Source organism: Euleptes europaea, chromosome 1, assembly GCF_029931775.1.
Source record: "Euleptes europaea isolate rEulEur1 chromosome 1, rEulEur1.hap1, whole genome shotgun sequence".
Lineage (NCBI taxonomy): Eukaryota > Metazoa > Chordata > Lepidosauria > Squamata > Sphaerodactylidae > Euleptes > Euleptes europaea.
This window is the reverse complement of record NC_079312.1, coordinates 6,695,706-6,766,211: the sequence shown is the minus strand read 5'-3', so window position 1 is coordinate 6,766,211 and position 70,506 is coordinate 6,695,706. Positions and strand designations below refer to the sequence as shown.

Genomic DNA, 70,506 nt, shown 5'->3' with positions numbered 1-70,506 from the left:
ACACCGCCCTCTTACCAAGGAGCAAGGCAGGAAACAAGTTGAATAATGTTAGGAGCATCTTTCAGGAATCTTAGAATCATAGAGTTGGAAGGAACCTCCATCTAGTCCAACCCCCTGCACATAGCAGGAAATTCACAACCCCAGTGACCCCTTCCCTATGCCCAGAGGAAGGCAAAAAACCTCCAGGATCCCTGGCCAATCTGGCCTGGAGGAAAATTCCTTCCTGACCCCAAAGTAGTAGTAGAAGAGTTGGTTCATATCCCCCTGCTTTTCTCTACCTTTAAGGAGTCTTGAAGTGGCTTACAATCGCCTTCCCTTTCCCTCCCAGCAATAGCCACCTTGTGAGGTAGGTGGGGCTGAGAGAGTTCGGAGAGAACTATGACTAACCCAAGATAACCCAGCAGTCTTCATGTGTAGGAGTGGGGAATTAAGCCCAGTTTTCCAGATTAGAGTCCCCCACTCTTAACCACTACACCATGCTGGCTCTCCATCAGCATTACCCTGGGCATGTAAGAAAGGGCCGTGAGAGCCAAGCACTGACACAACCCTTCCTGCTCACAGAGTCAGCATTTCTGTCAGATGGCCATCTAGCCTCTAGTTAAAAACCTCCAAAGAAGCCCATCACTTTCTGAGAAAGCCTGTTCCACTGAGGAACCACTCTAACTGCCAGGATGTTCTTCTTAATGTTTAGCTGAAAACTCTTTTGATTTAATTTCAGCCCATTGTTTATGGTCCTGAATCCTGTGAGAGGATGTAGAGAGTTTTCCTGAACTAGCCTTGGGCTTGTGTGCCCAAGGAAAAGAACTCTTATATTAGAGAGCCACTGAGGAACAGTAATCTCGGCGTTGGACAAAGTCTGGAGAAACTCAGTTTAAAATCCTCTCTCCTCTGTGAAACCTGTTGAAAATTTTGAGCCCTGCTGTCTCTCTCTCTGCCTAGCCTACCTTGCAAGAATGTTGGGAGGATAAAGTGGGGGAGAGGAGAACTTTCACTGCCACTCTGGCCTCTTTAGAAGAAGGGAAGGTTTTAAAAAAATGGGAGAATGGACAATTTTCTTTGCCTTTCAGTGTCTGGTGACCTTCGATGAGGTGTCTGTGTCTTTCACCCTGGAGGAGTGGGCTCTGCTGGATCCGGACCAAAGAGCCTTGTATGTCGAAGTCATGCTGGAGAATTGTGGGAATGTGGCCACTCTAGGTAAGCCTCTTGTGTTCTTGCAATCTGCAAACTAAAAGGGTTCCCCCCACACAATGGCTTGACAAGGTCTGAATGTGCTCATTACCCATGAGAAGCAACAGAATATCAAGTGTGGGTGAGTTTCCATTGTAAAAAAATATGTTTGGAAATATCACGATTAGTTTCAAGAGGTTTCATTTGGCATTGTATTAATGATTCTTCTTCCTTGGTACCTGAGGAGTTAGTATTCAGGAAGAGCCCTGCTGGATTAGACCATTGGTCCATCTGGTCCAGTCTCCCATTTCCTGCAGAGGCCAACCAGACAGCCTGAAATTTCACAAGCAGAGGAATACAGGCCAGTGACTTCTCCTATTGCTGTTTCTTCCTGCTGAAAGAGATTGCTCTGAACTTAGAGTTTCTGTATAGTGATCATAGCTAAGTACTCTTTATGCAACTATCCTTCAATAAATAATTAGTAGAGTTAATGGGGAGGTAAATCCTGCCATAGATGAAAGTCTTTTCTGTTTTGTCAGTATCAAGAACAGCTAACTGCATCATATTGTCAGCCTCGCTCTGATCACACCTAGGCTAGTCTGCTGCAGAACAATCAATCTGGGTCTGCCTTTGAAGACTGTTCAGAAACTTCGGCTGGCACAGGTGTTAAAGATGCTTTTGCTTCAGATCTTACCATCTTCCTTTCTTTCTTTCAGCAGGCAATGGGTGGAAGATCAAAGCAGAAGGGGAACCACACCAGGTCTCATGTGATGCAGCCAAATTTACAAAAGAGAAACGGCGAAGAAGAAAAATTGAAGTGGAACAGAAGAAGGGGAATGTCTCCTCCGCTTCTCATGGTGCTGAGTCCCAGGACATCCCCCCAGCCCAAGGAAAGAACACATGCCCTGTGTGTGGGAGAACATTCACTTATAAATCAATCTTTGATACGCACTGGAGAATCCACACTGGTGAAAAACCATTTAAGTGCTTGGAGTGTGGAAAGAGCTTCACGCAAAGCACCACCCTTACATTACATATGAGAACACACACCGGTGAGAAGCCATACATTTGCCTGAAATGCGGGAAGAAGTTTAGCCGTAGCTCAACCCTCTCATCACATAAAAGAATTCACACTGGAGAAAAACCATACAAATGTTTAGACTGTGGGAAAAGCTTCCGATGGTACACATGCTTTACTTTACATCAAAGAAACCATTCGCACACATGTTCTGAAGGTGGAAAGAGCATCAACTGGAAGTGCAACTTTTCCCAATCAAAAATGCACCTAGGAGAAAAACCATATAAATGTACAGATTGCGGAAAGACTTTCAGAAAAAGAACAGATCTGAATTCCCATCAAAGAATTCACACTGGGGAAAAACCCTACAAATGCTCAGAATGTGGGAAAACTTTCAGATGGAATACTCAACTGAGCTTACATCAAAGAATGCACACAGGGGAAGAACCGTATAAATGCTCCCAGTGTGGAAAGAGCTTCAGTCGGAATACGCACCTCAATTCACATCAAAGACTCCACACAGGGGAGAAACCGTATAAATGTCCCGAATGCGGAAAAAGCTTTAGCTGGAGACGTAACCTGTTGTCCCATCAAAAAATCCACTTGGTAGAAAAACCATATAAATGCTCAGATTGTGAGAAGAGTTTTGGAAACAGAACAGATCTTAATTCCCATCAAAGGATTCACACAGGGGAGAAACCTTGTAAGTGCTCAGAGTGTGGAGAAACCTTCAGTTGGAGTACTCAGCTGTCTTCACATCGAAGAACACACACCGGGGAGGATCGGTTCAAATGCTCCGAATGTGGGAAAAGTTTCAGCCGGAGCACAAGCCTTTCTTCTCACCAAAGAATCCACACAGGGGAGAAACCGTATGAATGCTTGCAGTGCGGGAAGAGCTTCAGTCGGAGCACGTATCTCACCTCACACCAAAGGATTCACACTGGAGAGAAACCTTACCAGTGCTCAGAATGTGGAAGAGGTTTCAGCCAGAGCGCTCACCTTGCTTCCCATCAGCGGATCCATACGGGGGAGAAACCGTTTCAGTGTTCCGAGTGCGGGAGGAGCTTCAGTCAAAGACGAAACCTTGCATCCCATCAGAAGATCCATTCAGGGGACAAACCATATCAATGCCTGGAGTGTGGAAAGAGCTTCATTCAGAGGAGAACCCTTATTTCCCATCAGAGAATGCACACAGGGGAGGCTCCTGCAGATCCTAAAAATGCTCCCAGTATACAGTGGACAGCAGATGGATCATAAAGTGTATCTGATGTTCAAGGATTCACATCTAGCCAAGACCATATAAACAATCAGAGTTGACATTTTCTGTCCGACAGAACCCCTGTGTCCAACAGAGAATCCATGCAGAGAACAATGGTGTAAACATGTATTAGCTAACCACGAGGCACCTCCATGTGTTTGGCAAGCACACCTCAACTAGAATAATGTTGGAGCTGTCCCTAAAAGCTGAAATGACTAAACTGAGGCTATGGTACTTTGGTCACATTATGAGAAGACAAGAGTCACTGGAAAAGACAAAAATGCTAGGAAAAGCTGAAGGCAGCAGGAAAAGAGGAAGACCCAACATGAGATGGACTGACTCCATCAAGGAAGCCATGGCCCTCAGTTTGCAAGACCTCAGCAAGGCTGTTGATAGGATGTTTTGGAGGACATTGATTCATAGGGTTGCCATGAGTTGGAAGTAACTTAACACACACAATATTGGAGCAGCTGTGGATTTTCCTGGTCCCTTCAGGTGTGTTAACTTTTCCATCCAGTAGTCAGACAAGTCCCTCACCTGATGGGACACCTCCAGGCTGACAGCTGCTGTCACAAAGGGAGAGAACATTGGGCTGAATCTTGGGACTTTCTCCTGGGGAGTGAGCAAGACTCCTCTTTACTAGAAGAAACACTATTTGGTTTCCAACCTGTAACAAATCTCTGAAGTGATATTCTACCTTAACAGCTCCATCATACAACTGCACTTGGGGAAACAGATGGACCTGCTAACAAACATTTTGGTCAAATAGGATAGCATTTGCTGCTCTTATTGGCTGACATGTGGTTCACACATATTGTGGGTGTAATGCTTGCTGCTAGGGCTTCATGTAGAACTGTTGTTGCGAAGAGTTGTTCTAAGGGACAAGACATTTTTATGTTTCATGTGATATACTGGATAGGGTAGCAATGTGGAGAGAGCCAGTGTGGTGCAGTAGTTAAGGTGTCGGACTAGGATCTGGGAAACCCAGGTTAGAATCCCCACACTGCCAGGGAAACTTGCTGGGTGACCTGGGGCCAGACACACTCACTCAGCCTAGCCTACCTCACAAGGCTGTTGTGAGGATAAAATGGAGGCGAGGAGTATGATGTAAGTTGCTTTGGGTCCCCACTGAGGAGAAAGGTGGGGTATAAGTGAAGTAATTAAAAAAAAGTAAGAATAAGGATTGTCCTATAATCTTTTTTTTATTACAGTCCTCAAGTTTTGGAAGGCTGAATAGGAGGGATGGAATGAAAGTGAGCCTTAACCATCCAGATGGCCTTGGTACTCCTGAGCCTCCCTTTCCCTTCCCCTTGTTCCCTTTTTTCTTCCCCTCCCTCTTCTTTTTTATCTTCCCCCTTTTTCCCTCCCCCCACCCAGCTGGCTCTTTTCCTTTTCCTGGATCTCTTCTTGTCTCAACTCCTTGAGGTGAGGGTGGTGCCGTAGTTAAGACTGGTGGGCTCTAATCTGGAGAACCAGGTTTGATTCCCCACTCCTCCACATGAAGCCTGCTGGGTGGCCTTGGGCTAGTCACAGTTCTCTCAGAACTCTCTCAGCCCCACCTACCTCTCAAGGTGTCTGTTATGGGGAGATTGTGGGGAAGGAGATTGTAAACCGCTTTGAGACTCCTTAAAGGTAGAGAAATGCGGGGTGTAAAAACCAACTGTCCTTCTAGATCATTGTTGATCCTCTGCCTAGGATAATTTATGAACCCACCTCATCATCAGGAAAAAATAGTATTATATAAAAAATAATTATATGTTTTTTAACTTATATTGTATTGTATATATTGATTGTTGGAAGCTGTCCTGAGCTTGACTTGGTTGGGAAAGGGTGGGGTATAAAATAAATAAATAACTTGCCTTCTGCAGAGGCTGCCACAGGGGTGAGTAACTCCCTGTGGGGTGACATGTGATTGATTGCAGAGGGTAAGATTGAGGAGATCTGAAAGTCCCTTTGCAGCCTGGAAGATTACTTTGGTCCCTTTGGATCAACTTTTCTGAGGACATTAAGTTGAGGGCTGGCTGCCATAAGTGGGGGCAATTATAGAAGTGTATTTATCTGGGCTGTTGTTTGGTATGCAATTTTCACATCTGGGTGAACTGTTAGAAGGGTAAGCTAGTATTTGTGTGTTGTTCTTTAAATTAGGTTTTCAAGTTGTCTGGGTGTTTGTGGTTGCCAAGGGTGGGAGGTGGGGATGTACTATGATTTATATTTTGGAGGACAGAGGTGAGAGGAAGGGCAGGCCAGCTAAGGGGCAGGGTGGGACAGAACACTTTTGTTACAGGGGGATGCGATTGTATCAAAGCAGGCAGTTGGAAACTCAGGTTTCCTCTGTAATGCATAATTTTTCTGGCACCCGCTATGACTGTTCCTTGAGAAGTAAGATCTGGCCATGGTAAGCCTTGCTCTGGAATAGGCTGCTGCCGTGCAAACTATGTGGGTTGGCATTTGAAGACTGTTCAGAAGCTTTGGTTGGCACATGTGTTAACATGTGTTTTGTGAGTTGCTAGTCTGAGCAAGGCTGTCAAAGATAGGACATTTTGGAGGACTTTCATTCATAGGGTCGCCATGAGTCGGAAGCGACTTGACGGCACTTAACACACACAGTCTGCTTCTGGGTATGATTCCAAGTGCTGGTTCTTACTTTGAAAGGCCTAAATGGCCTAGAGCAGGGTGCTTGAAAGACAGCTACCGGCTGTACCATCTTGCCTGCCATTTCTTCATCTCCAGCTCTGCTCCATACGTTCTCACCTGCAGAAGTGTGGGGGAGGCAATCAGGAGACAGGTCTTTTTTGATAGTGGCACCATTCTTGGAATGCTCTCCATTCTTGTTTCTTATAGTTTTGGTATGCAATAAAGACCATTTTACATGTCCAGGCCTTTGGTTGATTGATGCTGGTCTGTTTTATTCAGCCAGATTTTATTTTTATTTTTTAAAACAACCAATAGTTCACAACTACCTCCCACCCCACACCCCCAGTGACCCCTACTCCATTCACAGAAGATGGCCAAGGTGCCCTCCCGTTCATGATCTCCCTAAGGTCAAAGAATCAGCATTGCTGACAGATGGCCATCTAGCCTCTGCTTAAAATCCTCCATGGAAGGAGCACATACCACCTTCAGAGGAAGCCTATTCTACTGAGGAACACTGAGGTTTTTATGCTTGTGTGATCGTATTTTTTAAATTGCTGTTTATGATCATTTCAACTGCTTTTTCTTCTTTTTTTTACTGTTTCTTGTTTTTGTTTTTAATTGTGGTTGCTTGGTTTGTTTGTTTATGTCATTGACTTTCCTTAGTTGTGATCCGCCTTGAGCAATTTTCTGGAAAAGACAGCTGAAAAATAATTTCCTGCTTGGGGTGGCCCAACATTTCAGCAGACTTTTGTCTTGGAGCTTTGTAATAATATTCTTGATGGGTTTCTGGAAAACTGGTGCGGAGGACATCTTTGGGTCTCAGCTCTCTGCAGGAACGTCAGTGAAATTGCCTTTTCTGCTTGCTCATTTATTGTTTAAGATTTAACACTGCTGAGTAATTTTAACGCTGACTCCTGGCATTTTCTTTGCAACTTCTGAAGCTTCTGTGAGGAGTCCCTGAAATGTTTTCTGAAGATCTGCCTGAAGACCTATGATCAATTAATAAAGACTTGGATTTGAAAAGCCTCAGATATTGTATAAACCGTTAATTTTCCATCTTCCTCTCCCTTCCCCATGCCACAGCAATCCATTGTTGAAATTAAATCAAAAGAGTTTCCATTTAGATATTAGGAAGAATTTTCTAACGGTTAGAGCAGTCCCTCAGGGGAACAGGCTTCCTCAGGAAGCGGTAAGTGCTCCTTCCCTGGAAGTTTTTAAGCAGAGGCTAGATGGCCATCTGTCAGCAATAGGAATTTGCCTTAAGCTCCTTAGAGAACAGGCAAGGCAAACACATAATAAATTAAATGAATATAATAAAAATAGGAGGAGGGGAAATTAGATATGCCACTTTAGTTTTCTTGCAGGAAGATTAAAGTGACAGAAAAGTCCCCTGACTGTTCAAATGCACTATGGGGTTTCTTTCTTTCTTTCTTTTTTTAAGCTTTCACCCTTCATGACAGCAGCTCTGTGCACACTTAGAGGTATTTTGCCTACAGGTTATATTTCCAGAAAAGGGAGGGGGGATGTTTCTCTTCAGCAGAAAATAAATCAGCATATGCTGATGTATTTACCCATGCACTTTTACTTTACATAAAGAAAGGGAACAAGCACTTTCCAATTCGAGACATGCACTTTACAAGCGCTCAGGTGCTATGGTTGCCAGCTCTGGGTTGGGAAATATTTGGAGATTTTGGGGGTGGAGCCTGGGAAGGGCAAGGTGTTTTTTTTTTTGAGGGGGGGGGGACCTCAGCAGGATATAGTGCCATGGAGCCTACTTTCCAAAGCAGCCATTTTCTCCAGGGGAATTGATCTTGGTCGTCTGGAAATCACTTGCTGTAGTGGGAGATCTGCTGGTTCCACCTGGCAACCTATTAGGCGCCCCCCCCCTTTAGCAAGAAACATGATTTCTCCTTCACAGAAAAGCACTCTGTACGTGTTCACAGACAACATGGGCTAAGGGGAAAAAGTTGTTTCCCTTCAAAAAGTACGCTACCTGTTCAAAGCTGTTGTACCCGCAAATTCTTTTCCATGGGGGGGGAAAGTTCCCTTTAGGCAGTGGCTGTCTGGGTCTAAACATATTGGTTGCCAGGAGACAAAGGGGACCCACAACTATAAGGCTGCCATTTAATTTTTATCAGAAATAAAATAAATAAATCCCAGGCTGGGATTCCCCGCTAAGCTTCATTGCGCAGTCGAAATAGTAAAGATCAGGGCCGACATAAATTTTAGTTGCATACATTAATAACGTTGGTACTTCTATTACATTTTCAAGCTAGTAAAAGGTCATTATCATTTTTCACATATTGTCTAATGCTTCAGGGGGCCCGCTTGCCACGAGGCAAACTGACACCACGGCCAGTCCGCCACTGTCTTTAGGAGAAAGTCACAGTACCTCAGCATGGACAGAGTGACCCTTGGACTTTTTCCCCTGGAAGGGGAGGGGGACGGTTTGGAGGAAGCACTTTGCACATGCTTAAAAACATTTGGAAGAATTGTAATAGCTAAAGTTTGGAAGCAAGTGAATAAACCTTCAATTCGTGACTGGAGAGGGAAACTATGGATGTATACGAGGATGGCCAAATTAACAGAATTCCTACATGGAAAAGACATGGAAGAATTCAAAAAAACTTGGGCAAAGGCCGTCCCATATTGGGATAACCTGGCAAAAATGGATTTTATTATTTTAGTGAGTTATAGAAACAAGTTTATTTACTTTATTATTATTATTAACAACTTTCAAAACTGTGTAGACACTTCTGCGGAGGTCAGGTGATGGGTCACTTTTTAAGGGGGGTGGAGGGTCAAAAGGGTATTTTTGCTTTGTTGAATTTTATAACTTTGTATAATTAATAACGGATACTCTTTTGTATTGTCTTTTTATTTTTGTTGTTGTCAAAAAGGGCCAGAGTCCAGTAGCACCTTAAAGACTAACAAAAATATTTTCTGGTAGGGTAGGAGCTTTCGTGAGCCACAGCTCGCTTCTTCAGCTACAGCTAGAATGTGAATCCATCGGTCTTTAAGGAGAGGAACAGTATGTAAATGTGAATAGCAGGCGTGATGGGATTAGGTGTGATATGCAGAAGAGTCTGTGATGTCCAGGGGAGAGACGGGTGTGGAGAAATCAGCATTGGTCATGGGCTATGATTGCAAGGTCTTTATTCAGCCCAGGTAAATAAATGCCCTTTTTGACTACTGCAAACAGACTAACACGGCTACCCACTGCGAATTATTTTTGTTGTTGTTATTGTATTTGTTTGTTTTGTTTTATATTATAAAAATAAAAAAAAATCCCCAAAAACCCAAAAACATTTTGGCTCTACAGGAAGGCGGGGGGTGGGGGGGTTGTTCTTTATGTCTGTGCATGCGAGGGGGAAGCGCTTTGCAACCCCCTCCCCTCCTTTGCAAGCGGCTTCGGAGCGGCCGGCAGAGGGACCCGGTGCGCAAAGCCGGGGCGGACCCAGCTGGGTCTCCTCTGGAGCAGGAAAGGGGTTTGCATCCGGGAGGGAAGGAGGGAAAGACAAGGAGGATCCTGGCAGCGAGGGGAGGCTGCAGGCTGAGCAGCTGGGCTCCGGATTGTCTCTCCCCCTCCCCGCTGTTTCCTATCCGAGAATCTCTCCCCAACCTGCCTGTCTGCAATCCAAGGCGTCCCTTTGCCCGGGTGGCTCCGGAAGGGATGGATGCGGCACACCTGGGCCAGGTAAAGATGTTTTTTTTTGGGGGGGGGTCCCTAGATAACCTCCTCCCCATCAGGACCAACCAAAACATCGCAGAATAGTGAATGAAAGCTGGCACTAACTTGGGAGGAGGGGGGGTCCCATGGGGTGGGGATGGAGGATATCCCGTTGTTGTTGTTTTTTGTTTCTTTTTATACGAGTTTCAATGTATATTTCTTATTCTACATACATTGTTTGTATAACGTACTTTTCTCATTCCCTTCCATCCCTCCCCCTCCCTAGCCCCACTCCTTCTCCTTGTAGTTTTTAATCTTTTAGTCCCAGCCACGGGCACAAAGTCTGGATCTTCCACCGAATGTCTTTTCTTCCTTCCATTGATATCCACTCTAAGTAGGTCTTCCATCTACTCGTGATTTCCCTGCTCTTGTCTTCCCATGAAGTCTTCTGGCGCGTCATCTCGACGATATCCCACTGTATAAACTCAAACAGATAGTTGTGCCAGATTTCTATAGTCCATTTACTTTTATCCTTCCAACCCAGAGCTATTACTGCTTTGCTTGCTAATAACATAGCCTTGAATGTGGCCTGGTCCCTCTTGTTTACCCCCGAGTTCCCTGTTGTGCTCATTAACATTAACTTAAAATCTATGGTTAAGGATACTTTACATGTTCTGGGAATGGAGGATATCCCGTCACAAAAAGCGACTGCCCTCTTGTTCGGTTTGGGGGTGTTGGAGGAGCTCAAACCCTGAAGATTCATGCTTCCAAACTTCTCCCTTCTTTGGGGAGCCCTTTCTTTCTATGACTTAGTTCCCAGGGAGGGCCTTCATTGAGAATAGGGCAAGAGTCCAGTAGCATCTTAAAGACTAACAAGAATATTTTCTGGTAGGGTATGAGCTTTCGTGAGCCACAGCTCACTTCTTCAGATAGTGAAGAAGTGAGCTGTGGCTCACGAAAGCTCATCCCCTACCAGAAAATATTCTTGTTAGTCTTTAAGGTGCTGCTGGACTCTTGCCCTTTTCTACTACTGCAGACAGACTAACACGGCGACCCACTGTGAATTATCTTCATTGAGAATAAACATTGCTTAACTCCCCCCCCCCAGCATACAGAGGCCCGCAGGGGGAGATTTTGGGGGGCTCCAAATCCCCCCCCTCCCAGAAAGTTGTAGCAGCTTCCCTGCTTGTAGCTGTTAATGGTGGGGTTACTTAGCTGCTAGCTTTCTTCCGGACAGAGGCTCTCCTTCTAACAGCCATGGCAGGCTGATGCCTGACAGGGGCAGATGCCAAGGATGCCAGGCTGTAAGCAGCCCCCTGTTGAAGTTCTGCCTTCCCGAAGGCTGTTCTTGAAAGTTCCCGAGCCCCCTTCGCAGAAACTGGTGAGCCCAGTAATGGCGAGCATTTGTGTAGTAAACCAGGCCCACAGGATCAAACGGATGGTCCCTCATTCTGCTTCCCAAAGTGACCAGCCAAATTCCCCAGAAAGGGGAGGGGGGAAGCCTCTTCCTGCCCTTCACAGGCATCATCACAGGCATCATCTTCACAACAGCCCTTTAAGGTAGATTAATATTCTTTCCCCCTGAGGCAGAGTGAAAGCTGCTTCCCTAAGGCCACCTAGTAAATTTTGTGTGTGTGTGGTGTGTGTGTGTGGGGGTTTAAACCCGCATCTGGGGCTTTCTGATTTTGCAGCGAAACCTTTTAGCTTCTGTGCTTAGCAAAATAATAATAGTGCAAGAGGTAACTGATTCTATTAATAAACTATGTATGTGTGTGCTAAGTGCCGTCAAGTCGCTTCCGACTCATGGTGGCCCTATGAATCAACGTCCTCCAAAACGTCCTATCTTTAACAGCCTTGCTCAGGACTTGCAAACTGAGAGCCATGACTTCCTTGATAGAGTCACTCCATCTTATGTTGGGTCTTCCTCTTTTCCTGCAGCCTTCAACTTTTCCTAGCATTATCATCTTTTCCAGTGACTCTTGTCTTATAATTTAGTGGGTCATAAATTTTTAAAAAATTTTTTCACAACTTTGCCCTTGGTAATAAAGTCAAAATACCTTGGTAGCATTTATAGATTCCACCTCCAGCGGAGAATTCTTTAGCTTTCAGAAAGCCTTTGCAGGCAGTGGTCGATTTTGCTGGATTTAAACTGTTAGAAGTTGGTTATAATCTTGTGGTTTGTGGGCTCTGAGCCCTCCATTTCTGGCTGGGGAGGCAAAACCCAGAAACGTTTCGAATAAACGCATGTTCGACTTGAATCAAAACCAATTAAAACTGTCAACTAATTCAGAGTTGCTTGTTTTTTCCTCCGGTGGCAAGGAGAGTCCGGAGCACCTAAACTGTGTGAAAATGGAAGTGGATGAAAAACCACCAGTCTCGGAAGATCTCTTCTGTCAGGTCAGTCACAGCTGGAGCAATTCTGCATGGTTGTGTGCTTCTATAGGGGGTGGCATTGAGCATGGGTTGGGGCCCTGATCCTACAGAGCATGCATGAAACAGCTGGAGCTTCTGTGTGCGTTGCTACCTAGGCAGTTTACTGAGGCTCCAAAATCCCCTGGGAGGAGTCCTGTCTTGGGTATGTGGATGTCTCTGGAAGAAAGTCAGGATTTAACCACTAATCAATATTCAAGTGAGAATCCAGGAATCTGGGAGTATTGTGTTCGGCCCAAATTGAGGTATGTGTAGCACTCTACTGGGATGGTTATATTACTGAAAATGAAAATAAGAAAGTTAGCTCTCGGCCATCGGAAAGGAATATGAGAAAGTCTCTGCTGGATCCAGCCATCAGTTTGCCATCAGTCAGCTGTTATTTGACACCCCAAAAAAGTGGTAACCATTGCTACAACCTGTGGCAGGGAGTTCCACAAATGAATGACACAATTTCTTTTTGACCTGATATCCACTGCCTATCAGCTCCCCCTGAATTCTAGTATTTGAGGGGAATGTGAAAACATTCTGTCTCCACCCCCACTTTCTCAACACTGTGTGTAACTTTCTTGTTACGGAGACTAGTTGTTCTAAAACATTCTGTTCACGTGTTAAGCCTCTTTCCTTTAGTTTGTTTTCCTTGTTCTTAATAAATTTTTGCTAGGAAAAGTTGAGGGCATCAGGAAAAGAGGAAGACCCAACAAGAGATGGATTGACTCAATAAAGGAAGCCACAGCCTTCAATTTGCAAGATCTGAGCAAGGCTGTCAAAGATAGGACATTTTGGAGGACTTTCATTCATAGGGTCACCATGAGTCGGAAGCGACTTGACGGCACTTAACACACACACAATAAATTTTAAATTGCAATAGTATGGTGACCTATAATGTTTGTTAAAAAAAAGAAAAACAACGAACCCTGGAGCGGCATTAATGCAGGTCTACCTCACAGCACAACACAAGCCTTTATTGGCATATAAAAAGGAAGAACATACATTTGGATAAAACCGGGTACAAATAAATAAAATTGGATAAAACCATTCCAAATCAGCCATTACCTTGCCACTGGTGCAATTATGTTTGGGTTTTGTGTGGTCATAAGATAGGATGTCCTTATTTCACCAGATGCCGGTCTGCTTATTATTTAAGACCATAGGGAGCTGCTATTAATGAAAACTGTCATGCTCTGTAAGTGGACTCTGTAAACTCACCAAGAATACATTTTCATGCTTGCGGGGGGCAGCCCTCCTATAAGGCATAGCCCTGAAAACACCCCCAGCAAGAAATCAAAGAGTTACTCTGTAAACAAGTTCCTGAAAGCATCACAACAGCCCCCTAAGTGCCTTCCCAGATTTTCCAGATCTCATTAATGATGTTTTCTTGTTCCTTCCAGGCTGTTGGAGGCCTCGGAAACAGGTGAGAATCCGGGCTCTTTCTTGCCATTTTATTCTGTGCCGTGCCCAGATGTTGGGGTGGGGGGGCAGAAGACTGGCTTTGCTGCTTAGGCGACTCGCTGATTTCTGTTCTGTGCAAGACCACCACTGGGGAGGGAAACGCCCCACCATGTTGGGTTCACTGTAAGACCTGGGCTTAAGCCCTGCTCTAGGGTTGCCAGGTCCCTCTTTGCCATCGGCGGGAGGATTTTGAGGCGGAGCCCGAGGAGGGTGGGGGTTGGGGAGGGGAGGGACTTCAATGCCATAGAGTCCAATTGCGAAAGTAGCCATTTTCTCCAGGGGAACTGATCTCTATCAGCAGGAGATCAGTTATAATAGCAGGAGATCTCCAGCTAGTACCTGGAGGTTAGCAACCCTACCCTGCCCTCTTCCACCCACTGGGCAGAGGGAAAGCCAAATGGCACCCGAATCCTCTTGCTTTGGCTCTTGGGTGTGAACTTCTGAAGCCACCTTCTCCTGAATCTGGCCACTGGCTGCTCTAGCCTGGAATTTTCTCCTCTGACTGACACAAGAAGGCCTTATCCTGCTCCTATGCTTGAGACCCTTTACCTGGGGATGCCGGGAATTGAACCAGGGGCCTTCTGCGTGCAAAGTTGGTGCTCTGCCGCTCAGCCTCGGCTCCTGAATTAAGGCCCCCTTCACCACCACCCCATGCCATGCCTTGCCTTCATGTGGGAGGGATTTGGGAGATGCAGAGCCACAGGAGGGCTCGCGTTTTGTTGTGCCTGTTGTTGATTCTTCTTTGATTCTACAGTTTTAATGTCATGTGCTTATACACTGCTGAGCCCCATCCATGTGCTAAGTGCTGTAGGAAAATAAGATGCGAAAGTCTTGCTCCAGCCAGAAACATTACTCTTGAAGATTTCGTTAACAATGGAATCTGGACCGGGGCCTTACCCATTTTAAGATTTTTAATAAGACTGGCCACTTCATTTTCTGTTATTTGCGGCCAAGAACGAAGGTCTAAGTGCTGTACAAGTCCTCGTGGTGGGCCTTTGACCGCAACACACTCCAAGATCCTTTCCTTCCTATTCCCCCCTTTTTTTCTCCCTTTCTCCATCCTTATTTCTTTGTCCCTCCCTCTTCCTGCTGACCCTTTTGGATTTTCTATTTTTCTCCCCTTCTCGTTTCATAGGTTTTTCGCGTGGTGTAGTGCCTGAAACACATTTTTTTTCCTCTCATGCACATTCTATGGCAGTTTAAGAGCTACTCTGATAACCCCGCTTCTTGCAACTTTTCCCGGCCGTACGAAGGATTATCACTTAATCTTTTGTCTGGATACGTAACACATATCTCTGGCAGTTGCCAAATATATCTCAGCTGCACCAAAAATTCAAGCTACTGCCATTAACTCGGTGCCTAGTTAAATATCCTGTGATTCCATGGCTATTTTAACTGTAATTTTAATTTACTACCTTAAAATATGTATTTAATAATTTCCCCCAAAGCAATGAATGGTCCTTCTTTAATGTAATTTAATTATGGTTATATTATTTTGTCTAAAAGCCTAAGCGCTTTACAGAGTTCCTTGAATAAATGAATGAATGTTTGCTCTTAGCCGCCCTGAGTCTGACTTGTACCAGGAAAGGGCAGGATAGAAATCTAATAAAATATAATAATAATAAAATAAGATTACATGCTTGAGGGTGGAATGAAGATGAGCATTTCCTGATGTTACGACAGAAACTAGTATGGGCTCTGGGAGGCTTGGATGAAGGAGTTGGTTTTTATACCAACTATTCTCTACCTTTGAGGAGTCTCAAAGCAGCTTACAGTCACCTTCCCTTCCCCTCCCCACAACCTTGTGAAACACCTTGTGAGGTAGGTGAGGCTGAGAGAGTTCAGAGAGAGCTGTGACTGGCCCAAGGTTACCCAGCAAGCATAATGTGGAGGAGTGGGGAATCAAACTCAGTTCTCCAGATTAGAGTCCGCCACTCTTAACCTCTATGCCACGCTGGAGAAGAACTGGAAGGCCCTTCACTATGGAGGAACTAGTAAAAAGCAAAGCAAAGCTGGTAGCTGCTCCAGCATGTCATGTAGGGCGGAGGGAGAGATGGAACTAGGGTGTTGGTGGCATAGAGGAGACAGCACAAGCCTTGGGGATCGGTGTGTGTTTGTGTGTGGAAGGAGGGAACATAAATGGGCCCTTAGGACTGATCCTAATGGAAATTCTTTTGCAAGCTGAGAGGCCACGAGTCACCAGCAGAGGTGCAGAAGGAGAGACGGGCAGAGAGAGGTCAGGATGTGTCTCAGAGGCTTGGAAAGGCAGGGAATTAGAGGTGGACCGCTTGACAGATGCTGGATGACTTGGTTTTAAGAAGTAGAAGAGTTGGTTTTTATATGCCAACTTTCTCTGCCACTTAAGGAAGAATAAAACCGGCTTACAATCATCTTCCCTTCCCCTCCCCACAACAGACACCCTGTGAGGTAGGTAGAGCTGAGAGAGTGTGACTACCCCCAGGTCACCCAGCTGGCTTCTTGTGTAGGAGTGGGGAAACCAACCCGGTTCACCAGATTAGCCTCCGCCGCTCATGTGGAGGAGTGGGGAATCAAACCCGGTTCTCCAGATCAGAGCCCACCTGCTCCAAACCACCACTTTTAACCACTACACCATGCTGGCTCTCACTTCTGCACTTCTTTTTTTTCTAGCACGGAAGGCACCATGGTCCCAAAGCCTGCACTGGATCGGGCAGAGCTGGAACAGGGATCCGGCATTCTCACAGGGAAAAGATCCGCCCTCCAGGTTGCTCTGCTGAGTTGCAACGGTGAGACTCGCGCTCTCCCCCTCTGTCTCCCCCATTCCAGCTCAGGCTTCTATTCCCTGTGGCTGACATGGGATGTGTAGTTTGCCCTCCAGCTGCCAAAATCTTGGAAGTACCCTTTTCGAAATATTTTACATAATGTGTGCCTTTTCTGTCCTAACCAAGTCATCCTACAACAAATGTGGGCCTAGAGCTTACAGAGGTGATTAACCCCTTGCCTGGGCAGTCCCACTTCAGACTGTCGAGGTGATTGAATGCTTCTCCATCAGAAAAAAAATCACTGGATGTAGAAAATTAGCATGTCAACTAGAAGGATTCTGGCCTGACCTTCTCCCTAGGCTGCTAGCGGGGAGGGTTATTCATTTTCCTTTTTTCTTGGTGGAGCAAAATTGAGACATGCGATCTGAAATTTTATATTCCAGACAGATTTACTGCTTTTTAAACATTGCCTTAGAACAGGGGTCCCTAGTGTGGTGCCTGTTGACGCTTTTTTGGGGGGCCAACCAAGGGTTTTTAGAAAGTAGGTGGGGCCAGATGGGGCTTTTGTCCAGCAGGGCTTCTGATCAGCAATTGAAGATTAGATTGGCTATGCAGATTTTTCAAGTGCTGCTTTGGCAGCAGCTGCCACCCCCAAAATAAGGATCTTCATTGTGTGACTGAAGCTAAGCTGTGGCTCAAAAAGTCTGGGGGTGCCTGCCTTAGAAAATGGAAATGATCTGGGTCTAGCCCCCTTCTGTCTGAGTCAATTAAACCCAGAAGCTGACAAGCCAATATGGAAATATTCTGAGCCCTCTGGAACTGAACCATAGCAATTTCTTTCCTCTGAGAACCATTTGAGTTTTGTCCTCTTCTCCATTTGAGTTTTGACTGCCTGCATTTCCATGGGTTTCGTCCCTGTCTTTATTCTCCTTGTTTTGGCAGGTCGAGGGGGGATGACTGAGAAGGAAGGAAAGGAAGAAGATGGAAAAACTCTCAACATAGCAAGTTCTGAACAAGTAGAACTGTCTGTGGAATTGTTAAGAAAAACAGGCAGTGAAGTTCTCCAAGTTTGTGAGCAGGAAGAGATTTTGGAAAATGAGAGGAGAACTGAAAGGCAGGAGAGAATGCCTGCAGGAAGGAGTCGAAGTAAGCCAATTCTTCATGTGCTGAATAATAAAAACACCAGCAAGAGACACTTGACATGCAGTGAGTGTGGGAAAAGCTTCAGCAACACCTCTAACTTGATTGCTCACGAGAGGATCCACACAGGAGAGAAGCCGTACAAGTGCTCTGATTGCGGGAAGACATTTGGGAAGAAATCGACGCTCATTACCCATGAGAGGATCCACACAGAGGAGAAACCATATGAATGTTCTGTCTGTGGGAGGAGCTTCAGCCAAACCTCCAGCCTCATTGCCCACGAGAGAATCCATACGGAAGAAAAACCATACGAGTGTTCAGAATGTGGGAAGAGCTTCAGTTTGAAATCAAGCCTGGTTGCCCATGAGAGAATCCACACAGGAGAGAAGCCCTACAAGTGCTCAGACTGTGGGAAAAGCTTCAGCCAGAAATCTGCCCTCATTGCACATGTGAGGACACACAGAGGCGAGAAACCCTACACGTGCTCAGTATGTAGGAAAAGCTTCAGCCAGAGCTCGAACCTTATCGCTCATGAAAGAATCCACACAGGAGAGAAGCCGTACCAGTGCTCTAACTGCGGGAGGAGCTTCAACTGCAGCTCCAGCCTTATTAGACACCAGAGGATTCACACTGAGGACAAACCGTATGAGTGTTCAGACTGTGGGAAAAGCTTCAGCTGTAGTTCTAGCCTCATTAGACATCAGAGGACCCACACAGGCGAGAAGCCCTACAAATGCACGGACTGCGGCAAAACTTTTAGCGTCAGCTCCCAGCTTAGTGTCCATCAGAGGACCCACACGGGAGAGAAGCCATACAAATGCTTGGACTGTGGGAAAAGCTTCAGTGTGAGATCGAGCCTCAGTGCCCACAAGAGAATCCACACAGGTGAGAAACCTTATAAATGTACAGACTGTCCGAAGAGCGTCTACTTGAGATCTAGTCTCAATGCACACAGGAGAATCCATGGAGGGAAAAAGCCGTATGACTGTGCAGACTGCGGGAAGAGCTTCACTTGCAGCTCAAACCTCATCAGGCACCAGAGGATCCATACGGGTGAGAAGCCATACAACTGCACAGATTGTGGGAAAAGCTTCACGTTGAGTTCCAACCTTATTGCCCATCAGAGAACGCATACAGGAGAAAAGCCGTACCAGTGCTCGGACTGTGGCAAATTCTTCAGCGTGAGTTCTCAGCTCAATGTTCACCAGAGAATCCACACGGGAGAGAAACCTTTTGAGTGCTCAGACTGTGGCAAGAGCTTCACTTGTAGTTCGGGCCTTATTAGACATCAGAGGACTCACACAGGAGAGAAACCTTATCAGTGCTCAGACTGTGGTAAAAGGTTCAATCTGAGTTCGAATCTCATTACACACCAGAAGACCCACAGAGGAGAGAAACCGTACAAATGTGTGTACTGTGGGGAAAGTTTCTATACCAGACCAAATTTTGTTGAACATCATAAAGCCAACCACGTGGATGCCATAAATATGAGCACAGGCACCAGCAGCATTAAGGACTCCCAGTCAATTAACTATCAAATAAATTATGTAGGATGGGATTGATGACCGTGGAATTCATGATCCATTAGAAACATCCTTGTACAAGAGCTCTTTTCATTTAAAAACATTTATGCCTTGTCTTTTGATAACTAGTGTTCTCAAAGCGGCATATAGAAAATAAAATATAGAATTTTTAAAAATTCCCCATGCTGGAATAGATGCCCCTATCCCTCACTCTCACCATCTTTCCAATCTGAAGCATAGATGAAAACACATACAGTGGAACCAAAGAACATAAATTACACATATGAGGGGACCAAAGACCTGCCAAATCTTAACAAGAAGCTGAACTAAACTGTTGTGCCTTTACTACCTTTCCAAGCACTCCCAGGGAAGGGGCCAAAATTAATTTACTGGGGGAAACACTTGCATAACTAGGGTGCTTCCACCATGAAGTCCCCATCAGTGTGTCCCTACCTGATGAAAGGTGTGACATAGAGCAAGTCCTCATTGGATGATTTCAGACTCTGAGGAGGATCTGTAGAGAAAGAGGTCCTTCAGATTAGGGCTCTAAAGGTGAAAAACAGCACTTTAGTTTGCCTCCAGAAACAAACTAGTATACAATGGAGGTGGGCCAGAATAGATGTGATACATCACAAACAACAGGAATGTTGTGAAATGAATGAGACATGTGCAAGAGCAGTTGTGCAGGGGAACTTCTCACTAGATTGCGCCCCTGCAAACACTTCTTACGCTTGCCCCATACCTTCTTTGGACTGTGAAGACGATCTTTGTGTGCTAAATCACCCAGCTCTTGGGCTCTGTGCCTTTTGTAACATTTAATTTTGAGAAAACCATTGAATGTATAAAAAAGAATCCTTTTTCAGGCATTTAATGTAGCAAAACACCAAATAAAAACAATAGGAAAAAAGTCTAACGTTCCAGAAAAAAAAACTTAAAAAAATTAAGTCTGGTCTTTTTATGAGACAACATATTTCAGGGCTCAAGTAACAATATTTTCTGAATAAGCTGCTGAAAGCTTTCCAGAATAGAAAACTGAAGAATAAAACAGGTACAGCAGTGTCTAGCAGTACATTTTGTTTTGCACGGCACATGAGCTGTTGAAAGTAATTGACCTCCCTTGTCTCGCTGAAATATTATTTCCCCTTAATTCAAAAAATTACAGCAGATTTTCCCCAAAGGTGTGTTTCAGGGGAACTGCTGTGGTGCCATGAGAGTAATAAATCAGTTTTGTTTGAGGTTGCCTGTCATTTCTCTGCATGTTCGGCCCTGCCTTCCCTTCAGACTCCAGTGGGAGGAAAGACTGATTCTGTCATAACTTTATTGAGTGTGATTATCTTCCAATCACTTCCAATGCAGAATCACTGCTGAATGATCTACCCTCTGAGGAGGCTGTATGTCAAGTATCTATGTGAGTCACTGTTCTAGATTCGCCTCCTGTATGAAACACATGCATGAGTAGCTCATGCAGAATCATGAGTAGTCTCCTCTGAGGGCAATTAATACTAAATACTCTACAAATCACCCTTTTCTGGGGCCTGTCATTTATTCGAGCACTTATAATCTGCCCCCCATAAAGGGGACCCAAGGCGAATCTCAGCAAAACCAACAATAAAAACTCATAGTAATCAATGTGCAACTTTACAAAAAACAAGCCATTCCTAGACCAGCTGCAAATTAATAAAAGGCAAGGCGCTTATTTAAAAAATGGCTGTACAGACCTTAAAAATGGCAGCCCTAAAGCCACTTCCTATACATGGTTGCCAACTTGCTCAGAAGCCAGTGTGCTTGTCCCATGCTTTGCAGACCATGTTGATCTCCCTGGCGTCCATCAGTTGGCAACCTGATGTGCCTCGTTTCTTGGGGCTTTTGTGCCCTGCAACCTAAATGCACCCTAAGAACATAAGAAGAGCCTTGCTGCTGGATCAGACTAGTGGCCCATCTAGTCCAGCATCCCATCTCAGTGGCTAACCGGTGCCTCCAGAGGGCCAAAGACAAGGAATAAAGTCCCAGGCCGTCCTCTGATGCTTAGAGTTGCCAGCTCCGGGTTGAGAAATACCTGGAGATTTTCAGGGTTGAACCTTAGGAGGGCAGGTTTGGGTGGGGAGGAACCACAGCAGAGTACAATGCACTTTCCAATGCAGCCGTTTTCTCCAGGGGAACTGATCTGTATCGGCTGGAGATCAGTTGTATTCCCAGGAGATCTCCAGCTGCTACCTGGAAGTAGACGTCTTACTTTACCGTCCATACATACAAGGAACGCACACTCCTTCATATATTGAATGAATTGTGCACGGAAGGACTAAGAGCTTGAAAAAGTTTCATATGAAATGGAATTATACCGGATTTCCATTGCACAATGTCTTGTCTCCGCTGCCTGAATGTTGCAATTTAGATGTATGGACTTAAAACGATGAAAACAAACTGAGCAAATTTGCCTATATTTATTATTGTGTAACGCCTTGCGCTGTTATATTAAGTCTATTTTAGACTATTTGTAAATTTCCTGTTTGCTCAACTGAGGTTGTGTTTGTTAGAAATTCTTCAGAATATATTTTTCTAAACAGCAATTTTGCATTGTAGTTACCTTACTGTGGGTTTACTTTGGCTAGTGCTTGCACTTTGAATTCTAAACTCCTGAGTAGCACTTGTAGCCGGTTTTGATTGCTACCTGGAAGTTGGCAACCCTGATGATGCCACCTCCCAGAGAGGATTGCCAGCCTCCAGGTAGGGGCCTGGAAATGTCACAGAATTGCAGCTCATCTCCAGACTACAGAAATCATTTCTCCTGGAGAAAATGACAGCTTTAGACTCTCTGGTAGACCACAGATTTTAGGTGCAACCCCTCCCTCCGCAGTCTCTGCCTCCAAATCTCCAGGAATTTCCCAGGCTGGAGTTGGCATGGCAAGCCCACAGCACTGGTCTCCATCCCTTTGCAGTCGGCCTGTTCCCACAAGAGGGCTCTCGAGGCGCCTCCCAGTGAGTAAGGAGATGCTTCTCCTTGTCTCTCTGGCCAGGGCTGGTCTGCTCCTCCCAGGCAGCCAATCGCTGCAGAAGGTGGGAGGGAAGGGAGGACATCAAAGAGAGGAGATCAAAGCCCCTCTCTGGCCAGGGCTGGTGGTCTCCTCCCAGGCAGCCAATCGCTGCAGAAGGTGGGATGGAAGAGAGGACATAAAAGAGAGGAGATCAAAGCCCCTCTCTGGCCAGGGCTGGTCTCCTCCTCCCAGGCAGCCAATCGCTGCAGAAGGTGGGTGGGAAGGGAGGACATCAAAGAGAGGAGATCAAAGCGCCGCTCTCCACCTGTGTTGAGGCTTAAGACCAGGGGGACTCTGGAGCGAGGGAGATGGCTGCCCTGGAGGCGGCTCCGGTAAGGGCGAAGCGGAGGGGTCTGTTGAATGTCACAGTCTTGCTTGGAAATGCATTTTCTCCTTTGCAGTGTTTTGCTTTTTTTGGGGGGGGGTTGACTCCCCCCCTCCCCTGGGAGGAGAAATCAGAAGGAGATTGAAGAAGGAGACTGGGAAGGGCAGCCAAGGATGTGTAAGGATGTGTCACTGGCCACCAAGACTAGATTAATTCATGCCATCGTATTCCCTGTTACTATGGATGGGTGTGAAAGCCGGACAGTGATGAAAGCTGATAGGAAGAAAATAGATTCCTTTGAAATGTGGTGTTGGAGGAGAGTCTTACGGATACCGTGGACTGCCAAAAAAACAAATCGGTGGGTTATAGATCAAATCAAGCCTGAACTGACCCTAGAAGCTAAAATGACTAAACTGAGGCTGTCGTATTTTGGTCACGTCATGAGACGACAAGAGTCACTGGAAAAGACAGCCATGCTAAGAAAAGTTGAGGGCAGCAGGAAAAGAGGAAGACCCAACGAGAGATGGATGGACTCAATCAAGGAAGCCACGGCCTTCAATTTGCAGGATCTGAGCAGGGCTGTCATTTTGGAGGACTTTCATTCATAGGGTCGCCATGAGTCGGAAGCGACTTGTCGGCACTTAACACACACACCCCTGGGGCAGATTTTACCAAGCAGGAGTCTTTGGGAGTTTGGTTCCTGTAACTCTGCAAAGGTGCTTTGCCTACAAATACCTGGAGGTTCTAGTTCAATAGAACCTCGAGGCTGGTTGCAGAGAAATGTGGGCTGGAAACACTATAAAAATGAATAAATCGACTCGTTTGAGCACTGCAAGGAATTTTTCAGTGAATGATGGTTCAACAAATTCGAGGTGCCCATCTCAAGGCGAAGAGCACGATGGGTAGGGGTTGCCATTTTCCTGAAGAAAAAAACAACCCTGTCCCTTTAACATACTCATAATAGAATATTGGTGATGGTATTTACTCCATGCCATGAAAACCTTTGGCTATCCATTTCCACTCTCCTGTTACTAGGGTTGCCAAAATCGAGGTGGTGGCTGGCGATCTCCTGGGATTATAACTGATTTCCAGACAACAGAAATCAGTTCACCTGGAGAAAATGGCTACTTTGGTGATGCAAGTTTGATTTTTTTTTTGATTTTTTATTAAATTTTATAGCATACAAAAAGTTTTATAACATTAAAAAAAATTATAACAATGATTCTTAAATTTCTGGGGATCGGGTTCCGTTTTGGGGGAGGTGGTCCAATGGTTACTCTTCAGGGCGCCTCTTTAGTTCTCCCACCATAAGCTAACAGCTTCCTACAGAGAGAACCAAAATGTTTCATTTATTCATTCATTCGTTTGTTCATTTTATTTATTCATGTTATTTATGGTCCGCCTCTCTCACTGGGACTCAAGGTGGATTACATAGAGTGAGTCAATAAAATCAACAGGATGGGACATTCAAAAACAGTGAAATAGCGTTAGGGTTGTAGAACCGACCAGAAATTAAAAATAAAAAAAAATCTGAAGCAAGGCATAAGTGTTAACATGACACATAAAATGATGGAAGATTAAACAGAGGGTACAACTTACAGCAAACCTATATGCGGTAGTATAGACCATAGTCTCTGATAATTGTCCAAGTAACTTTCTGGATAATTTTGTACGGTGCTTCCCTACTATCTGCGTAGAAAAGCCCACTTGAATAATTCCGGTTTGCATAACTTGTGGAAAGCCAGGAGCGTGGGAACCTTGCTGACTTCCTCAGGCAGGCCGTTCCACAAGGTGGGGGCCACAACGGAGAAGGCCACGCGTATGGGCAGCGGCAGATTTTGCCCATTTGCGGGTGGGCACCTGCAGAAAGCCCTGCTCAGATTAGCATTGATTTGCTTCTCCAGCAATATGGTTGGGTCCAGTCTAGCCCCGAGGCTCTTCACGGGGTCGGCACGGGTCCGCTGAACCCCATCAAAAGTCCAGACGCCCCCTGCTCTTCAGAAGCCCAGAGGGAGAAAAAACAGTAGGGAAATTACCATCATTTTGACTGTGTGACTTCACATCCGAGCCAAACCCAGAAGTGACGTCATGTGGCTTTAGAGTGTTATGACATCTCTTCCGGGTTTGGCCTGGAAAGGACATCACGCTGTCATCAGGATGGTGCCGCCCCCATATCGCCACCTCCCAGTGTCCTGCTGATTCCTACTCGTTGGCTGGCAAACCTAACATGGCAAGAGAAATCAGCTGTTTGTCTGGAAAGAAATCCTTTGCCTGCAGACAGAAATTCAGCAGAGAAAGCTTCCTCCACGGCTGCCTCTCGCTCTACTTAGAAATGATGCTGATTTCCATTCTTCGTAGGTGAGAGGTCACCTGCCTTATCCAAGAGGACCAAGAGAAGAGGCTGACGAGGAACAAGGAAGAAGTGCAGAACTTCTGGTAGGCTCTGGCAGGGCTGCGTGTATTTTAATATATTATTTGAATGACAAAACACAGTGGTTTCATAGCGCTCTCTGCGTGTATATGTGTGGCTTGTGCAGCCGAGAAATGGTGGAAGTCCATGTCCTGTGTGTGGTCCTCCATGCGGGCATGAGCCCAAGGGGGAAACATCTCTGCCATTTTATTTATTATTTGCTTATTTTCTTTGTTAGATTTTTAGGATGCCCTTTCCTGAGCAAGTCAGGCTCAGAGCATCTTACAACCAATTCTGCAGCAGAATCCAGCAGAGCCCAGCACCGATTGGCTAGTGCTTGTGATAACTTGTATTTCCTCTTCTCTCTTGAGCAGTTTTGCCTGTCTGTCTAAATGGGATAGTCCTTGAAAAATTGTGATTAATTAATATTGAAGGGAACTTTTTTTCTTTGCTGTGTTTGCTGACTTAAGGCGACCCCTGGTAGGGTTTTCAAGGCAAGAGACGTTCAGAGGTGGTTTGCCATTGCCTGCCTCCACGTCACAACCCTGGTATTCCTTGGTGGTCTCCCATCCAAATACTTGCCAGGATCAACCCTGCTTAGCTTCTGAAATCTGACGAGATCAGGCTAGCCTGGGCTGTCCAGGTCACGATTTGAAGGAATACTGTTTTGTTTGGGTTTTTTAAATGAAAAGGTGGACTGAATGCCTGAAAATTGAAGGGGGGGACAAGACAGATAATTGGGATCAGCCTTCAAATGGCTGTTAAGCATGCCTATGAAATGTGTTGGGAGAGAGGGAGAAGAGGAATTTGCTCCAAGCGAGAAAGAAACACCATGAGTTGTGACGTTTTTCATGAGTACGGTTTTCAGCTCCGAGTTGGGAAATTCCTGGAGATTTCGGGGTGGAGCCTAAACAGGGTTTGGGAAGGGGAGGGACCTCAACCCTTTATAATGCCATAGAGTCCACCCTCCACAGCAGCCATTTTCTCCAGAAGAACTGATCTCTGTAGACTGGATATCAGTTTTAATTCTGTGAGATCGGCAACCCTGGATATTGCAAGTATTTTGCACATGTACCAGTGTCACTATCAATTATAATGAACTAAGATTTCTCTGCAATTCTGGGGAGCTCTCCTGGCTTTGCAGAACTCTGTATCATATAGGGTTGCCAGCTCTGGGTTGGGAAATACCTGGAGATTTGGGGGGGTGGAGCCCGAGGAGGGCGGGGCTTGGGGACTTCAGTGGGGTACAATATCACAGAGTCCACCTTCCAAAGTAGTCATTTTCTTTAGGTGAACAAATCTCTATCACCTGGAGATCAGTTGTAATCCCAGGAGATCTCCAGCTACCACCTGGAGGTTGAGAAAGCCAGTACAGGAGCAATGCTGCTAACAATGCCAATATATTATAGCTACATATACACTTTACAGTATGTGGTAATGAAACCACCAACAACATATACATTCAGTACAACAGTGGATGTACAAAATTTCCACAGCTCATTTGAATTCCATCTGGTAAGTATCAAATAAGTCCTTTGAAGTAATTATCTTAGTCTGTTCTCAAAACAGATGCTGCAAGATGAACAGTCAAGGAGAATACGATCGTTTCGGAGCACAAGGGATCAGTTCTTCAAAAGATGCAGTGCATGCAATCCTATATCAATATCCATGATATCAGGTTTCAAAGAAGAACCTTTTCAAAGAATAACCTTTTCCAGAATAAAGTGCATAATACTTCCCCAGAGGGGTAAGATGCTAAGTTCCTTCCACTCCTTGTGCTCCGAAACGATCGTATTCTCCTTGACTGTTCATCTTGCAGCATCTGTTTTGAGAAAAGACTAAGATAATTACTTCAAAGGACTTATTTGATACTTACCAGATGGAATTCAAATGAGCTGTGGAAATTTTGTACATCCACTGTTGTACTGAATGTATGTGTTGTTGGTGGTTTCATTACCACATACTGTAAAGTGTATATGTAGCTATAATATATTGGCATTGTTAGCAGCATTGCTCCTGTACTGGTTTTCTCATCCTCCTGATAATAGTACAGAGGTGTCTTTTTTCTCCTTTACCACCTGGAGGTTGGCAAGCCTAGTATCATAGATGTTGTTGGCTCTCTTGTGTGGATTTGACTATCCACACAGGAGCCAGCCTTTGGCTATCCGATACATAGCTAACATTTACCTTTGCATGACAGCCATGATTTAAACTCCATTTTGACTGCAGAAGCAGACGGAAGCTGAGATGCAAAAAATTGTCCGGGAATGGAAGGCGCTTTGTGGGTTCCTGGAGCAGCAGAAGCAGCTTCTCTTGAGGTGGCTCGAGGGTTTTGCTGGAGATGTTATCAAGCTAAGGGAGGCTACCTCATCCACAGCCTCGGTGGAGAGCCACCTGCCCTGCCAGAGGGGGGGAGAGGAGGTGTCGCTTCAGATCCTAGAGGTGAGAGTTGGCTAGTGCCCATGGTGAAGTCGGGAGGGGGCCTGTCCCATTTTACTAGGCTTTTCTTAAGTCCTCCTTCTTTCCATCCAGTCTGCCACTAGCCCCAAGAGCAGGGGAGAGGCTGCCTTTCCAAAGAGGGACGATGGTTTTCTAGAGCTGGAGCTGAAGCTTTGCTGTTTCTCTGAACGAAGGGCTATTTTGGAGGGAATACTGAGCAGCTTCAAAGGTGAGTCCCCCTGTGCAAGCACCAGGTCATTCCTGACCCATGGGCGACGTCACATCCTGACATTTACTAGGCAGACTATGTTTCCGGGGTGGTTTGCCGTTGCCTTCCCCAGTTCTCGACACTTCACCCCCAGCAAGCTGGGTACTCATTTTACCGACCTCGGAAGGATGGAAGGCTGAGTCAACAAATAAAATAAATACCACCCTCTGAAACTAGGAGTCCACTAGATTCCCTGACTTGAGGAAGGAGAGTGCCTACAAACCAGCCCTTCAGCTGAGTTATGCTTCTTAGGTAGGGTTGCCATCCCCCAACAGGGCGCGGGGGATTCCACACCCCAAGCTCCCTCCCCCCCGGTGCCATTCACCCAGCCGGTGGGGGGACTTCCTAGCTGTAAATGGAGGCCAGCGTCGACATCACTTCTAGAGGTGACGTCATCACGTCACTGATGACAGCAGGGACTCTGGTATTTGGGCAAGACTGTATGATAAAAACGGCTTCTACTATAATTTTTGCCCAAATACTGGACCATCTCCACGGTCGTCAGTCTTGTGATGACATCACTTCCACAAGTGATGTTGATGCTGGCCTCATTTACAGCTTGTAAGTCCCCCCCACCCCATACCCCCCCACAGGTTGCCAGGGGGTACCTGGCAGGGGGTACCTGGCAACCCTATTTTTTGGCTGTATACCTTCTGTATACCTTTGATGGTGGCTGCAAGGTGGATCAGCACCGGGACAGGGAGTTTTTGCTTGCGATACGTCCATTGCAGAAATCCCACAGAAATTTTATGGGCATCAAACTTGAATTTTAGACATCAGACCAAAACATTTTTTCCCCTCCCCTCTCTTCTCTTTATTCCTTTTCTCTCTGTCTCCACAACAGTTATTGGCCCTCCTTCCTGGTTCTGGTGTTTGTTGATGTGTTTTTATTGAATTATTTAATGTTGGTTTTATTTGTTAAAACATTTTAATGTTTTCATGTTCACTGCCTTGGGGACCCTGATTGGGTGGAAAGACAGCATTAAAATGTTTTAAATAAATAATGGTATTACTCTAAAGTGTTTACAGTATGTTTAACCGAGGTGATTTTATGCTGCCTTCTTGGTCTCAGTAGCAACTATGCTGTTTTTTTAGTCAGCATTTGGAATTTTAACTTTTAAGAAATATGAACGGTTCAGTAATGTAATATAAGTAAATATTTTCAGTGATGTCACATCTGATGCCAGGAACTTCTACTTCTGACTGAGCCGGTTTGTTCTTGGGTTTCTTCACGCCCCTGGTTGCTTTAGAACAGAGCGTCTTTCATCGCCAAATGACACAGAGGCCTTCTAAGTACAAAGTCCTGGATTCTCTCTCACTTTATCCCAACCTCTTTTATTTATTTCAGAGTCACTGCAGCTGGTGCTGAAGAGTCTCCCAGGTATGCCTTGCGCTCTATCAGGGCCAAAGTGATCTTTTGTCTTAGGGAACATAATGCCAACGTGGATGTTGGTCTGGGTCTAGTGGAGCTGTGTAAGAGATTTGGTAATAGGGTTGCAAAATGCATCTTTGGGCTAGGGCTGCCAAGCCCCCACCCCTAGCTGCTGCCCCCCACACTGATCCGTTGGTTGGCAGGTAGGGTTGCCCCCCGGCCAATGGCAGGGTGGGAGGTTGGGTAGGGTTGCCAGGTGCAGGTTGAGAAACTCCTGGAGATTTGGAGATGGAGGCTAGGGAGGACAGGGACCTCAGTGGAATACAATACTATAGAGTCCACCCTCCAAAGCAGCCATTTTCTCCAGGGGAACTGATCTCTGTAGTCTGGAGATGAGTTGTAATTTCAAGGGAACCCCAGCTCCCACCTCAGAGGCTGGCATCCCAGTCGGCAGGGGGATTTACTGGGGGAGGCCTAGTCCTGCAGAGAGGTGACGTCCCTGGTGATGTGGCGACATCACTTTCGGTGCACACCAGAAGCGATGCCATTGGGTTGCCAATGATGTGGGACACACTGATATTTGGGCAAAAACTCTGTGGTAAAAATTGCCTCTACCATAGTGTTTTTGCCCAAATACTAGTGATGTGATGATGTCACTTCTGGTGCTGGAAGTGACATTGCTGCATGGCCAGGCTAGGCCTCCCCCCACTGCTGGTAAATCTCCCCCCGGCCCCCACCAGTTGCTGGGGGACCTGGCAACCCTATAAAGTCTGTTGAAGTCAATGGACATAGTTGGCTATTATGTGTTCACTTGGCTTGGGTATTTGCCTGTAACAGCATGGTCTGAAAATGAGGTTCACACTGTGGCTGAAGAATTGGCTGTGATTTGCAGTTAAAGCCATATATCTGTCTTCAATCTAAATCAAACCAATTGGTTGCTTATCTCCTCTTAAAGGCCTTCCGTAAAGGCCTTCTCTAAATTAACGTATTTGACAACAGCTTGCCCTAATTTAAGAAAAAAAATTCTTTTCATTCTTCCCACAACACAGGCTTTCCGGGATCTCTTGTCATTGTCTGCTCACAGTCCATTTGTTTCAAGAGGCTGCTAGCGACGTTCTGCTGCTAGCGACATGTCTGCAAATGCAGAGAAGAAAGCAGATGAGCTTGACTGAGTCTTCTTTTTCTTTGCAGTTTTCCCATTTCTTCCCATGTCGCCCCTGTCAGGCTCCAGAACAACATCCCCAGTTTGCGTGGGAGAGTCCAGTCGTAAACAGCATGGAACGGAAACCAATGCGGCAGAACTGGTTCAGGTAGGGAAAGATGCCATTGGGTGAGTGGCCAGCAGACTCACTGTAACTGGTCCTCCAGCCCCACACTTTTTAAACAGTAGCTGACCCCATGGGTCAGTAGTTCTTCTGTAGCGCAGACTGAGTGAAGCTGCTGAATTTTCAGGGTCTGCTGACGTTTGAGGATGTGGCTGTGCATTTCTCGGAGGGGGAGTGGGCCCTTCTGGAACCCCCTCAGCGGGCTCTCTACAGGGATGTCATGCAAGAGAACTACGAGAATATGACCTCGCTGGGTAAGGGTTTTCTTCTTCTTTTTGGCATTCAGTAGGGTTTTTTCCGACGATGCTCTGGATTTCTTTGATGGCATTACAGTGTCTGCTCAGACGGGTCTTGAGGTGCTCAGAAGGAAGACAGGCATATAAATATGATTATCAGACAAATCAATAAAATAAACATAAGGTACAAAAGGGTAAGAACTACTGGGTTAGGGTTCCAAGTACAGTTGGAGTTTCTTCCTTTTTTTGGTTTGTTTTTTTTGCAAATGCAGCCTTCAACTGTTTCTAACATTATTGTCTTTTCGAGTGAGTCTTGTCTTCTCATAATGTGACCAAAGTATGATAGCCTCAGTCGAATGATTTTAGCTTCTAGGGACAGTTCAGGCTTGATTTGATCCAGAACCTACTTATTTGTGTTTTCGGCAGTCCATGGTATCCATAATGCTATGGTCATTTATGCTTTGAATGCTTATGAGCTGTGTGGGGGGAACAGGCAGTGGCGGTGGCCATGAGGCAAAAGTATCTGGTGGCGAGCCGCTGCGTTTATTTGGAGGGGGGGGGGGTTATGCTGCTGCTTCAACATACCAATTAATGTAATAATATTTTAGTGTTTCACCACTAAAATACTATTAAATTAATCGGTATATCATTAAAACATCAATGTAAACAAAAAAAAAACAAAACCCAAAACACTGCGGCTCATTGCCGGAGATTTCCTGTCTCATGGCTGTGGCCGCCGCTGCCACACCAGTCCAGCAGCCAGCACCTTCGTCTACATTCCCCTGTCAGCACGTCGTCAGGATTCTTCCATTTGATCATCTCAGTTCCTGCTGCTGAAACTGACCATAGAGAATCCATGGCGGGGAGAGCCGGCTTCCGAGATCTTTAAGCTACTTCCTAAAATTGCGTCTCAGGGATGGTTTGTGTGAGGGCACAATGGGCGGAGTAAGAGAAAACCTGAAGTTGAGACTATTCACGAAAATTGCCTCAATTAGCTTTGCTTTGGGATCGAGGCAAAATTTAAATTCATGATCAAATATGTTTCTGAAATCCTGGGTTAAGTGCAGGGCAGCCATGGGGTGATCCCTGAAGGATGGAGAATTCATGAATAAGTGGGAAAAAAAGCTGCAGGGCACTTCCACTTGGATCACGTGGCTAATAACCAAGCATAAATGGTTGTTTGGACTCTATCTTTTCCCTTTACCTCAGAAACTGGCAGCGTTTGAAGCCTGTAGAAAGATGTAATGAATATGGCACTTGTTCTTCTTTTTGTCCTGTTTCCTTTTGACCAGTCCTGGCTGTCACAAAACCTGATGTGATCTCTCAACTGGAGCGAGTGGGTGAGCCGTGGGCAGAGGACCTACACTGTTCCAGGCAAAACACAGGAAGTATGGCATTAAGGCATTGTTTTTGGTCAAGGGGAGAGGGAATTATTCAGAAAGTGGAGCCGAAGCGGTCAAAGGTCCCAGTGACAGTGTGGGGGTTGTGCCCCTGTGCATGTAAATGCCAGCACCTAATTGAACGAATCCGTTTCTGGTCTTGGTGTCTTTCAGAAAACTCAGCAATACAAAACTGCTTCCACACAGGGGTGCAAAGAGAACAGGAACAGCATCCACATACCTCGTTCTTTGTACAGAAATCCAGACATAGTAACAACTGGGAGGGTGGCAATTACGCTGGGGGAAACTTACCGCTAGATTGCAGTACATATAAACTTCCCCAATTGGCAAACAGTGGATCCCTTGGGTATTGGGAATCCATTTCAGGTATTGAAAACAGCATAGAGAGGGAAGACTTTAACCCCATTCCCCACATTCCTAGACTGACTTAGGTACTTGTACCGGGGATTTATGTTTCAGCACCAAACTCGCAAGACTTGGCAGGATGTGGGGTGGACATAGAGATGGACACAAAAACAGTGTAAGTTGGGGGGACCAAGACTTAGGGGTGCCAACCACCAGATGGTAGCTGGAGGTCTCCTGCTATTAAAAGTGATCTCCAGATGAGAGAGATCAGTTCACATGGAGAAAATGGCTGCTTTGGAAGGTGGACTGTATGGCATAATACCCCACCGAAGTCCCTACCCTCCCCAAATCCCACCCTCCTCACGTTCCACCCCCCTAATCTTCAGGTATTTCCCAACCCAGAGCTGGCAACCCTAACCCAGATACAACTCTCAAAAAAATTATCTTGTGAGGTTCAGGCCTCGGTCTACATGGGGATAATTTCTGGTCTACCTCACAGGGCTGTTGTAAAGGTATGATGAGGTGATGAATGTGAAGAGTTTTGAATACTGTCAAGCATTACATAAACTCTTGAGGATGATGTTGTATGTCCCAAATTTGCAGGCATAAGTTTATCTTTCTTCATCCCCCTCTGCTTTTGTCTTTCTGCTGTTCAGTGTTAGCATTTTATTCTTTAATCTTCATCAGGAGTAGTTTCAAGTCTTCACTATTTTCTGCTAGTAATGTGTCATCTGCCTGTCTCAAATTGTTAATGTTCCTTTCACCAGTTTTCACTCCACCTTCATCCAAATTGTTCCCATCTTTTCTTTATTTTGGCCTGTTCAGTTAATGTTAATTCAGTTAATTCAGCATGTAAGCATATGTATGAAAATTATATACACATACATAACACCAAAACCAAGGAGGAAGGCCAATAACAGTTATTGGGAATATGCCATCAAAACAAAAAAGTCTTCACCCTCTGGTGGAAGGCAACAATTGGGGGAGACAGACGAATCTGCCTGGGAGGGGAGTTCCAAAGTTTTAGTGGGATTTGAGAGGTTTAGGAAAAGAATGTGTGTGTGGAGGGGGGGGAGAAGTGTCAATACCGTAATGGAACAAATGCCACCTTTAGCTGCAAAGGGTAAGGTGGGATATTAGGGGTTTAATAAACTAGATGTGACTGAAATAGTTCTCTTTATTCCAGAAGGTGCAGAGCGGGAAAGAGACAACAACAAGGGGACTCTTCAGCTGGAGAATTTTGAGCTTGTGGGCTCACGTGAGACATTGTTGAGGAGGGCCGAGAAGACTACCCCCCAATCCCACAAAAAGAAAGAAGCTCCTGAAACTCAACTAGGATCAGAGAAGCAGCAAGCAAGCCCCCTCATGGAGACTGTGCAAGAGCCTGCAATTTCTATGGGCAGGAACTTGGGTACTGTGGGCCCAGGGCAGGAGACCCAAGCGGTGTGTTCTGTGTGTGGGAAAGGCTTTAATAACCAAGCCAGTCTGGTGAGGCACCAGAGAATCCACACGGGAGAGAAACCACACACTTATATGGATTGTGGGAAAAGCTTCAATAAGCGTTCAAATCTCATTACCCACCAGAGGATCCACACTGGAGAGAAGCCGTACAGGTGCGTGGATTGCGGGAAAAGTTTCAGTTTGAGCTCGAGCCTCGTCAGGCACCAGAGAATCCACACAGGGGAGAAGCCGTACCAGTGTTCGGTCTGTGAGAGAAGTTTCAATCAGAAACCCTCCCTCATCGTTCACGAGAGAACTCACCAGCGAGAGAAGCCATACAAGTGCTCAGCATGCGAGAAAAGCTACAGTCACGTCACCAGCCTGATGGCGCACGAGAAAATCCACCGGGAAGAGAAGCCGTACAAATGTGCCGAGTGTGGGAAAAGGTTCAGCTTCAGCTCGCAGCTCATCACGCACCAGAGGATCCATGCGGAGGAGAAGCCGTACAAGTGCTCGGTGTGCGAGAGGGGCTTCAGCCGGCCCTCCAGCCTCGTGGTACACGAGAGGATCCACACGGGCGAGAAGCCGTACAAGTGCGTGGACTGTGAGAAAAGCTTCCCTTCCAACTCGAGTCTGGTGAGGCACCAGCTGACCCACTCGGAAGAGAAACTGGGTGCCTGCTCAGATTGTGGGAAAAACTTCACTGTCCGCTCAGGCCTACAGAGAATGCAGGCAGGAGGGAAACGGCCTCAGTGCGTAGACTGTGAGAAACGGTTCAGCTTGGGCTCTGCTGTTATCTCCCAAGAGAGCTCTTGTACGGAGGAGAGACTTTCCAACAAGCTGGGCAGGGGACAGCATTACACCATCAAAGCTATCGATCCCATGGCAATACTAACAGAGGGTCCTTCCTTTCGGCAATGCCCTCAGTCCACTCATTATCAAATAAACTACGTAGGATGGGAGTGAAACACCAATGAGGAGGACGTTCTCTTGCACAGGCCCTATGGAAATGAATGGGAACGCCATCGTTTTGATGGCTGCTGTGCAGGAGAATGTCTCCCTGGATCATTCTTCTAAATCTTTCACTTTGGACTTCTTAGGTGACCTAGAACAAAGCTTCTTAAACTATGGATCATGACATAGGGTCGCGTAACTGAATGTGGAGGTCGTGAAAAATTTGGCAACAATAAAAGGTTTCTTTATTAATTTTTATCAGTAAATGTTTGGTTTGAATACCAATTTTATATACCTATATACCCGGGGTCGCATAAAAATTTCTCGGGCAAAAAGGGGTCACGAGTGGAAAACGTTTAAGAAGCCCTGATCTAGAAAACAAAACAAACTCAGACCTGTCTTGGGCTCTGGTCCTTGTCAAACATCTGAAGTTTCAGGAGACCGTTCTGGGCAAGGGAGAAATTAAAGAGACACATTTTTTCCTCTGGAGACATAAGGTATTGATTATTTTCCATTTCTGGAATTAATAAACAATATTGTCTCGTCCCGGGCAGTCTCTCCTCCTCCTTCTGCTGAGGGCAGATCTGCAGTGTTAAAATCAGATGAAAAGTGGATAATTTGGGGGCCACAAATGTGTACATACACAGACATACAATAGGCTTGCTGTCCAAAGGTGCTACTGGACCCGTATCCAGCTGGTTACCTGCTGAAACATCCCTTTCCCACAGTTCGTAGTTACTCCGAAGTAGTGAAATTGGAGTGATGCTTGCAGGTTAAATGCTTCAACATGCACATTCTTGCAGGCGAGGTACAGAGTGTGTCCTGTTAGCTTTTTATTTTTAAGTATTTATTTTTTGTGCTTTTAGTCTGCCCTCCCTGGCCACAGCCAGACTCAGGGCAGGTTTCAATTCAAGGGTTATATAGAAGGAGTCTCAGTTCCTACAGAGGCATCAATGAAGACAGCCATGTGACTTGTCTGAGTCACTTCCAGCTTCCATCCTTGCTCTGGATGCTTCTGTCCCCTCTTTTGGGTACTCTGTTGAGTACCTACAGATATACTGCCTCCAAACGGGGAGGCTGTTCCCCTGAGATTATTATTCATGATAACTTTTTCCTCCTGAGTCATCAGTGCTTTGTAGAAGACATTTTATTTGTTTTTAAGGTTTATATCCCACTCTTTTCCTGGAAAGGAAACTGGGCGCCACTTGCAAAACAGAATAAAATGCTAATATCAAATAAGCACAAATTACAAAGGTGAATAAATAATAAAAGGATATTTAGGAAAACAGAAGAGTCTGGTCCCTGCCCCAAGGTGTGTAGCCTTCCAGGTGAGTGATGTGTCTGTTTTCTCCAAAGAGGCAAAATAGTGGCTTCCCGGAGCCATTTCAGGTCAGGAAAAAAGCTCCCGGGTGGAATGGGTTAGGACTTAAAGACCTCTTCTGCATGGGGCATGATCCCAGTACGAGCTAGGCTCCTGCAAACCTGGGAATTAAGTTTCAGCACAAGAGATTTCGGCACAGGTCTGGTTTGACAAGAAGAGTTGGTTTTTATATGCCGACTTTCTCCACAACTTAAGGCAGAATGAAACTGGCTTACAATCACCTTCCCTTCCCCACAACTGACACCCTGTGTGGTAGGTGGGGCTGAGAGAGTGTGACTAGCCCAGCTGGCCTCGTGTAGGAGTAGGGAAATAAATCCAGTTCACCAGATTAGCTTCCGCAGCTCATGTGGAGGAGTGGGGAATCAAACATGGTTCTCCAGATCAGAGTCCACAGCTCCAAACCATCATTCTTAATCACCACGGGGATCCCCAGTGTTAAAATGGTTACATAAAAATAGAACAGAAGCCATTTTTGTTGTGTTTTTACACATAAAGCTGCCATATACTGAAGGGTCCTTGGCCCATCAAGGTCAGTATTACCCAAGACTGGCAGAAGCTCCCCTGGGTCTCAGGCAAAGGTCTTTCACATCACCTCCTGTGTAAGCAAACGGGTTGCCAATCTCCCGGACTGGTCATGGCAACCCCAACAGATGCGTGCCACTACCGTTCCAGACGTGTGCCAAGCCCCAAACGCAATGGGGAAGGCTCCCGCACCATCCAGTGAAACTGACAAGGAGGGATCACGGGCAAAGAAGCCGAACCAGAGGAAATCCATTTTCTCTGACCAGAAAAGCTGTCATTTTGCAAGAGCTGCCCAGGCACGCACACAGGCCTTTCCCCCCCTCCCCGCATCATCTGCATGATTGATGGCCCATTGGAAAGCATTGAGATACCAGTATCGAAGGATCGCTCCTCCGACACGCCCCGGATCCAGCCGTACGCATCTTTGTTCCAGCTCGTTAATCTCATCTACGAACGACTCCCGGTTCTCCCAGAAATGCGCAAATCAATAGGAATAGAATAGTTTGTTTCAATTGCCCTGTTGCCTCACCCCAACAGCCGACCATTAGTCTTTTTGTCACCTTTTGTTTCACACGGGACCCACGAAAGGGTAATCCAATCACCCTGCCCCCAGAGAGAGGTATAACTGGGGTCTCCTTTAATCCATACCTTACCTTAGGTCTTCCGCTTGCATACTTGCTGTCACTCTGTCGGTCTGGGTAGCAATGCCAGACCACCCAGCTCTCCAGCCTCGCTGGGTAAGCCACGGGAATCCACACCCCTTCCCCCTCCTTTAGCCACATGGAACCTAGGAAATCCGCTTCTGGACCAGGTGCAGTATTACCCCATCTTCAGAGGGCCTGCCACATTGGCAAATGTCTCTATTTTGATTCCTAGACTCTGTATGTTGTGTGCGTGTATGTTATTTTTGTATGCGTGTGTGAACATATAATTTGAGTAAAATTCTTTTAAACCTAATTCCATTGCTTCTGCCTCGTTTTCTGGTCATGGTATGGACTCTGGTAGACAAAGGTTGCATCCCTGCTTACGTTATGTTCAGTGCCGGTTATTGAATGCTAATTCCCCCATATAATAATTTGTAACTGGGCATTTTGGCTAACACTGTGCGTGTAAAGTGCTGTCAAATCTTGCCTTCCTCTGCAGAGTCTTCCTCGGAGGTCTCCCTTTCCAAGTACAGACACAGCTTAGCTCCCAAGATCTGACATCCTCACCTCCTACCTGATCATTGTAAACTGGTGATGCTACGGTCTGACAATCAGAAGAGCTCTGCTGAATCAGGCCAGTGGTCCTTCTGGTCCAGCATCTGATCCCACACAGTGGCCGACCAGCCTCTCTAGAGGGCTGAGGCCTTCCCTTGATGTTGCCTCCAGGCACAAGTGCAGAGGTTGACTTCCTCTGAACATGGAGGTTCCATTTAGTCTTCAGATTTTTTTATAAATGATTGGTGAAAATGATGTTTTACTACCTTACCTTTTCACCAAAAGGACAACACAGATCACCAGCGAACTTGTACAGCTAATAAAAAGAATAGAGCAGAGTTTGAAAGATGTGAATATATTAATCCGTTGTTGCTGTCAGCTGAGGAAATGGTTAAAAAAGGGGGGAGGAGCTGTGGCTCAGTAGCAGTGCATCTGCTTGGCATGCAGAAGGTCCCAGGTTCAATCCCTGGCATCTCCAGTTAAAGGGACTAGGCAATTAGGTGATGTGAAAGACCTCCGCCTGAGACCCTGGAGAGCCGCTGCTGGTCTGAGTAGACAATACTGACTTTGATGGACCAAGGGTCCGATTCAGCATAAGGCAGCTTCATGTGTTCAAACATGTCCTTGGCTTGCAAAAGCAGGGCATGGGAGTCTAAGACAGTATAAACGAATACAGCGTAGATGGAGCAATGGGAGGATGTCCCTGTTTTCGTCCATGAAATGTTGAAGGGTATGTGTAATCATATTATGTTTTACAGCAGGGCCAAAAATGGGCGGGGCTGATGGTGAATAGGTGTGGCTTCAAGACCAACAGTTCCTAAAAGATATTTTGCTTCCCTACTCAATTTATGCAAATCTGTCCTCCCCATGGTGGCACTTTCCTCCATCGCAAGGGACCTTCCTCAATTAGTTTTGCCAGGCTGTGCCTAGAGCCAGCGAGGCATAGTGGTTTGGAGCAGTGGACTCTGATCTGGAGAACCGGGTTTGATTCCCCACTCCTCCACATAAGCAGCGGAGGCTAATCTGGTGAACTGGATTTGTTTCCCCACTCCTACACATGAAGCCAGCTGGGTGACCTTGGGCTAGTCACAGTTCTCTTATAGCTCTCTCAGCCCCACCTACTGCACAGGGTGTTTGTTGCAGGGAGGGGACGATGATTGTAAGCCGGTTTGATACTTCCTTAAGTGGTAGACAAAGTCGGCATATAAAAGCCAACTCTTCTTCCTCTTCTAGCAACCGGTGGGAGCATCAGAGGTGGGCAGGCTGCAGAGTCTTGTGCTCTGTTGCATCACATCTGGAGAAAACCCAGAAGCGATGTACGGTGCTCTAGGAATCACTGAACTCTATGGTGCAACCAGAAGTGATGGAGGGTAGTTCTAGGAATTGTCAGAAACTCTATGGTGAAACCAGAAGTGACGTAGTGGTGTACGCAAAGCCAACTTGCAGTTAGGGCTGCCAGTGGGGGGCAGGAAGGTCCTATCCCCATTGCAAGGGGCTATTGGGTCAGGGGACAGCTTCCTGCGCCAATCTGTAGTCTGGATATCAGCCCTCCCCTGGAAACTCTTAAGTCTGCATCATTCAGGCATTCCAACTTTCATTTCATTTACTTCATTTATACGCCGTTTTCTCCCCAGTGGGGACCCAAAGGTGCTTACATCATTCGCCTCTCCTCCACTTATGGAGGAGACCCCCACTGGGAGCAAGGGATAGCCCGCTTTGCAGCCCCTCCCCGGGCACTGTTCAGCCAGCCCGTGGGGGAACTTACTCCTCTGTTGTCAGCAATGCGGTAACATCATTAGAAGTGATGTCATCATGCCGATGATGACCATAGGGACTCTCCGATTTTGGGGCAAATCTCTATGGTAGAGTTTTGCCTAAATACCAGAGCTTCCCTTTGGTCATCATCGTCGTGATGAAGTCACTTCCAGCGCATGCCGAAAGTAATGTCACCACGTTGTGACAACAGAGAACTAGGCCTATATTGCCTGCCAACAAGTTCTCCACCCCACCCCTTGCCAGTTGCCAGGGGGAACCTGGCAACCCTACCTTCACTTCATCCTCAGAACAACCCTGTGAGGTAGGTTAGGCTAAGAGTGTGTGGCTGGCCCAAGGTTACTCAGAAAGCTTCCATGACAGAGCAGGGATTCAAACCTGGGTCTTTCAGATTCTAGTATGGCACTCTAACCGCTTTAAAGTTGGAAGATTTCAAGAACTCGTGTTGCCAGGGAAGGGACAGGAACAAACCAGGAGTTAGTGAATAAAACCCATTCCACTGGCTGGCCGACAAGAACAAAAAATGCAAGCAAGAGATTCCGTTCTGAAAATAAGGCCAGGTTAGCCAATTAATCCTTCGCAATAATTGACTGGAGACTTTTCATCTGTTACAAATGTGGCCCATAGTTAATCTGACCATTAGTTCTGAAAGCATTACAATTTTTTTTAAAATGAGCACTTACTAACATTGTGGGAAGTAACAGGTACATCTTAGAAGAAGCATACCCCCCCACACACAAATGGGCCTTATCTAAATACAATTCCCTGTCAAGGCACCACACCAAACCCTCACAAAGGAAGCTTACAGTGCAATCCTATGCAGAGTTCCTCCATTGTAAGCCCACCGATTTCAGTGGGTTAAGACTGGAATAACTCTGCATAGGTTTGCTTTGGTGTGATGCCTGAAATGACAAACCATGGTTTGACATCTGCTAGCAAACCATGGTAAGAAAGCTAAATTTGATTTGCAAGCCAGGGTTTGTGCTAACTGGTTTAGCATGATCACCTGAATTGACAAGCCAAAGTATGACATCCACGTGCAAACCATAGTAAGAAAGCTCAATTTGGTTCACAAACCACAGTTTGTGCTAACTGTGGTCTAGCACGATCACCTGAATTGACAAACCGTTGTTACAGTCATCTGGTCCGTCATCAGAAGCAGCTTCTGCTGCAATGTGAAAACTGGAATGAATTTATGAAGTGCAGAGGGTCAAAAATCAGATGGAAACGAGCAGCCCTATGAGCTTCAAAGCTCAAATTATGGTTTGGTGTGGTACATAAATCGACACACTGGAAGCAGGCTTCTTTTCTCTGTCCCAACGATTGTGCGTTCATTTGCTAATGTATGCAGACTTAATCAACATGATGAAATTGATATTAGCCCTTCTAATAAACATGAGGCACTTTTCTACGATTATCATAATACACAGTGAATGGCAGCCCTTCTCCATCTGAAATGACAACCAAGTCCACCAACGATTTTATATACCGACTTTTCTCTACCACTTAAGGCAGACTCAAACCGGCTTACAATCACCTTCCCTTCCCCTCCCCACAACAGACACCCTGTGAGGTGGGTGGGACTGAGAGAGTGTGACTGGCCCAAGGTCATCCAGCTGGCTTTGTGTGTAGGAGTGGGGAAACAAATCCAGTTCACCAGATTAGCCTCCGCTGCTTATGTGGAGGAGTGGGGAATCGAACCCGGTTCTTCAGATCAGAATCCACCGCCCCAAACCACTGCTCTTAACCACTACACCACGCTGGCTATATAGCACAGTGATGGACAGAAATGTTGAATTTAACCATGGAAAACAAGAGTCTTTGTATCAACCACACTTCCTACAACTAGCAAGATCGCATGCATAATTTCAATGGATCCCCCACCCCCAACTGAGTAAATGCTCTATACGTTCATTGTAGTGCATAGTTTAAAGATGCTGGTGGCGGTTCCATTGGCTTCATCTAATTTTTAACAACTCGGCCAGCGGTTGTCTATCATTGCCAAGAGCCGCCAAGGATCCAAGGGTGAATTAGTCTGGCCATTTCCCTGCCTCCCCCCCACCACCAATAACACATTGTGATGTGCCCGTACACGGCCAGCCTCGTGGCAAGGAAAAAGTGATCTGCTTCTCTGGATTCCTGTTTTGGTGCAAACATGTAGTAAACATGCTGCATACAACTGGATTCACATGTGATTCCATGCACACTACATGAAGACAGTTCAGGTGGAATAGCTGTGTTAGTCTGTAGTAGCAGAAAAAAAATCCAACTCCAGTTGAATCTAAAGGACCAACAAAACCTTTCAGCATGCATGCTTTCATAAGGCAAAACTCACTTCATCAGATACAAAGGAAAGCAAAGATCCATCAGCCCTCCAATCTCCTGACCTGGATATATAAGGGTCGTTGTATTGATAGTCTCATTTCTATCTGAAGAAATGAGTTTTGACTCATGATACCCTGGAAAAATGTTGTTGGGTCTTTAAGGGCTACTGGGCTCGAATTTTATTCATGTGCACTGCTGAGGGCACATCTCATGGGCACATATCATGAGCACTTCTTTATCCACCCTGAGAGTCAAGGCAACATGGGATAAATCGTGGCTTTTACAGGGCTTCGTTCGATTGTCCCTCCTCCAATCTAAGCACGCCCAAAGTTTCTCTCGTGTGGATTTTCTGATGCCGAACGAGGACAGCGCGGTGAGAAAAACTTTTCCCGCAGGTTGCGCATTGATGAGGCCTCTCCCCTGTGTGGACTTTCTGGTGCCTAATGAGGACAGCACGGTCACAGAAGCATTTCCCACAGGTGGCGCACTTGAAGGGCTTCTCTCCTGTGTGGATTCGCTGGTGCACCATCAGGATTTGCCTCTGGCTGAAGCTTTTCCCGCATTCCGAGCAGGTGTACGGTCTCTCCCCTGTGTGCACGCGGTGGTGTTTGACCAACTGAGAGGAGGTGTTGAAGGATTTGTCGCAATCTGGACATTTAAATGGCTTCTCTCCCGTGTGGGACCCTTCGTGGATCATAAGGCTGGAGCGCCGGCTGAAGCTCTCCCCGCACTGCGAGCATTTGTAGGGCTTCTCTCTCGTGTGCACTTTTTGATGGTTGAGAAGTTGTGTTTTCCGACTGAAGCTTTTGTCACACTCCAAGCAGTTAAAGGGCTTCTCTCCAATATGGATCCTGTAGTGTCTAGTCAGGTCTGAGCTCACCGTGAAGCTTTTTCCACATTGTGAGCACGTGTAGGGTCTCTCCCCCGTGTGGGTCCTTTCGTGCGCCACAAGGGTGGATTTCAAGCTGAAGCACTTCCCACAGTCCTTGCACATGAAGGGCTTCTCTCCAGTGTGGGTTCTTTGATGCGCAACAAGAACGGTGGTCCGGCTGAAGTTTCTCCCGCATACGGTGCAGACCTTTGCCCCTCGGCTTCTACGCCTTCTCTTTACCACTCTGGTTTGGTTCAAGTCCCCGCCTTCTTCTAAGTACGGAAAAAAGACACCCATTCTCGGATCTAGATAGTTCTTCCTCTCCTTCTGCAAGCGATCCTGACTCACAGACGTTTCTCCGTCCTCTTGGTGCCAGGTGGGTTTTTCCAAGGATGTCCCATGCTTCGCCAGTAGTTCAGGCTCTCCTAGTGGAGGTTTATCTTCTTTGTTCTTTGTCACCCACCCGTCACCTAGTGGAATAGGCAGTGAAATTAAGATGTCATTCCCAATGGGAAAACAATGTAAATTACTAAACTGTGGCTATCGTACTTTGGTCACATTATGAGAAGACAAGAGTCACTGGAAAAGACAATCATGCTAGGAAAAGTTGAAGGCAGCAGGAAAAGAGGAAGACCCAACAAGAGATGGGTTTACTCTATAAAGGAAGCCACAGCCCTCAATTTGCAAGACCTGAGCAAGGCTGTTAAAGATAGGACGTTTTGGAGGGTGGGGAGGGTGAGCTATAAATCTCAAAATAAATACATCACAAAATAAATAAATAAATAAATAAATAAACCAGACAAAATTACCAGGCGCCGTGGTAATTTTAAGAGATACTGTAGTTTTAAACTGTAGGGTTTTAGGGTGCTAGAATATTGTAAGTTGCTCTGAGCTTGACCAAAAGTCAGGAAAGGGCAGCATGCAAGTCAAATAAATAAATAAAAACAAAAATGTCTTACCCTGCTGGCAGAAAACAACGAAACACACACACACACACAGAGAGAGGGAGAGAGGGAGATATATATATCTATATATCTATATCTATATATATATATATATATATATATATATATATATATATATCTCCCTGGAGAGGAAGTTCCAACGTTTTGAAGCCAGGACTAAGAAATTACTTTCTCAGGTTGCCGTCTGTCTAGTCTCAGATGCCGGGGGCATCTGAAGCATTCAGTCCCAACTCTAGCTTCTGGACAGTTTTCAAGGGCAGTCCCATGCAGAGTTTGGAAAATTGCTTGGTGTCTCTCAAGGACCACGGAGAAAGAGCAGCCCAAAACAAAATCACTGAAGCCCAGGTGGCCAAGATTGCATAGAATTATTTGACAATATAGTTTTGCTGCCGCAAGAATTGTAATTGCAAAAATTTGGAAGCAAGCGAATAAACCTTTAATAAATGATTGGAGAGAAAAATTATGGACATATATGAGGATGGCCAAATTAACAGAATTCCTTCATGGAAAGGATATGGAAGAATTTAAAAATATGTGGAAAAAGGCCGCCTCATATTGGGATAAACTGGCAAAAACGGATTTTATTAAATTACTTAGTGAGTTATAGAAATTAGTCTTTTTTAATATCTTTACATTTTATAGTAACAAATAAGTTTAAAACTGTCAAGACACTTCTTCGGAAGTCAGGTGAAGGGTCACATAAGGTGGTGGGTGGTGGGAAAGGGGGTATCTTAGTAGATTTAATAATGATACTTTTAAATTGTATTAGTGAATATATATAGATACTCCTGGTCGTTTATTGTTATTTTTGTTTATTATTATTTTTTGTTATTGTTATAACAATTGTTATTTTTCTTTTTTTATGTTATAAAACTTAATAAAAAATTCAAAAAAAAAAAAAGATTGCATACACAGGGTGTCCCTTACCTTCCGTGCTGGTCTCCCTGTCACCTTCCTTCTTAGCCTTGATGCACAACTGCTTCTCTCCAGTGGCAGGTGAAGGGTGCTCAGTGGTGGGGATGCTTTCAGCCACCTCCGGGATCGGTCCTGCCCCCTGAAAGAGCACCAAGGATCCCATTCAGGACTAGGGGAGGGAGGGATCATGTAGACCAGGGACAAATTTGGCACACTGAGCCCTGGGTGGGATCCATTTTTGTCTCTTCACCTGCCTCGTGTTATCTTAAACAGCAATTCACGTTTGTGTTCCTGTCCTAGAGGGCCTGGAATCCACCAGAATAAGGTGGCAGGTGGTAGAAAGAACTGTACCACTTCAGTTTGAAGTCGGGGTGGGGGGCACTGTTCCCTAGTACTCTCATGTACAAAAGAAAACCCCATTCTCCCTAGAGAGCCGCTGCCAGTCTGAGTAGATGATACTGACCTTGACAGACTGAAGGTCTGATTCAGTATAAGACAGGCTATCAGACAGCTTTCTATGTTCATGTGTTCAAGACCTGAGCAAGGCTGTTAATGACAGGACGTTTTGGGAGGTCATTAATTCGGAAGTGACTCGACAGCACACAAACACAGTCCTATTGCCTTGTCTTGCGCTGGCTACGCCGTTTTATATTCTATAATCTGCCTTGGTGGGGTGTGGAACGGTACAGTCTAGCCTGATCTTGTCAGATCTTGCAAGCTAAGAAGGGTCACTTCTTGGATGGGAGACAACCAAGGAAGACTTTGTAGAGGAAGGCAATGGCAAACCACCTCTGCTTAATCACTTGCCTATGGGGTCACAATAAGTCGGCTGCGACTTGATGGCACTTTACACACACATTCTGCCTTGATGCTCAGTGAGAAAGGCAGGCTGTAAAAATCAATGAACACATAAAGACCTGGAAGGGATTCTGCTTCAAGGCATGCCAAATTCTGCACTAAGCAAAGCCTGGTTCTGCAACTCGAGCCTCTTCGCATATTTTGTTTCATTTTGTATCACCTTTTCTGCTACGAAGGTTGCCAACTCCAGCTTGGGAAATACCTGGAGATTTTGGGGTGGAGCCTGGAGAGAGCAAGTTTTTGGACGAGGAAGGGCTTCAACTGTGTCCAACACCCCTAGAGCCCACCCTTCAAAGCAGCCATTTTTCCCAAGGGAACTGATCTTTGCCGTCTGGAGATCAGCTGTAACTCCAGGAGATCTCCAGCCCCCAACTGGAGGTTAGCAACCCTATCTGCAATTGCTACCTCCCTGGGAACCTTTAATGGGAGATTTGGGAGGGCCTCATCGACAACTTTCCCTACACCACGTATGTGTTCCACCAAACAGCCTCTAATAAATGCATCCAAATATTAAGAGATGAGCGATCACAATTAAAATGTGACCGTGTGATGGCTTCACAACATCGGCATCATTCCAAAGCGTCTTCTTGGACTTTCCCTAAATGGACAGATCATCGAACGAAAACACCCACTCACCTCCTGCTCCAGCTGCCCAGCCTCTTTTAGTCTCTGCAGGAAATCTTCGGCCAGCGCTACCGCCTGGTCGCAAGTCTGAGGACGACCCCCCTTCACCCAGCCTTGGATCTCCAGTGGTAGGATGGCCAGGAACTGCTCCAAGATCACCAGCTCCAGGATTTGCTCCTTGGTATGCCTCTCTGGCTTCAGCCACCGGTGGCAGAGGTACCAGAGGCGGCTGCAGACCTCGCGGGGCCCTGCGTCCTCCTGGTATCGGAACTCCCTGAAGAGTGTCCGCTGCATATCTGTCGTGAGCAAGCCCTCTTGTAAGAGGTCTTCCCTCACATTGCAGTAATCCTCCACACTTCTGGTGTCCATCTTTCTGAAGTCCCCTTGGACTTCTCCACTGAGGTCCGCCAGCCCTTGGGACCTCTGGTAAACATTGGCCATCCCCTCAAAGGAGGCCAGAAAAATCTTTGCGTTATCCCAAAGTGCAGGTTGCTGTGGTTCTGGATTTCTCCATCTTGGCCGAGGGAACTGAACTGGCTTCTGGAACTCAGGTGACGTGAAAGGTTTCGGCAGCCTCCCACTTGGCTGGCTCATATCCTGCTCTGGGATCTCCCTCTTCACCAGCTCCTGTTCACTCCCTGTGTTGAATTCACGAGAGGTTGTTTTTGGTCTCTTGGATGCCACCCCATGTTCAAGTCCACCTTGGCCTTCTTCTTGTAGCTGCTCTCTGGCCTTTACCCCTTCTTCTAACAACACTTGGAGCTGGAGAGCATCACTCGGAGATTTCCCCTTCTCGTCCGCCATTTTCTACTTTAGGTTAGTTAGTTACCCCTTCTGTGTGGCCAATGGTTTACTTCAAGATGCCCCAGAATGTCTGGGCTCTGGTTAGATATCCAGAGCCAGGTTGTCCCCATGAGATCCATGGAGCATTGTCAGTAGCATTGACGAACACTCAGGTCCATCAGTAGGCAGTTTTACAGGTGAGTTTAGTGAGAAGGGCTTCTCCTGGAGAAGACATAGACATACACAGATGAGAACATACGGATATAAATGAAATGAAAATTCACTTCAGAATTTTCCCAGGAACAATCCCATCTGCCTTATATTGAATCAGCCTCTTTGATCTATCAAGGATGATAGTATTTATTATTATTGTTGTTGTTGTTATTGCCATCTCTTAGGCCAACTTCACCCTATGGGTGACAACTCCACCTATATGAGGTGGGTGCGTAGTTCGGAATGCCATCTTATACTTTATTAGATTAGGAATTATGGTTTTAGTTATATATTTAATTCTATATTTATATATCTGTTTATTGTTGTGATTGTTGCTGTAAGCCGCCCTGAGCTCAGCTCTGCCAGGAAAGGGCAGGGTATAAATCAAATAAATAAGTAAGTAAGTAAATAAATAGAATCATAGAGCAAGAAGGGGCATACGGGCCATCTAGTCCAACCCCTGCTCAATGCAGGATCAGCCTAGAGCATCCCTGACAAGTGTTCGTCCAGCCGCTGCTTAAAGAAGACTGCCAGAGAGGGGGAGTTCACCACCTCCCTAGGCAGCCGATGACACTTACTGTAATTTCCCCCCCTAATATCCAGCCAGTACCTTTCCTCCCACAATTTAAAGCCATTATTGTGAGTCCTATCCTCTGCTGCCAACAGGAACAGCTCCCTGCCCTCCTCTAAGTGACAGCAAATATTTAAATCACAGTGGGTAGCCGTGTTAGTGTGTTTGCAGTAGTCAAAAAGGGCAAGAGTCCAGTAGCACCTTCAAGACTAACAAAAATAACTCAACCTCCTCTTCTGCAGACCGAACATTCTCACGTCCCTCAGAGTTTATCATCATCAGAGTTCTACTTTTAGAGGGTTTAAAAATTATTTGCAGAGGAGAAATGCTTTGTGTGCATGCTGTCAAGCTGACTTCCCTGTATGGTTTTCAAGACAGGAGGGGTTCAGAGGTGGTTTGCCGTTGCCTTCCTCTGCATCCCATCCAAATACTTTTGCCAGGGCGGACCCTGATTAGCTTCTGAGATCTGAGATTAGGCTAGGTCAGGGCGCTTATCTCACTACAGATGCTGATTTTCTGCCCCCAGGCATTCCCCCTCCGCTCTGATCAAACTGGTAACAATATGCATTGCACCTCTGCATCCTGAGTCCCTGCTTTGCAACACCCCAGACGCTTTCTGACTGGGATAGAAAGGCTCAGAGATCTCCATTCCATCTTGTACCTTGACAAGGGGACCTTGTCCTCTTGAAAGCTTATACCCAGAACATCTCGCTGGTCTTTAAGGTGTTGGCAAAGAGTATTACGGATACCGTGGACTGCCCAAAAAAACCCCAAATCAGTGGGTTCTCCACCAAATCAAGCCTGAACTGTCCCTAGAAGTTAAAATGACTAAACTGAGGCTATCGTTTTTTGGTCACATTATGAAAAAACAAGAAAAGACTGGAAAAGACAATAATGCTAGAGAACGTGGAAGGCAGCAGGAAAAGAGGAAGACCCAACATGAGGTGGATTGACTCTATAAAGGAAGCCACGGCCCTCAATTTGCAAGACCTGAGCAAGGCCGTTAACAATAGGACGTTTTGGTTTTGGAGGACATTGATTCATAGGGTTGCCATGAGTCGGAAGCGACTTGACGGCACTGAACCCACACAAGGTGCTACAGGACTCTAATCTAGCTCTTCTTCTGCAGACCAACACGGTTACCTCCTGAAAATGTCTTACCATCTCAAGTAGAAAGTATGTACATGCCGTCAAGTCATAACCGACACATGGCGACCCCAGCATTGCGCTTTCAAAGCAAGTCAGAAGCAGAGGTTCTGGGAGGAACCGTAGCCTTCCTCTGCAGAGTATTCCTTGGCAGCCTCTCATCCAAGTACAGATCCTGCATAGCTTTCAAGATCCCAGGAGATCGGGCTATATACCATGCCACCTTCCCTTCCCATCTAGTCAGTACAACTCTTTTATTTATTTGCTGCTACGATTGTTTTATCAAAAAAAAGAGTGGGGGAGGGAAGAGGAGGGATATGAATACATTTATAGAATCATAGCGTTGGAAGGGGCCATACAGGCCATCTAGTCCAACCCCCTGCTCAATGCAGGATCAGCCTGAAGCATCCTTGACGAGTGTTCCTACGGCCACATGTGGCCAGTGAATGCCAGGGTTGACCCTAGGAAGCTGCCCCGGGCACTCAGGCCCTTGGCGTCCTCTGGCTGGGAGCACCTCTCCGGAGTCTCAGGCGCATTTGCCTACCAAGGGATGCCAACTCCGGTTTGGGAAATTCCTGGAAATTGGGGGACGGCGCTTGGGGAGGGTGAGGTTTGGGGAAGGCAGGGACCTCTACGAGCTACCACAGGGTGCCCCCCTCCAAAGCACCCATTTCCTCCAGGGGAACTGATCTCCGTAGCCTGGAGATCAGGTGCAATCCCAGGAGATCTCCAGGCCCCACCTGGAGGTTTTTAACAATAATAACAGCCCGTAGGCTCATATAAATGACACACTTTACTGAAACAGAATTTCTGCTATGTAATGCCAATTATATACAACACGTATATTGAACAAAGGTATTCGGTACAATAGGCAATTGCCTATTGTACCAATTATCATAGGTGTAGCAACCTTTTTCCATGTTGGATTAATACTCAGGATATTTTTGTTTAATTGTGGTCTGTGTATGTGAGCATCATTTCCTCTGGAAAGAATTTTGTTCAATATACCTGTTGTATATACTTGGGATTACATAGCAAAAATTCTGTTTCAGTAAAGTGTATCATTTATATGAGCCTACGGGCTGTCGTTATTGTTAAATTCACTATTGCCAGCATAGGTTTACTACTAAACATACTACTAAACAGTATTTACTACTCCCATCTGGAGGCTGGCAACCCCATGTAACAATAACCCGAGCCCCTCTGACTGGCAATACAAAGAGCGAACCCCAGACTTTCTGCATGCAAAGCCCAGGGCTTCCCTGACACATGCACACACACACACACACACCCCATGACAACCTGGCCCTGTCCCCCAAATACCCCTCCCCATGTGGCCAGATGCACCCTGCAAACCCCTGCAAATCTCTCTCTCTCTCTCTCTCCCCTGCCAGGGCAATAGTAAAGAGGAGCCCCTTACCCACTGGTCTGAGCAAGCCAAGCACCCCCCCCAAAAAAACCACCCCAGCATTCAGAGCTGGGAACTGGGAAGCCAAAGGCAAGCCAGACCCACTCCCAGCCAGGAAAGGAAGGAACAGGAAAGGAGGAGGCGAGCACGCCTCTTCTCCAGCGCCCTGCTCCAGTCTGCGCTGCACAACCTCGGTTGGCTTAACCCTTCCCAGCCCTCCAGCTTGCCTGCACAAAGGGGGAGGGTGGGGGGGTGGGGGTGGGCTGTCCATCCCTGTTCTTGATGGCTTTGCTTTTTGCCCATTTTTTTTTTGCTTGCGCTTTCGACAACTGCCAGGCAGTCAGGGATCCGACAGGATGCGCTCCCCAATACCCTGGAGGTGCCAAACAGACAGATGCTGTTGGTTCTTGTAGGTTATCCGGGCTGTGCGACTGTGATCTTGGTATTTTCTTTCCTGACGTTGCGCCAGCAGCTGTGGCAGGCATCTTCAGAGGAGTGACAGTGAAGGACAATGTCTCTTAGTGTCAAATGTGTAGGAAGAGTAATGTATAGTCAGAAAGGGGTTGGGTTTGAGCTGAACCATTGCCCTGCAAAAAGTATCGAAGGTAATGTGCCAATCATTGTCCTGTAAGTATCAAGACAATGTGCTAATGAGGGTGTGGTATGATAATATGGAACCATTGTATCCTGAACTCTCCCTAGAAGCTAAAATGACTAAACTGAGGCTATAATATTGGTTCTTGTAGGTTATCCGGGCTGTATGACTGTGATCTTGGTACTTTCTTTCCTGACGTTGCGCCCGCAGCTGTGGCCGGCATCTTCAGAGGAGGAACACTGAAGGACAGTGTCTCTCAGTGTCAAGTGTGTAGGAAGAGTGATATATAGTCAGAAAGGGGTTGGGTTTGAGCTGAACCATTGTCCTGCAAAAAGTATCAAAGGTAATCATTGTCCTGTGAGTATCAAGATAATGTGCTAATGAGGGTGTGGTATGTTAATATGGAACCATTGTATCCTGAACGGACCCTAGAAGCTAAAATGACTAAACTGAGGCTGTCGTATTTTGGGCACGTCATGAGACGACAAGAGTCACTGGAAAAGACAATCATGCTAGGAAAAGTGGAGGGCAGCAGGAAAAGAGGAAGACCCAACAAGAGATGGATGGACTCAAACAAGGAAGCCACAGCCTTCCATTTGCAAGATCTGAGCAAGGCTGTCAAAGATAGGACATTTTGGAGGACTTTCATTCATAGGGTCGCCATGAGTCGGAAGCGACTTGACGGCACTTAACACACACACACACCATTACTGACCTCTTTCTTGATTCATAGGGTCACCATGAGTCGGAAGCGACTTGACGGCACTTAACACACACACATTGTATCCTGAAGTGATCTGTTAATGTGTGAAATCCAAAGCTAATCCACATGGCTATTGTGGACTGTAGTCTTTGTTAGTCTGGAGGTTTTCAGGACAGGAAGCCAAGTCTTAGTCATTCTTAAACTCTCTTATTTTCTGTTAAAGTTGTGCTGATGTTTATGAATTTCAATGGCTTCTCTGTGCAATCTGACAAAATAGTTGGTAGAATTGTCCAGTCTTTTAGTGTCTTAGAATAAGACCCTGTGTCTTGTTTGTGTCAGTCCATGTTCAGCCACTGCTGATTTCTCAGGTTGGCCAAGTCTGCAGTTTCTTTCATGTTCTTTTATCCTTGTTTGTATGCTGCGTTTTGTGGTCCCAATGTAAACTTCTCCACAGCTGCAAGGTATACGATATACTCCTGCAGAGGTGAGGGGGTCTCTTTTGTCTTTTGCTGATCGTAGCATCTGTTGTATTTTCTTGGTGGGTTTAAACACTGTTTGTAGGTTATGTTTTTTCAAAAGTTTCTCCATCCTATCAGTGACTCCTTTAATAAATGGCAAGAATACCTTTCCTATGGGAGACTGTTTTTCCTGAGTTTTCTGAGTTTTGTTTGGTTTAATGGCCCTTCTGATTTCATTTCTGGAATAGCCGTTTGCTAGCAGTGCGTGATTTAGATGATTAAGATGATTTAGATGCGATTTTCTGCCTCCATGGGGAGGAGAAGGGGGTCGCCGGCGCTGGTTGCCATCCGCACAGCTGCAAAACGGACCTGCTGGGTGTGCCCATGAGCAGTGCTGGGTTTGCGCATCACCTCAACAAGCTATAGCTTAGGGCCCCCAAAAAAATTTAAAGGAAAAAAACCTGGATGTACATTTCCAAAATATAAGATAAAAAAACAAACAAAATAAAACCTACATACAGCAACAGTGTTTTGTGTTGTGTAGGCTCCTATGATGTAAGTAATTGTATTTCAGTTCAACAATTACTTTGATAAAATACATATTTTGATATGTGCAAATGGCTTTAGATACCTATTAGTGAAATGCCTGAAATCATTATATGCTATGGGAAATGTATTCTTTGATTTGAAATATATTCTTTGTAATCAATAAAGTATAATCTGCACTTATGAATATGCCACACTCAGTGTATAAGAGTTGGCATCTATGATTAAAGTCACACCAAGCACATATATGTTAAAGGCCTTGATTAGGTCCATAAATTACCATTTAGCATATATTCAACACAAAAAACAGCGACAATTTGTTGTTGACAAAGGACAGCTGGACATATAAAGGGCCCCATTACCTTCAATAGCTTAGGGCCTCATCAAACCTGAATCTGGCCCTGCCCATGAGTCGCAACGTCAGCCCAGGAAGGGGGTGCCAACTTTTTGGAGAACACACAAAGCTGCCTTATACTGAATCAGATCTGTGGTCCATCAAAGTCAGTATTGTCTACTCAGACCGGCAGCGGCTCTCCAGGGTCTCAGGCAGAGAGGTCTTTCACATCACCTACTTGCCTAGTCCCTTTAACTGGAGATGCCAGGGATTGAACCTGGGTCCTTCTGCATGCCAAGCAGATGCTCTACGACTGAGCCACACTCCCTCCCCAAGGCAGAGGTCTTGTACCTGCCACAGAAGGGCACGGCCTGGACTAGATGAGCCAGCATTTCCCCACTCACTGGGGGCAAAATGCACAGCGGGGTGCATTTGAGACACTTGAGAACCAGGATTTAGGAATGGCGACCCTGGACGGATGCTACTTATAGGGTTGTCCAAGTTGGAAAATTCCTGGAGGTTTGGGGGTGGAGCCTGGGGTGGGCATGGTTTGGGGAGGGACCTCAATGGGATATAATGCCATAGAGTTCACTCTCCAAAGCAGTCATTTCTCCCAGGGGAACTCATTTCCGTAGCTGGAGATCACCTTTAATTCTGGGAGATCTCCAGGCCCCAGCTGGAGGTTGGCAAACAGATGTAACAACCTATTTCCATTGAGTATCTGTTCCAAAACGAGGCTAGCAACCAGGAAATTTCAGTTCTGAGATACAACACCAGAGGGAAAGGGTAGCAGAAGGGATTTCTTTATGACGATTTATGAGAAATCTTCAGTTTAGATAAAAAGATTATGGGTGGCAAGAATTAGGTGGTGGAAAAAGTGGGCAAAGGGAGCTTTTTGCCCTCTCCCATAATACTAGGGGCTTCCCTCTGCAGGTGATGGGCAATTGGTTCAGGACTAGGGCTGCCAACCTCCAGGTTGTGGCTGGGGATCTTCCGCTATTGCATCTGATCTCCAGGCGACAGAGGTCAGTTCCCCTGGAGAAAATGGCTGCTTTGGAAGGTGGACTCTAGGGCACTGTACCCCCACTCAAGTCCCCTTCCTCACCAAACCCCACCTTCCTCAGGCTCCACCCCCAAATCTCTAGGTATTTCCCACCCCAGACTGGCAACCCTATTCAGGACAAAAAAAGACATATTTATTTATCCAAATGACTAATTAAAATGTGGAGTTCATTGCCAGTGGATATAGTGATGGTTCCAAGCCTGGATGTCTCTACAAAGGGGGTCAGACAGGTTCATGGAGGAGAGGTCCATCAGTGGCTATAAGCCAGGGGTGGGGAACCTTTTTCCTGCCAAGGGCCATTTGGATATTTATAACATTATTCGGGGGCCGTACAAAATTATCAGCTTAAAAATTAGCCTGCTATATTTGGTCAAACATTTAGCCAAGAGGCACGACCGGAGATGGCTCCGAGGGTCTGCCACATAGAGCGACTCGCTTTTGAGCTCTGCTGTCTCCAGCTGGGCCGAAGAGATTGAGGCAGGGCAGCATCCTTCTGAGCTAGAGATAAGCCAGGACCCATGAAGGGCCAGACCAAATGATTTCGAGGGCCTTATACGGCCCCCGGGCCTGACGTTCCCCACCCCTGCTATAAGCCATGATGATAAAATGGAGCCTCCACATTCAAAGACAGTGTACCACTGAATGCCATTTGACAAAGTGGCTGCAGCAGAGAGAATCTGCGGCCCTGCTATGCTCCTTCCAGGACATCTGACCCACCACTTGGAGGGGAAGGTGGGGGATCAAATAGACAACTGGGTCGACCCTGCTTAGCTTCACAGTCCCTCTGGGTTAGCATCCCATTCCCTAGAGTGGCCAACAAGAAGCTCACAATCTGTAGGCAAAAGCCCTCCTACACTCTTTTCTTGCCCCCCACCCCAGAAATCATATAGTCAGCCTGAACATGGATGGGCCACATTTACTCATGAACACTGAATGACAACAGAGCTCTTCCGGCGACTTGTAGCTAGCGACCGAGAAACCCCTTCCATTTGCCGTCACTTTTTTGCACTAGACGTCAGAGTTGGTTTTATGCCCTTTCCTTCCACTGCTCCAGCTACACGAGGCTGCAGCGCCCATGCGCAAGACGGGGAGGGCCAAGAGAGAAAAACCACAGGAGGACCAAATGCCAGACTGGGTCGTGTTGGCAGAGGCCTCTTCACACGTTTCCCACAGAGCTCATGGTTATTATGCTGCCCGAGTGACCCAGGATAGGGCTATCAGAAAGCAGCAAACTGCTGCAAAATAAAGATCAGGCCAAACAGGGAGAATGGACATACGAAGATGTCTTATGCATAGCCGGTTCACCTTTTTTTTGTGGTTTTTTTTTTTCATTTTAGACTCTATGTAAAAATGGGGGTTGGAGATTGGGAAATAAAGAAGGACTGGCAGATCCCCTCCCAAAACAAGATAATGGCTAAGATGATGCTTATTTTGGGGGTGTAAGGGAGGCATGGTGGATTTACGTTGATGAATTTTTAAATGGAAAAATGTGTTTATGTATTGATCTAATCCCTTCATTATAGAATAATAGAATGTTATATAGACAATGATGATAATATTATAACTATGTAGGACTTGAAATTGCTTATAGAAGTCGTATAGATAGCTTAAAGCAAGTCTGTATGAGAGAAAACAAGGATTAGAAATCAATTTGAAATGCAAAAGTGTTAACCAGTCGAATTAGTGACTGAAGAAGATGCGGGGAAGTCATATATAGCAGATAGCATTGAATACTATAGATAACATATTCTCAGTAATAGCGATGAGCTTTTTTTTGTTACAAGTAGTTACAACTGAATATATTGTTGAGATATGTTTATTTTTGTTGAATTGTAGAAAATAATAAAAATAATTTAAAAAAAAAGATTCTATGTAGAGGCACACTTGGATTTATCGGGACCCGCGCTCGCTGATTAAAAGAAACTATTGTCTGAGCAAAAGACTCTCAACGTTTTATTGGCAGGCGTTGACCGAAGAACCATCATACCTGAGGCGAAGTTGCTGCTCTCTGCTCCGAAAATATGCGCCAAGGTAATGTTGTGGCAGCCATTTTGTGGCTGGCTCCACCTCCTGGGGGAGCCATTTTGTGGCTGGCTCCACCTCCTGGGGCAGCCATTTTGTGTCTGTGCCCACCGCGCCGTGTCAGAATTCCAAAGGTGCCCACAGGCTCCGAAAGGCCGGGGACCCCTGCCTTCAACAGTTAGATATATTAGGATGAACGCCTATGCGCATGCGGTTTAAACTTGTTAGATACAATTGACCACATCCTTTTAGATTGCCCCTTCTATGTGACTCTGCGGGATAAACTGCTCTCTACTTTGCTCCGGTACAAGACATACAGGAGTAATGAAGTGAAATGCAAATTTCTTTTGAGTGACCATGACCCTAAAATTACGGCTACCGTGGCTGAATTTGTTACAGGAGTTCTTAAAGAACAAGAAAAGTTTCATTAACCCGACTTGTAACTTATATGTATTGCCCTTTGGAGGTATATTGTTGTTTTTTTCTATCTCTGTCTTTTGGTATGCCAATAAAGGTTAATGAAATGAAATGAAAGATATATTAGGATGAAAGATGCATGTTGAGATTCTGTGTAGATGATTAACTTTATAATATTGGGTTTTTTTCCACTTCTGAATGGCCTGTGGGCCATAATAAAGACTGACTGGTTTAACCAATCCACTGTCTTCTGTTTCGCCTGACATCAGCTCCCTGGGATCTCAGGCCAAGAAAGCTCTTACCCAACACATGATATCCTGAAGATAGATGCACGGACCCCACCCCAAAAAGACTTTGTGAGTCAACAGCCTGCATCCTGACATCAGGTTCATTTCAGGAATATGATAGTATAAGCATTTTCAGCACCTTCAGTACCACATTCACAAAGGAAACATCTACGCCTGTGATCATTTCTAGGCACTTCGCTCTCTCTCTCTTTTTTAATTAGTTTTTTTTGTGATATACAATATCCTGCTAATTGTTATAATCAGGACACAGCAGGGCAAAGGCAGCTTCAAAAACCCAAAGCAAAAAAACCACAGTGTTCCCCACTCCCTGCCTCGACAAACACACATATCCCAAGACAGAATGGCACAAAGGAAAAGAAAAATATGCACAGAAGTGTCTAGTCTAATCAAGAAAGCAAAATGCTATCACAACCACACAGCTTTCCCCCAGCCATGCAGAAATCAAACTGGTTCCATCCCCCAGTCCTCCCCATAACTGTGTAAATGCTTCATTCACTCATAGTGCATAGTTTAAAGAAGCAAGTGTGAAACAGGTTGGTTCCACCGATATTCAACAGCTCCACTTGCTGTTGATCACCAAGCTAAGTGCTTCCGACGAGAATGAGTACAGTCAAGCGGCGATCCTGCGGACTTCACTGTCATGCGCTGGGACATGGAGGAGTCATCCATCTGCAAATGTCCAACCTCATGAGGAAGAAAGAAGTGTCATTCCCCTCAACACATCAAGGTATACTTGTAGCTATGCAGGTGGGTGATACAGACAACTGTTTCCGCACTGCAGTAGCTATCGTGGGCAAAATAGTAATCTGTAGCCCCTCTCTGAATTCGGGCAAGTTGCACCGAGCTTTTATGGGACTTCTGTTGGCGGGGGCGGCTGTTGCTTCTGCTCCTCTTCCAGCCGAAGCATGTTCAGAGCTTCTCTGGCATGGATTTTCTGGTGCTTCACCAGGACCGTGCGGTGAGTGAACCTTTTCCCACAGGTCGTGCACAGATGTGGCCTCTCCCCCGTGTGGACTTTCTGGTGCCTGATGTGGACGGCACGGTCGGAGAAGCATTTCCCACACGTGGCGCATTTGAAGGGCTTCTCCCCCGTGTGGGTCCTCTGGTGCACCATCAGGATCTGCCACTGGCTGAAGCTTTTCCCGCACTCAGCGCAGGTATATGGCCTCTCTCCTGTGTGCACGCGGTGGTGCTTGACCAGCTGGGAAGAGGTGTTGAAGGATTTCTCGCAGTCCGGGCATTTGAAGGGCTTCTCCCCCGTGTGGGAGCCCTCATGTTTCTTAAGGCTAGAGCTCCGGCTAAAACCTTCCCCGCACTGCGAGCATTTGAATGGCTTCTCCCGCAGGTGGATTTTCTGGTGGTTCAGGAGCTGCGACTTCTGGCTGAAGGTCTTGTCACACTCCGAGCAGCGGAACAGTTCCTTCTCGATGTGAACTCGATAGTGTCTTGTAAGGACCGAACTGACAGTGAAGCTTTTCCCGCACTGGTCGCACGTGTAGGGTCTCTCTCCCGTGTGGGTCCTTTCGTGCGCCACCAGGGTGGATTTGAAGCTGAAGCATTTCCCACAGTTCTGGCACATGAACGGCTTCTCTCCCGTGTGGGTCCTCTGATGCGCGGCCAGCACTGTGCTCCGACTGAAGGTTTTTCCGCACACACCACAAGTCTTCTTCCCCCGGCTTCTTCGCCTTCTTTTGACGACCACCGGTTGGGTCTGGTCCCCGTCTTCTCCTAAATAAGGAAAGATTTTCACCTCTTTGGGGTCCAGGCAGTTTTCGCCATCCCTCTCGGTGCCATCTTGACTTGCCGCAACGTCTGCATCCTCCTGATGCCAGGCAGGGCTTCCCCAGGTCGCCCGGCGCAACTTCATGGGCCGTGGATTTTCCAGCTCGGGATCCGACACCCTGCTCTCAATCACCCACTCATCGCCTGTTGCGGGAGGAAAAATACAGACAATGAAAGCTCAAAGGTCTTTTGCTGAAGGAGAACAAGACAATAAAAGACAATAAAAGACACACAAAGCCAGCCAATTTCTTCTATACGAAGATGCCTTAAACCGAGTTAGCTTCTGGCATGGCAATTGACTAATGCTGGTCTCAAGGGTTCCAGGCACAGAGAAAGATAATTTCCCTGGGATTTATTAATGGGAGATGCCAGAAAGTGAACCTGGGACCCCAAGGCAACTGATCACTGTCATCTGGAGATCAGTTGTAATTCTAAGAGATCTCCAGGCCCCACCTGGACATTGGCAACCCTAATTTGCAAGCTCTGTCTGGAATCATAGAGTCGGACGGGACCACCAGGGCCATCTAGTCCAACCCCCTGCACAATGCAGGAAATTCACAACTACCTCCCCCACATACACCCAGTGCCCAGAAGATGGCCAAGATGCCCTCCCTCTCACAATCTGCCTAAGGTCATAGAATCAGCATTGCTGACAGATGGCCATCTAGCCTCTGCTTAAAAACCTCCAGGGAAGGAGAGCTCACCACCTCCCGAGGAAGCCTGTTCTACTGAGGAACCGCTCTGTTAGAAAATTCTTACTGGAGTTCTTACTGGATCCCCCATCGCAACGAACACATCGAATCCACTTTGTCATTGCTACACTGGTTTCTGGGCTCAGGTAGGGGCCATGGCTGAGTGGAAGAGCCACAGCTTTACATGCGGAAGGTCCCAAGTTCAATCCCCGGCATCTCCCATTAAAAGGACCAGGCAGTAGCTGATGTGGATAACTTCCATCTGACACCCTGAAGAGGTGTTGCCAGTCTGAGCAGACAAGACTGACCTCGATGGACCAGCGACCTGATTCACTATAAGGCAGCTTCATGTGTTCATGTGGTTTTGACCTTCAACGAGAAGAGGCCCTTGTAAGAGGAGCGCTGCTGGATCTATTTAGTACAGCATTCTGTCTCACACAGTGATCAAACACTTCCCCTGGCTCTTTCCTGCAGGAACCTGCCTTGTCTGAAGCAGGGCCTACTCAGCTGCTGCCCCCCAAGCAATTGAACTCCCTCTCCACAGGAAATGAGGCTGGCATCTTCTTTATATGTGCCTTCTGATATTTTATGGTTGGCAACCCTACTTTACACTCGCACACAGGGAATCCTTACCCTCTGAGCCGGTCTCGCCTTCATCCTCCTGCTTGGCCTTGAGGCGACGTTGCTTCTTTTTCCGGGTAGACGGAGGGCCCTCAGCAGTGGGAAAATTCACAGCCCCCTCCATGATCAGCGCTGGAGCCTGAAATACAGCAGGAAGGATCCCATTCAGGATGACAGAACGGAGTAGCAATTGACAGCTCACACCACCTCCGCCAGGAGCAGGGCTCCCAAAAAGCAGCCCTGGTGCAGCTAATGAGACATGAACCAAGAGGGAGGGAAGCAAGATCCTATGAGAAGATCCATTGCTCAACGGGGTCTTGCCTCTTTAGAGCTCAAACCCCTGCATCCTCCACTGCATCCAGATATGAAGCCTGTTAATGGTCTGCTTCTAGTTCCTGCCTTTCCCAGGGGGCCAAACTCTCCTCCTGCCAACGTTTAACTTCTTCTTGTGGTTAAATTCACACAAGCTTTTCAACTGAAACTAGCATTTTGAGAAAATGTTAACCAGTTTAGTTTATTTGTTGGCAGTCCTAATCGGAGACAAAGGTTTTAAATCAAAATAAATTAAAAGGTTACATTTTATAGTTGTGTGTTCCAAGTCCAGTCATCTGTTCACCCCGGAAAGCTTGGTTTATGGAACAAACAGATCGCCATATCCCATGCTTGAGAGAAAGACAGTGCTTATGATGTTATTTGCAGGAAGGTCCTCTAACTCAGTGGCAGATAACATGGGAATAAGAGCTCAGGGAAGTGCTGGAGCTCTCCAGTGTCGCCCAACATGTTACATTACTTCCATCACAAAACTGGAAGTGACATCATCAAGTTGGAATGCTGTTCTAGGAGTCATCCAAAACTCTATGGTTTAGCCATAGAGGTTTGGGGCAAATCCCAGAGCATCAGCCCAGATGTGATGACTTCACCTCCAGGTTGGATCCAGAGGAGTTGTTGAGCACTGGCACAATGCCCAAGATCTTGTCACTGCCCCACACATTCCCCTGCTGGGCTGCCCATTTTGCTCACACTCTCGAGCCAAGCCTGCCCACCATTTTGAAGGAGGCGGGCCAGAATGGCATCCTGATTTTAGCATTGGCTCAAAGGGTCATGCGAATTACCCCTCAAATCAGATTACCTCACAAAAACATTCTCACCTCACGTTCCCGCAGCCCAGCCTCTTGCCGTCGAGGTGGGAAATCTTCCGCTATGGCCACTGCCTGGTCACACGTCTGAGGGCAACCCGCTTTGACCCAACTCTGGAGTTCTAAGGGCAGGATGGCCAGGAACTGCTCCAGGATCACCAACTCCAGGATTTGCTCCTTAGTATGCCTCTCTGGCTTCAGCCACCGATGGCAGAGGTACCAGAGGCGGCTACAGACTTCACGAGGCCCCTCGGCCTCTTGATATCGGAACTCCCTGAAGAGCGTCCGCTGCACATCCATGGTGACCAAGTCTTCCCGCAGGAGATCTTCCTTCACCTTCTTATAAACGTCCGTATTTCTGCCCCCGACTCTTCCATATTCCTCAACGGCTTCTCCACTGACATCAGCCAGACCCCTGAACCTCTGACAAGCCTCTGAACCTCCCTCAAAAGAAGGCAGGCTGGCCTTAGTATTTTCCCATGGTTCAGACAGTTGTGGGGTTCCCCATCCAGAATCTGGGGACTGTGGGGCCTTCAAAACCTCTGGAGAATCTTGAGGTCTCAACCTCTTCTCACTTGGCTCACCCCCAACCATCTCTGGGATCTCCGCTTTTATAAAATCCTCTTCGTCCCCAGACTTCAGTTCAGGAGAGACACTTCCTGCTCTCTTGGACACCACCATGGGCTCAAGACCTTCTTGGCCTTCTTTCTCTATGTCCTCACTGGTCTGTCTCTCCTGTTCTCCTGAACCTTGGAGGTCAGTATTGGTAGTCTTCCCTTTCTCCGGTAGCATTTTATGTCTCATGATGCCCTTTAATTTCGGCTTGGAGCTCTCTTCTTATATGTAGACTCTAAATGCTGTGGTGATAGCTATGGTGGAAAGGCGTAGACTATCTACCTGTGCTCAGGATGGTCCTATGGGATCCATGGGGCACTGTGGAGCCTTGGCATTTCTGGATAAGGAGCAGGCAAGAAGGATGCCAACTTGGAAACCTGTGAATATAGAAAACACAGAAGCAAGACAAAAAAGTCAGGTTTCACATCATTGTCCATGAGGGCCACTTCCAAAGTATTCTAAGGGGATAGATAAACTCATACTTTATCTTAGGGTTGCCAACTCTGCGTCGGGAAATTTCTGGAGATTTGGGGGAGGAGCCTAGGGAAAGCAGAGTTTGAGGAGGTTCGGGTCCTCAGCGGGGTATAATGAAGAAGAGTTGTTTTTATACCCTACTTTTCTCTACCTTTAAGGAGTCTCAAAGTGGCTTACAATCGACTTCCCTTCCCCACAACAGGCACCTTGTGAGGTAGGTGGGGGTGAGACAGTTCAGAGAGAACTGTGACTGGCCCAAGGTCACCCAGCAGACTTAATGTGTAGGAGTGGGGAATCAAACCCGGTTCTCCAGATTAGAGTCCGCCACTCTTAACCACTATACCACACTAGTAGTGTTTAAGAATATTGACTAGGGCTGCAGGGATGTGGGTTCAAATCACCCCTTGGCCACAAAGTTCACTAGGTTACCTTAAACCAGCCATTTATTCTCTAACCTACCTGACGGGGGTATTCTGAGGATAAATAGGTGGACCCAACCTTTTTTAAAGGGGGAGAAGCTTTTTTAAAAAGAGTTTTTGCAACCTGCCTCTTTCTTCAATATGGTTTTTAAAAGGCAATTTGCAAATTGGGTTTATGTTAGAACATTTCTCCGCCCACCTGGTAAACTAGTTCTTGAGACACCCTACAGGTTTATCAATTTGTGTGTAAAGTGCTGTCAAGTTGCCGCCGACTTATGGCGACCCCATCGATTTTTCTCAGCAAGAGATGTTCAGAGGTGGTTTGCCATTGCCTGCCTCTGCATCACACCCTTGGTATTCCTAAGAGGTCTCCCATCCAAATACTTGCCAGAGACAACCCTGCTTGGCTTCTGAGATCTGATGAGATTGGGCTAGCCTGGGCCACACAGGCAAGGGCAGGTTTATCAATAAAATGACGCAATCAAACCAATGCATTTGGAGATCAAAAATCAAATGACAGCTTGTCTCTTCCCCAAGTGGAATGAAAATAAGGGAAATGCATTAAAATAAAAGATCCAAAGTAGAGGGTACAAGGGACAGAGTGCAAAATTCTACTTTGGAAAGAGCTGCGTTCAAATCCCTGACTCAACCACGATCAAGTCACTCTCTCCTTTCGGCCTGACCAACATGACAGAACAGTCAGCAAAGGCAATGAAGAAAAACTCAGTAAGCTCTCATGAGAAAATATCACAAGACCTCTGTGCAGGCAGCAATAACGGTTGGTCTTTAAGGTACCACAAGGACTCGTGGTTTATTTTCGGGAAACCAACATGGAACTAAAGGAAAGGCAGAGCGCCGAACAGGACTGATAAAGACGTTAAGGTGGGACTCGTTGGGGTCCAAACGTTGCCCCCAGCCCCCCCCAATCTTCCTCATTGTTATTGTTGCCAGCCTTGCTGGAAACGGTGCAGTTTAATATTTTAAAGACAGTCTCGCCACTTAAACAATGCATAATTGCTGCTTCTGTACTTGCAATAAGGATGCATTTTATTTTATTTTTAAATTTCATGTCTAGTGTGTAAGCCGCCTGGAGCATTTTACAAGGCAGACAGGGAGATGGGGTTTCAGCTTATTTACCGACTGGTTTAATTTATAGTCTGCCTTTCTTATTTTACTTATTTACTTTGTTTTCATTATTTACAGGCCCTCTTTGACTTACAGTGTCTGTAAGTCAAAGGCAGGTAACGGTTCTTAAAAGCAACAGCGCAGGGCATAAAGCAAGGTGATGAAACGCTTTCACTCAAACTCAACCCACTAGGCAAGTCTCCCTTTATCGTCTCCATCACAACTCACAGCTTCTCCCACTGCCTTTTACCCCACGTTTATTTGCTTCATTTCTACCCTGCCTTCCTTTCCAGTGGGGACCCAAAGCAGCGTACACCATTCTCCTCCCTTTCGTCTTATCCTCACAATAACCCTGTGAGGTAGGCTAGGCTGAGCGCACGTAACTGACGCAAGGTCCCCCAGCAAGCTTCTATGGCAGAGCGGAAATTAGAAACTGGGACTCCCAGATCCTCATCCGACACACTACCAATTACGCCACACTGGATTAACCCACTCCTTTGCACTGATATCCCAATCTCCTTCCAAGCAATTCAGAGCGGTGCATATGCAGGAGGAGTAATCTGGGGTGTTTTTTTTCCCCTTGCACAACAACCCTGGGAGGTAGGCGAGCCTGAGAAAGGCAAGACAAGTCCTCGACCTGTTGCACCACACTGGTGCAAACCAGCATATAGATCCATCTCATGGAGGATGCCCCACCCTGGTCAGCTGCATTCCCAGGTCAGCTACGCAAGACCTAAATCCAAGTGCCAAATCCCAGTCTTCTTCCAAGCAATTCAGAGTGGTGCATATGCAGGAGGAGTAATCTGGGGGTTTTTTCCCCCCTTGGACAACAACCCTGTGAGGTAGGCGAGCCTGAGAAAGGCAAGACAAGTCCTCGACCTGTTGCACCACACTGGTGCAAACCAGCATATAGATCCATCTCATGGAGGATGCCCCACCCTGGTCGGCTGCATTTCCAGGTCAGCTACGCAAGACCTAAATCCAAGTGCCAAACATGCACTCTGCCAAGCCATCGGTCCCCTTCTGCATTCCCAAACCCTCCCGCAACACATGCGCACAATGCTCTCCAGACTGCCCCCACACCTGAGAGTCCAGTTGAACTTCGGCTCCCGCACAACACAATGCAAAATTGTTGTTTGCCTAGCCCGGATAGCAAGATCTTTGCTAGGCAGCCAGAAGGCCAATCTCCTCTTTCAACCACAAAGGAAAGGAAGAGGAAATGACCTCCTCCATTGGCAGCACCTTCTCCTTCCAATGGCTTCTCTGGTCGGCTCTGGGAATCCATGCTCTCTCAGTTTAACCCTTCACAGCATCTCTGCAAAGAACAAAGTGCGCGTGTTGTTGCTGCTGGGGGGGGGGAATCCGTAGAAAGCACACATACGGTCCACTTTTTCTCCCCTTCAGGGCCTTTTGTGCATCTCACAGCTCCAGGAGAGACAGAGGTCTGAGACAGCAGAAAAGAGCAAGAGTCCTGCAGCACCTTAAAGGATGACAAAATTTATGGCAGGGTGTGAGCATTCGTGCATCACAGCTCAGTGGTTCAGAAGTTAGAGTGGCGCAGTGTTGGACTGGTCATGCTGCATCCCTGTTCTCTCTAGTATCAGAGGAGCATGCCTATTATTTTGGGTGCTGTGGACGGTGCTGCTGCAGTCGTCTTGTTTGTGGCTTCCTAGATGTACCTGGTTGGCCACTGTGTGGACAGACTGCTGGACTTGATGGGCCTGGGTCTGATCCAGCAGGGCCTTTCTTATGTTCTTATGACTACAGGAGCCCCGTGGTGCAGAGTGGTAAGCCGCAATGCTGCAGTCAAAGCTCTGCTCAGGTTGTGAATCCGATCCCGACCGAAGTTGGTTTCAGGTAGCCGGCTCAAGGCTGACTCAGCCTTCTATCCTTCCAAGGTCGGTCAAATGAGGACCCAACTTGCTGAGGGTAAAGCGTAGACCACTGGAGAAAGCAATGGCAAACCACCCTGTAAACGGAGTCTGCCTAGTAAGCGTGGTGACCCATGGGTCGGTAATGACCCGGTGCTTGCACAGGAGACCTGGCAACCCTAGAAAAAAGAGCTGCACCTCAGCTGACTCCAGAAATCAGCAGCTCCCATTTGGGAAGAGGTTCCATTTCCTTTAGACTGGGAACAGCTACATTTATAAATGAAGCCCCACCCCCCAAAATGCATATGAATCATACCACCTTGTCTTGGAACCTACTGTTTGAAAATTAATAAACACAGACCATAGGATCATTTGATTGGCTACTATTCATTCATTCATTCATTCATTCATTCATTCATTCATTCATTTATTTTTATTAGACTTTGACACCAAGGCAGGGCTCAGGGCAGCTCACAACAAATAACACGTAAATGTACAGCTAAAAATAATCTAATATATGCAATATAATAAAATACAACTCCTACAGTGGTCGTGCAGATTAAAATCCACATACAAGACTTTCAACTCTGTAAAACTAATCTTAACTAATCTAAAGGCGGCACCATTTAATTAATTCTGCCCCGTAAATATGATTTAAATGCTGCTGTCCATCACAGTGAAAGCAGCCATTTATATCTCATTTCCTCCCCAACAGGGACTCAAAGCAGCTGAGGTTCTCTCCTCATCCGTTCCCTCACAACGACAATCCTTTGAGGTAGGACAGTCTGAGAGTTTGTGATGGGCCCATGGTAACCCTGCGAGCTTCCACGGTAGAAGTGGGGATTCGAACCCCAGCCTTTCAGGATCCTAGTCCAACACTCTGTCTACCACACCACACCAGCCATGTTCCAGAAGCTCCAATTCCAGGCCATTACGGAAGGGATTTGTGTGCCTCCGCCCTTTCTGCTGGATTTGGGCCTTCCGCTCCAATTTGAAATCCGACAATGGGCTCCTGTTGAATGGGATGAGGCCAGCTGGTGATGTTCCACACAGATTGAGCTAATGTTTGTGCATGAAGTTGCTGAGACAGCCACAGGAGCTGAGGACAATGGAAAAGTTGGCAGCCCTAGAAATGGAGTGCCAGTCAACATTAGGGAGGAGGAGGAAGAGAAGGTAGTTTTAGAGGAGCAGAGGTTTTGGAGGAGCAGAGCTATGCTTTCACCCATATAGATCCCACCCTTCCTCCAAGGCTACCCCACTCTTCCTCCCTTTTCCCCCTCTCACAACAACTCTGTGAAGTAGGCTTGGCTTCTCATAACTGGCCAAAGATTTAAGGTCCGAGCAAAGGCTGAAACCCACGTCTCCCCGATGGAAATCCAGCAGTCAAATGCCAGGGCCCTTCTGCCCTCTAATGTATGAGGACACAGTGTGTGTAGTGGTTAGAGCATTGGATGAGGACCTGGGCGATCCAGCTTTAGATCCCCACTCTGCCATGGAAGACCACTGGGTGACCTTGGGCCAGTCACAGTTCTCTCTGAACTCTCTCAGCCTCACAAGATGTCTATTGTGGGGAGAGGAAGGGAAGGAGATTGTAAGCTGGCTTTATTCTCCTTCAAAGGTAGAGAAAGTTAGCATATAAAAACTAACTCATCTTCTTCTCCTCTTCTTACAGGACATATCCACAAGGCTCACCGTGGTGAAGGGCCTTCCTCACGTAAATGGCATTATCAGTTCCCTCAAGGAGTTAGGCAGACTGACTCTTGAGCTTCTCAGTGAAGAAAGGCATCTACTAAAGGCTGGAAACACCATCCCAGGGGGGCTCTAAGCCAACCTTCCTAGGGAGGTGCGCCAGCCCCTTCTGCTCTTGAGGAGGCAGCTGAAGACAGATTTATTTAGGACCACATTTGATTAAAGTAGTCCTACATGGTGATTGGAAGGCAGCATGGTGTAGCCTGATCACGTCAGATCTCGGAAGTTAAGCCAGCCCAGCCCAGGCTAGTATTTGGATGGGAGACCACCAAGGAATACCAAGGTTGCTATGCAGATGCAAGCAATGTCAAACCATCTGTTAGACTCTTGCCTTAAGCACTTTGTAAACACAAATGGTGATTTAAAAAGGTTTTATATATTTTATGTACATTATTTCCATTGTAAGCTGTCTGGAGCTTCGCAACAAATAAATGTTTTTTAAAAAGTAAATAAACCAGGTCCACAGACTCTTTCAGACAATGTCTGGAAATCAGGGTGTGATCACCAGTACCTTTCAGATGTCCTGACCCCCCGCCCCCAAGAAGAACAAGAAGCTCACCTCAGCAACGAGAAAAGGATACAAACCAGATTGACATTTGGTCAGTCAAGGGGAGCGCTTCTCTCCTTTGAGGACGGAGCATCTTTAGCTTGTGATCTTGTCTTTAAGTGTGTGTAAAGTGTCTGTGGTTTGCCAGTGCCTGCCTCTGCACAGCAACCATGGTATTCCTTGGTGGTCTCCCATCCAAATACTAACCAGGGCTGACCCTGCTTAGCTTCTGAGATCTGATGAGATCAGGCTAGCCTGGGCCATCCAGGTCAGGGTGATCTTGTCTTTAGAACACCACTTTTGTGACTTTGAAAGTGCACTAACCTGGATGGGCCAGGCTAACCTGATCTCATCACATCTTGGAAGCTAAGCAGGGTCACCCCTGGAAGGGAATGGCAAACCACCTCTAATGTCTGTGACCTTGACATCCCTGTGGGGTCACCCTAAGTTGGCTGCCACGTGACAGCACTTTCCACCACCAGCTTTGGGCACAGGAAACAACTTTGAGCAGTCAAGAGAATCTCCTTTACCACCAAGTAGTAGCCTAGGATTGCCCCTCTGACATCAGGACTATGAAGAAAAGCGCAACATTCTGAACTTTTAGGAAAGATAACTAGAGCCTTTAGCTGATAAAGGGAATTTCGACGCTTGAAAGCTTGTACCCTGGAAAACCTGCTGGTCTCTAAAGTGCTGCTGGACTTGAATCTAGCTCTTCTCTGACAGAACAACAAGGCAACCCCCCTGAAAGAGCCTTTCCGTCCTCCATGAAATCAGTTTCCTGGATTTATCATATGTTTTTTCATCATTTTTAAACTGTGTGGTCCAGGCTTTTTTGCATGTTATTCAATGTATGTATTATGTCATTCTTTATTGCATTATGTATTATTGCATTATGTCATTCTTTATTGCATTTTTATTTTTTAATCCTGTAAAGCAACTTGAATTTCAGTGACAAAGGCAGATGATAAATGAAGCCAGTATATAACTAACATGAAATTTTAAAACCACCCTTGCTGGTGGGTCCTTGCCAACACCAACTTCACAAGTACTACTGGAACAAAATCTTGTCACCATGACTGAATGTACAGAGTTCATTCCCTTTAATAAAATACTTGAAAGCGGGATCGTATGTGTCCTATTGCATGCAATACATCCTCAACGCACCATCAAATAAAAACAATACTTTTTCAGCAGCTGGGCTGAACAGTGCACAGCATACTCTGCCTGAAGCTCTCTGCACACTGCACAGACTTATGTGCATTTCCTCCTGCATGGACTCTTTGATGCACAGTAAGATTTGTGCTTCTGTTGAAGCATTTCCCACACTCGGAACATTTAAATGGTTTCTCCCCTGTGTGAATTCTTTGATGGGAAGTAAGAACTGACCGACACCGGAAGCCTTTCCCACACTCTAAACATTTGTATGGTTTTTCCCCTGTGTGGATTCTTTGATGGGTAGTGAGTTGTTCACTCTGACTGAAACGCTTTCCGCACTCCAAGCACTTAAAAGGTTTCTCTCCTGTATGGAGCCGCTGATGTCGAAGGAGGTTTGATGCGCTACAAAAACTTTCTTCACATTCTGAACATTTGTAGGCCTTCTCACCTGTGTGCACCCTCAGGTGGTTTTTGAGGCTTGATTTATCACAAAAACTCATGGCGCAGTCCAAGCATTTAAATAGCTTCTCTCCTGAATGGATCCTTTGATGTGAACTAAGACTTGTATTTCGACTGAAGGTTATTCCACACTCCAGGCACTTAAATGGTCTTTCTCCTGTGTGGATTCTTTGATGGCAAGCAAGTTCATCTTTCTGGCCAAAACTCTTTCCACATTCCAAGCAAGTGTACGGCTTCTCCCCCACATGGGTTCTTTGATGTCTAATAAGGGTGATCCTCTGACAGAAACTCTTCCCACACTCTGAGCAGGTAAACGGTTTCTCCCCTGTGTGGATCCTTTGGTGGCAAATGAGATTAGTACTCTTAATGAAGCTCTTGCCACACTCCAGGCATTTATATGGTTTCTCTCCTGTATGGATTTTTTGATGAGAAGTTAGGTGTGAACTCTGAATGAAGCTTTTCCCACACTCCAGGCATTCATACAGATTTTCCCTTGTGTGGATTTTCAAGTGAGAATTCAGACTTGATTTCCAGCTGAAGCTTTTCCCACACAAATGGCACTTATTCCTCTCCTTCCCTTTGACTGTTTTTTTCTGGACTGGGACTTCATGGCCATCGCTTTCCTGAGATGCAGAAGATTCCTTCCTTATTTCTTCCCCTGTTCCAGTTTTCCACCTCTCCTCTTCTCTTTCTATATGTTTGGAACCTTCCAGTGACAACTCATGTTGGTTTCTCTTGGACTTGCTTTCCCACATTTCATCTGTTGGAATAAAGAGAGGAAACTGTTAAGATCCTAAAAGAATACTAGAGCCTTTTATCCCATTTAACAGCTGCTGAAAATGAAATGCTATTGAAATACTAATGAAAGGCTATCGTACTTTGGTCACATCATGAGAAGGTGAGTCTGAAAAAACAAATTCCATGACCTGCGTGAAACACTTGAGAAGATAGAAGGGATGCCAAAGAACAGCACAGTTAGTTCTGAAAATGAAATCCTTAAAGTGTGGAATTCTCTGCCAAATAATTTTAAGTAAATGAAAGCACTTGGGATTGCTTTCCTTACTTTGTTTGGATCATCTTATGCTTGTGAGCAGCTGTTTTCAGCTTTGAATTATATCATATCTGACACCAGAAACAGGCTAACAGATGACCTGAGTGCTGCATGTGTTGCTCTCAAACTTACAAAGTATGAGCCAAGGGTAGACAAATTATTAGAATGCACACAACAGCAAAAATCACATTAATTGTTCAAAAAATTTGACGAAGTCCTCAAAGATGTCACAAA

At 46.2% G+C, this 70,506-nt stretch overlaps 5 protein-coding genes across 5 annotated transcripts in view; 2 read left to right on the top strand and 3 right to left on the bottom strand.

The window, feature by feature from the left end:
• Positions 1-2,002: 2,002 nt before the first annotated feature.
• Positions 2,003-3,442, top strand: LOC130477064 (zinc finger protein OZF-like; the record flags this gene model as incomplete). Its single annotated transcript, XM_056849092.1, has 1 exon — positions 2,003-3,442. A coding segment is annotated over one exon (1,440 nt), but the record flags the coding sequence as incomplete, so codon positions are not given.
• Positions 3,443-17,455: 14,013 nt separating this feature from the next.
• LOC130476959 (zinc finger protein 271-like) lies at positions 17,456-34,588 on the top strand. The gene is made up of 2 exons (XM_056848993.1): positions 17,456-18,932; positions 33,648-34,588. The coding sequence occupies exons 1-2, from the start codon at positions 17,492-17,494 to the stop codon at positions 34,586-34,588; spliced, it is 2,382 nt and encodes a 793-aa protein (XP_056704971.1). The 5' UTR covers positions 17,456-17,491.
• Positions 34,589-42,056: 7,468 nt separating this feature from the next.
• Positions 42,057-46,813, bottom strand: LOC130476697 (zinc finger protein 397-like). The gene is made up of 3 exons (XM_056848705.1): positions 46,022-46,813; positions 44,540-44,666; positions 42,057-43,117 (listed from the first exon to the last, which is right to left on the bottom strand). The coding sequence occupies exons 1-3, from the start codon at positions 46,811-46,813 to the stop codon at positions 42,057-42,059; spliced, it is 1,980 nt and encodes a 659-aa protein (XP_056704683.1).
• Positions 46,814-57,423: 10,610 nt separating this feature from the next.
• On the bottom strand, positions 57,424-61,611 carry LOC130476599 (zinc finger and SCAN domain-containing protein 31-like). The gene is made up of 3 exons (XM_056848592.1): positions 60,820-61,611; positions 59,684-59,810; positions 57,424-58,502 (listed from the first exon to the last, which is right to left on the bottom strand). Exons 1-3 carry the CDS (start codon positions 61,609-61,611, stop codon positions 57,424-57,426), a joined length of 1,998 nt encoding a protein of 665 aa, XP_056704570.1.
• Positions 61,612-68,794: 7,183 nt separating this feature from the next.
• Positions 68,795-70,506, bottom strand: part of LOC130476497 (zinc finger protein 436-like) — a 6,993-nt gene continuing 5,281 nt past the window's right edge. The window contains exon 5 of the mRNA XM_056848476.1: positions 68,795-69,981. Within this exon, the coding sequence (XP_056704454.1) occupies positions 68,795-69,981 (1,187 nt within the window). The remainder of the gene's footprint in view (positions 69,982-70,506) is intronic.

What these genes read in the sequence shown, in the direction of transcription:
- LOC130476959 (XM_056848993.1), top strand. Translation starts at nt 17,492, where the DNA reads ATGCCTGCAGGAAGGAGTCGAAGTAAGCCAATTCTTCATGTGCTGAAT. An exon ending in ATGTGTGTACTGTGGGGAAA is followed by an intron (nt 18,933 to 33,647) that starts GTTTCTATACCA and finishes TGTGTGGGAAAG; the next exon opens with GCTTTAATAACCAAGCCAGT.
- LOC130476697 (XM_056848705.1), bottom strand. Translation starts at nt 46,813, where the DNA reads ATGGCGGACGAGAAGGGGAAATCTCCGAGTGATGCTCTCCAGCTCCAA. An exon ending in CTGGGCAGCTGGAGCAGGAG is followed by an intron (nt 44,667 to 46,021) that starts GTGAGTGGGTGT and finishes GTGCTCTTTCAG; the next exon opens with GGGGCAGGACCGATCCCGGA. An exon ending in CAGGGAGACCAGCACGGAAG is followed by an intron (nt 43,118 to 44,539) that starts GTAAGGGACACC and finishes CTATTCCACTAG; the next exon opens with GTGACGGGTGGGTGACAAAG.
- LOC130476599 (XM_056848592.1), bottom strand. Translation starts at nt 61,611, where the DNA reads ATGAGACATAAAATGCTACCGGAGAAAGGGAAGACTACCAATACTGAC. An exon ending in CTGGGCTGCGGGAACGTGAG is followed by an intron (nt 59,811 to 60,819) that starts GTGAGAATGTTT and finishes GCTGTATTTCAG; the next exon opens with GCTCCAGCGCTGATCATGGA. An exon ending in AGGCGAGACCGGCTCAGAGG is followed by an intron (nt 58,503 to 59,683) that starts GTAAGGATTCCC and finishes CTCCCGCAACAG; the next exon opens with GCGATGAGTGGGTGATTGAG.